Source organism: Momordica charantia, assembly GCF_013281855.1.
Source record: "Momordica charantia cultivar OHB3-1 chromosome 4 unlocalized genomic scaffold, Mcharantia_2.0 BLBB01000004.1, whole genome shotgun sequence".
NCBI classification, from domain to species: domain Eukaryota; kingdom Viridiplantae; phylum Streptophyta; class Magnoliopsida; order Cucurbitales; family Cucurbitaceae; genus Momordica; species Momordica charantia.
In genome coordinates this window covers 18,082,388-18,154,476 of record NW_028275162.1, presented here as the reverse complement: position 1 = coordinate 18,154,476, position 72,089 = coordinate 18,082,388, and the positions used below count along the sequence as shown (strand labels likewise).

The 72,089-nt window shown below is 33.1% G+C and overlaps 3 protein-coding genes, 1 long non-coding RNA gene and 1 other non-coding gene across 6 annotated transcripts in view; 3 read left to right on the top strand and 2 right to left on the bottom strand.

Annotated features, from left to right (window-relative positions):
- The window catches only part of LOC111022346 (zinc finger protein WIP6), a 1,819-nt gene extending 596 nt beyond the window's left edge, over positions 1-1,223 (bottom strand). The window contains exon 1 of the mRNA XM_022299514.2: positions 826-1,223. Within this exon, the coding sequence (XP_022155206.1) occupies positions 826-1,182 (357 nt within the window). The 5' untranslated portion in view covers positions 1,183-1,223. The remainder of the gene's footprint in view (positions 1-825) is intronic.
- A 25,131-nt stretch (positions 1,224-26,354) lies between these two features.
- LOC148211965 (uncharacterized) lies at positions 26,355-27,990 on the top strand. Its single transcript, XR_015790397.1, has 4 exons — positions 26,355-26,620; positions 26,834-26,874; positions 27,229-27,314; positions 27,402-27,990. It is a non-coding gene; the product is annotated as an uncharacterized LOC148211965 (long non-coding RNA).
- Positions 27,991-38,771: 10,781 nt separating this feature from the next.
- On the top strand, positions 38,772-40,723 carry LOC148211964 (uncharacterized). The gene is made up of 4 exons (XM_088123277.1): positions 38,772-38,924; positions 39,313-39,414; positions 39,488-40,038; positions 40,108-40,723. The coding sequence occupies exons 3-4, from the start codon at positions 39,778-39,780 to the stop codon at positions 40,537-40,539; spliced, it is 693 nt and encodes a 230-aa protein (XP_087979403.1). The 5' UTR covers positions 38,772-38,924; positions 39,313-39,414; positions 39,488-39,777; the 3' UTR covers positions 40,540-40,723.
- Positions 40,724-48,813: 8,090 nt separating this feature from the next.
- On the top strand, positions 48,814-48,894 carry TRNAL-AAG (transfer RNA leucine (anticodon AAG)). The gene has a single exon. It is a non-coding gene; the product is annotated as a tRNA-Leu (tRNA).
- An 8,138-nt stretch (positions 48,895-57,032) lies between these two features.
- Positions 57,033-67,447, bottom strand: MAP1C (methionine aminopeptidase 1B). Of its 2 annotated transcripts, none has more exons than XM_088123044.1 (10): positions 67,262-67,447; positions 66,969-67,050; positions 65,649-65,886; positions 64,797-64,958; positions 64,675-64,716; positions 62,766-62,837; positions 62,477-62,556; positions 60,241-60,338; positions 60,098-60,145; positions 57,033-57,238 (listed from the first exon to the last, which is right to left on the bottom strand). In XM_088123044.1, the coding sequence occupies exons 1-10, from the start codon at positions 67,398-67,400 to the stop codon at positions 57,042-57,044; spliced, it is 1,158 nt and encodes a 385-aa protein (XP_087979170.1). In that variant the 5' UTR covers positions 67,401-67,447; the 3' UTR covers positions 57,033-57,041. The 2 variants fall into 2 exon arrangements, with proteins under 2 accessions (XP_087979170.1, XP_022155198.1); XM_022299506.2 differs by lacking the exon at positions 57,033-57,238 and adding an exon at positions 57,940-58,278 and having other exon boundaries at positions 67,262-67,443.
- Between the last annotated feature and the right edge of the window lie 4,642 nt (positions 67,448-72,089).

The following is a 72,089-nucleotide window of genomic DNA, read 5'->3' as shown; positions in this document are numbered from 1 at the left end:
GAATTCTTAAGCAGATTTCGAGAATAAGTTTGTAAAAGCAGCTAAATCAAAGGAACAAAATACAAACAAAGAAAATAGAAGGGTTATAGAAAGAGGCTTAGAAAATTTTCGATTTGAAGCTATTTTAGTGTCAATTTAGCCTCTGTGGTGCTTGGGTTTTGTTCTAATCTTTTTCTTTTTTTTCGAATTTTTTGTATGCTTTGTTAACAAGTCGAATCTTATATTTTCCTACTAAAAAACTAAAACTTGAAACAAGCATTGTTAGAAACATTGGATTTTTTTTATGCTTTGTTAACGGGTAACATTAAATTTTAAGGTGGAAGTCGAATCTTATATTTTCCTACTAAAAAACTAAAACTTGAAACAAGCATTGTTAGAAACATTGGATTTTTTTTATGCTTTGTTAACGGGTAACATTAAATTTTAAGGTGGAAGTCGAATCTTATATTTTCCTACTAAAAAACTAAAACTTGAAACAAGCATTGTTAGAAACATTGGATTTTTTTTATGCTTTGTTAACGGGTAACATTAAATTTTAAGGTGGAAGTCGAATCTTATATTTTCCTTCTTCCATGAACTCAAAAATCAAAACTTGAAACAAGCATTAGTAGAAACATTGGTTTTTTTGGATAAAAAAACAGAACAAAGCAAACCTAGACGAAAAGCAGTGATATAGTTGAGTTGAGCCCTCGAAAGTTTGAAAATCCAAAAAAAGTGTCTGTCGATGTTGCAAATCAAACTGAAAATTTTTGAAAAAACGTGCAAGTTTTCAGAACACTAGATTAAAAAATTTTGACATTCGTGAAAAAAAAGAAAGAAAAAAACCTGCATGTTGTTGTATCTGTTGAAGGTTTTGCTGCAGACAGTGCAGGAGAACTGGGTGGGTCCAACGAGGATTTGGGCAGGCGTAGGAATCCAGTACTGGCCGTCAACAGGTCGGGCGGCGCCGTCGGTGGAGTCTGCGGCGGCGGCAAGAGGCGGGCCGATATGCATTGCGACGGTGACAGCTGCAGCTCCATGAGTAGGGTTATTCTGAGGGTGTTTTTGGTATTTTGAGGAAATGGAAGCGTGGCGTTGGCCGGGAGGGCAGAGGGAGAGGAAAATGGAGTCTTCTCCTTCTTCATCGGGTTCCAAACAGGCGCTCTCGCTAGATGATATGCAAGTGAAGTTGGAACTCTGCATGTTGCGCTGAGCTTAATAATAGAAGAGGAGAGAAGAGAGAGAGGAGATCAGGATTAGATAGGTGGGGAGAGAAGGGGAAAAGGGCAATAAATAAATAAACTAATGCCTGCTTTGGAGTTCTAACTCGGTTTTTTTAGTGCAACAAATATGAACCGGGTATTGGTAGCCCGTCCAAACAAGAGAACCTCCTACAATAGTAGGATATTGTCTCCGTTTTGGGCATAGATCTCACAGATTTGCTTTTGGTTTTACAAAAAATATTTCGTGCAAGAAATTTTTGTCTCTCATGTGTATGTATCTAAAATCTTCTATCTTCTTAACTAATGTAAGACTTTGTTTGCATTCATTACCAACACAATAGTATATGATATTGTTCTCTTTATACATGAATTTTTTATGAATTTACTTTTGGTTTCATCAAAAAATTCTTAGATGTTGTCTCTTGTATGTATATCTAAAATCTTCTCTTTTTCTAGCTAACGTATGACTTTGTTTACACTTCTTACAAACACAAATAATATGATATTGTCCATTTTAGACATAAGTTTTTTAGATTTGTTTTTGGTTTCACCAAAAAGATCTCATACCAATAGAGATGTTGTCTCTCATCTATATATCCAAAATCTTCTCTTTTCCTGGCTAAGTTAACATGAGACTTTGTTTGTAATCCTTACTAACCTAGAATGAGAATATTCAAACCAACGATATTTTAGAACTAATTGAGCTATATCCGGGTCGGGGTAACAATTATTAAGAGAGAGTGCACGTGGTGAGGTGTAGATTGATAAACGTTGAGGTTCTGGTGAAGTTTTGGGGAATGGAGGGAGACAAGTAACCGGCAAAGGAGGAGTAGTTGTGGCCCAATTCCATGCCTAAAATGGTGTACCCTCTCTGTTTCTGGGGGAGGGCTAGGCTTAAGCCTAGAGTGAGGAATGATATATAGATAGAGAAGGCAAATAGAGGATGAGGACATGGAAAACTGTACAATAGAAGGCGTGGGTCACTCTCTCCCACTTTTGTTAATAAAGGGGAGATGCTGATAGTGGCAGTCATGGAGAGAGGGTAAAAAAAATAAATTTCTTTTTTTTTTTTTGTTTTTCTTTTCTTTGGGACACTGTTTGCAACTCGAGAAGACGATCTGTTTTGATTGAGAAAGATGCTACCAGTTCTGTAGGTTTGTTTAGGACAAGGAAGAGAGGCAAAAAATGTGTCAAATTCTTCCCTTTTTCTTCTCTTTTTCGAATAATGTTATTATCGAATATATGTATTTATGTCTATTGTGTTTTCGTGACATTATTTTTCCAGGTAATGATTTTCCTAATTCTAGAAATTACTACTTTTTCTTTTTCTTTTTGGGTTACCGTTAGGTATTAGTATCTGAATTCATCTAGGGCTCACATGCACTGAGATTTAACCCTTTTTTTCCTTATTCATCTACTTAATTTTAACTTCAACTAATTAAACCCTCTTGTACAAACTCAAAGGCCGGCAGATTTTGATACCTAAGAGACCATTCTTATTAAACAAGGAAGTTTTCAACTTTTTTCCATCACCCGTAAATTGCCCGCCATTTCGCATAACCCCTTGTGGGGCACCGTCTATAAATTGGGGTATCTGCGGCTACTACCGAATTATCCAACAAGTGAGACTCAAACCTGGATATTGGGTGTCAACATCCAACCATGAAACCACTCCACCACTCACGCACTATAGGAAATTTTCAATTTTTATCCAATGAATTTCACAATGTTAAATCAATTATTACTCTAAATTTGAAATTCCATACAATTTAACGTTATATTTAGAAAATTGTTGTAATTTTTACCTTATATTTGTTTGACTACTATTACATTTATCCATTAACTAATTTCAACCAAAAAAATAAAACAAGGTAAAAATCTTTCAAGACCTGATAAATTTTTAACAAAAATCAAGCTCTAACAAATTAATTCACAAAATTAAGCTACCACGTATCTAGAATTGCTAACCACAAATATACAAGTGAAGTTTTTAATGTGATTAGGCAAAAGAGTGCTGTCAATTTCTACTTCACTCAACTATAGCAGATACAATTATTGAAAGATGAAGAGAATTAAATCAATGTAAAAATCCTCTGTCAAGTCTATGAAATTCAACCTTGCTGTCTCTCAAGGCATATATACAGGTTTCTTCACCAATTTTTGGGACTTGCTTCTGCCCAAAAAAAAATGTAAATTCCTCATATGGTGCATTCTCCACCGAGGGCTCAATACACAAGAAAAGCTTCAACAAAGGTATCCTTTTCTTTGTTTGCAATCCAAATTGGTGTGTATTATGTCAGCGCTCTCAGGAATCTTTGGACCATCTTTTCATTCCCCTCCTCCCGCTCCCTAGACGCATTGAGTCTTTTCTTAAGGAATCCTTATATCACTTGAACGGTAATAGAAGATCTATTCCTTTGTGGGATCTCTCATTTGGAGCATATGGTTGGAGTGCAAATTTTCTCTGATTTTTTTAGATATTTATCTTCACCTTTGGGAAGATATTAAGACCTTAGCATCTTCATGGTCTACAAAGTCTCCACTTTTTTGTAATTATGATATATCAACCATTTCACTTAATTGGAGTGCATGTGTCTAGCCTCCCTTTTGTATGTATATTTCTCACATACTTTATGAATAAAATGACAGTTTCGTTTAAAAAAAAAATCAATGTAAAAATCAGAACAAATATTGGTGAAAGTAATATCAATATGAAGAATATTCTCAAAGAATTATTTTCACCTAAAATTTGATAACTAAATACTGAATGATAATAGATTGTATAAGCAAAGAATATTTAAATCTTCCGAACACAAGCTAAACATCTTTGTAGATCATTAAACTAGTATTCATATTAAATTTCAATAATTAGGAAAGGTAAGTCTAATTCTTTTAGTGACTTTTAAAGAGTTTCTAAATCTTTCAGAGTTTAGAGTGGCCTCTTTAGTCATGCATTCAAATTTTGTTGTAAACCCCCCTTATTCTAAGTGTAGGAATTGAAACCTAAGTTCAATCCATTCATAAAAAAGATTAAAAGCATTAAGCACATAGATATAAATGAATAGACAAATAACCAACTCATAGCAAAATCAAGAAAGTTGAAGGAAGAGAAGAAAACTAGTGTCGTCATGTAAATTATCTGCCCCTTAACAATCTCGACCCTTCATAAAACTTATTTTCTTAACTCTTCAATAGTCTTCTTTGTGTAGGATCGATGTGGCAACACTAGAGGGGTGAATTGGGTTGCTTACGAACTCGTAGATTTTAAAAAATAATTTTAAGAATAATAAAAAATTAAACGAAATTTAAATGCACAAGTTAAAGTGTAGAGAGAGATGACACCATAAATTTCTACAGTGGTTTCGAAGTCGCTACTCCACTCCCCAAGACTTCTTCTTGGGTATTTTACTACAACGACTCTCTTGCGGGTGAGAACCAAACCGATCGACACTCTTTTTGTCCTAGGCTAAAGAGAAACCCACAATCCTTTTAACTGGTTCAGGATCTAATCAATTGGGTTTTCTCACAACCTAATGTGTGCCCACACCTTAATACAAAACCCAAAATGTGAAACAAGTAATACAAATAAAGTACCTCACTAAGGTAGATTTACAAATTCCGCACTAAAGCAATAGCTAAAAAGCTACACTCTATATCTCTCACAAAAAAAATATGGACAACTTTTTGTGTGGAGAGAAGGAAAATTTGAGAGCACATGACTTGAAAGGAGAAAGATATTTACTTTGATAATTGGTGTGAAGAATGATGAATCTAGTGGCTTTAAATAGAGTTTTGAAGATAAAATTTGACCATTGGATTTAGGGCAATAAAAGATGGATGATGGAGATTAAAAGTAGAGATAAAGAAAAGAATGAAGAGAATTATGGAGATTTGGAGAAATTGGTCCAGATTGAGAAATTATGTGAAATTGAGACAAGATTGTGGAACTGAGAGAATTATGAGAATGTGATTTGTTGAAATTGAAAGCACCACGTGTCGTCACATGATCTGTCGACGTCATCCACCACGTCACCAGATTTATTGATGCCACGACTTACTGCCACGTCATTGCCACAGTGGCATAATTTGACTATTAGATGTCACATCACATGTCATATGTGTTTTTTCTTCCTCAACTTGTTTTGGCTATAATTTATTCGTTTGAACTCTAATTTGAGTGATTTAAAATTCATTGAATTCGTCTTTCCAAGCCCTACGCTATGGACACTTGAAACACTAAAATCATCAGTAAATAAAGTTTGTTATCATCAAAATACTTTGTGTGATTGAAGCTCGTAAAGCTAACACTTTGTCCTCCGCATTTACCTAATTGACACATCTGAAGGAATTAATGAGGCTCATGGGCAATGTCTTAATTTATAGAAACTTACACGTCAAAAGTTGAAACATCGCCTTCAACATCAAGACATTGTACTTTATGGGTGTGGATTCCTCAAGTGATAGCATCTCAATGCTCTTAGCTAAAAGAATCAATGGACCAATAAGACAATTTTAGTAGAATTCACCGTATTTCTGATCTTGACCCATGGTGATTATATACGTTACAAAATACCGCTCGAAGGGGTTCTTCAATAAAGGAAAGAAAGTAAAAATAGTGCAAGATTTTAGCTGGCCCTAATAGTCAGCAATCTCAACGGTAAGAATTGCATTTACATAATGATTTGGTGGGCTGATCACTTTCCATTGTTTAGAAACATTCCAATTTAGAGTTCTTGTATAAGGGAACTGTGAGCTGCTGTATAAGGCTAATATACCACCTGCTATGTATGGTAATTATAATTGCTTTGTTGCCTTGTTGATGTCAATTAGTGGGCTTCCGTGGGAATCATCTTTGTGTGTATATTCTCATCATGTTGGGCTGGAGGTGATTGGTTTGCTGAAGTGGATTGTGCTGTGTCATCATCATCTAAGTTTTCATTCTTCCTCAAACTGGAGTGTGCTAGAGCGTGAACTCCAAGTTTGGACCGTAGATTTCGAAAGGGAGTCTTGGCGAGAGGCTTAGTAAAGATGTCTGCTAGTTGTTCAGTAGATGGAACATACCGAGTGACAAGTGATCCCAATGCCACCTTTTCTCTAACAAAGTGATAGTCCATCTCAATGTGTTTAGTTCTAGCATGGAACACAGGATTGATAGACATTTGAAGAGCACTCAGGTTGTCACAAAACAATTGTGGTGGTTGAAGGAGTTTGATTCCTATATCTCTTAGGATGAAGGTTATCCATGTGAGTTCAGCAGTTGTACTTGCCATTGATCTATATTCTGCTTCTGAGCTTGATCTTGCGACGGTAGGTTGTTTCTTTAAGGACCATGATATACAATTGGCTCCAAGAAAAATACAAAATCCTGTCGTGCTTCGTCGAGTTTCTTGACATCCTCCCCAATCTGCATCACAAAAACCATATAAATTTAAGGGACTATTTTTATGGAAAAGTATACCGTAGTCTGTTGTCCCTTTGATGTATCTTAGAATTCGTTTGACGGCTTGGAAGTGTTGACCCATGGGATTTTGAAGGTGCTGACAAACTTTATTGACAGCTTGTGTGATATCTGGTCGTGATAGGGTCAAATATTGTAATGAGCCCACAATACTTCTATATAGAGTAGCATCAACTGGATCTTGGTCCTTTGGGAATTCAACTGCACTATTTAATGCCATTGGGGTGTTGAAGTGCGATGTTGTCTCCATGTTAGTCTTTTGGAGGATTTCTTTCGCATATTTGGTTTGTGAGAGAAATAATCCTTGATTTGTAGTGTGCACTTCTACTCCGAGAAAATAATGTAATCTCCCGAGGTCCTTGATTGCAAATTCATCTCCAAGTTGGTCTACAAGGTGTTGAATGTCATTACTATCATTTCCTGTCAAAATTATGTCATCAACATATATTAACATAATTAAGGTAAAGGAATGTTGTTTAAAAATAAACATTGAAGAGTCAGATCTACAACACATGAAACCAAGGTGAAGGAGATATTTTGAGAGCCTTTCAAACCATGCTCTTGGGGCTTGTTTCAATCCATATATTGATTTGTTGAGCTTACACACGTGATGAGGAAACTTGGAGTTTTGGTATCCCGATGGTTGTGTCATGTATACTGTTTCTTTGAGTGTCCCATGAAGAAATGCATTCTTTACATCCAATTGTCTTAAAGTCCAGTTCAAACTTGTAGCAATGGCTAAAATAATTCGTATTGTAGAAGCTTTAACTACGGGGCTAAATGTTTCTTCGTAGTCAAGTCCTTCAACTTGTTAGTAGCCTTGCGCCACTAGTCGTGCTTTGTATCGTTCAATACTTCCATCCTCCTTAAGTTTAGTCTTAAAAATCCATTTGGATCCAATGGTGTTGATGTTGCTTGGTTTTGGCACTAGGTCCCAAGTGTGGTTTTGGATGAGTGCTTGCATTTCTTCTTCCATAGCTAATTTCCAATGAGGTATTTGGAGAGCTGTCTTATATGATTTGGGTTCTTCGGTGTTGTTGGTGGTAAGGAGAGATTGAATTTGTTTGGTAGTGGTTTTTGTCTTTTGTATAGCTTGGTGTAATTCATGGTCAAGGTTTGGATTTTGGGCTAATTTCCTTCTTGTAACCATGTGATGACCCGATGGAATTTGGCATAAGCCTTCTGGATGTGATGTTCTTGTACTACTATCATTTTGTTCACCTGCAGAATTTTGTTCACCGGCAGAATATAAGTTAAGATCCACATATAACTGTTTGCTAATATCTGGAAGATTGCTAGAATTTGATATATTAGAGTTAGGAAGGTTAAGGAGATGAGAATGCTCATTGTGTTTGTTGAAGATGGGTGTTCTGTTGTTTGAGGTAGACTCTTCTATTCCTTGAGTTATCATCTCCTGTGTTGGCAGTAGGTGAAATATTTTCTTCCTCAATTATAATCTCCTGCGGCATGTTATTTTCTTGAAAATGATCTTCTTCCTCAATTGACCCTTCTTGTGAACTGTTGTTATTCTCTATGTCACAACAGTGTGAGGTTTTGATTGGCTCTCCAAGAGTTGTTGGCTGTGATTTTGCCTTGTTTGATTCTTCTGATGTGTTCTCCCATTCTTCAAAACCTGAGAATTCAGTAGCTACAAGGTGTGTGTTGTTTGTGTGTTGTGCATTGTTAGTTAAAGGATAACATTCTTCATCAAAGATCACATGGCAAGATATGTATACCCTATTACTTCTCGGATCTAGACACCTATATCCTTTGTGTATAGGACTATATCCGATGAAAACACATGGATATGTTCTTTTTGAAAACTTATGTTTACCATAGTTTCTAAGATAAGGGAAGCATTTACATCCAAATACCTTGATGCCACTATAATTAGGAGCCTTTTGAAACAATTTTTGAAATGGAATTTGCTCATTAAGAGCCTTGGATGGCATTCTATTAATGAGATACACGGCAGTGAGGAATGCATCCACCCAATATTTTAAAGGCATATTAGATTGAAACATAAGAGTCAAACCTGTTTCTATAATATGACGATGTTTCATCTCCACCACCCCATTTTGTTGAGGTGTAAATGGACAAGAGAATTGATGGTGTATCCCACTTTCTTCCAAGAGTTTCTTGAGCTCAAAAGAGGTGAACTCACCACCTCCATCGCTTTGAAATACTTTGATTTTCCTGTCAAATTGATTTTCAACTAGCATTTTGAACTTTTTAAAACAAGAGAAAAAATCTGATTTTCTTTTAAGAGGGTATAGCCAAGTGAATCTTGAATACTCATCAACAAAACATGCATAATATTTGAAGTTTTGGCAGGAAATAATAGGAGCTAAGCCCCACAAATCACAATGTATTTTTTCTAATGGAAATAAACTTAAAACATGGTTAGATTCAAAGGGTAATCTGCAACTTTTTCCCATTTGACAGCTTTCACATATTTTTTCTTTGCTTTGTCCAACAGGACATGTTTATCAGACTTTGTTCGCTTAAAAGTTTGAGAGAGTTGTGATTCACATGTCCCATTCTTCTATGCCATATGGATGAATCAGCCTTATTTTGAGAAGATATTGCAACCATGACTTCTTGTCTTTGTTTCTGCTCATCAAGTGCATACAACCCTCCTTTCTTTGCTCCTTCAGCAAGAATCCGCCCCTGTTTGTTCTTTATAACAAATTTATCAGCAAGAAAAGTGATGGTGCAATCATTATCTTGTGTGAGTTTACTAATAGAGATTAGATTTTTTTTAATTTCTGGCACAATTAGAACATTTTCCAACTTAAGATCTTTGTAACTAGTGATTATTTTGCCTTGTCCAATATGTGATATGTTAAGTTGATTTCCATTCCCTACAAATATTTTTTCTTTTCCTTTATAAGGTTGATAGGTAAGGACCTTACTTGGATCATTCAGGATATGTGAGGTAGCACCTGAATCAGCATACAAGAGAGGGTCTGCTCCTTCATTTAGGTTCAGTGCAGCCAAGGCTTTCGGAACATCTTCTGATTGGAATGAGTGATCAAATCTATTCCAGCATTCCAATGCATTATGGTTTCCTTTACCACAGATTTGACATGTCAGTCTCTCATTTTTGTGAAAGGGGGAATTGGACAAACCTGAGTCTTTGTGTCTCCCTTGGAAAGAGCTAGTTTTATGAGGACTTGTGTAACCTGCATTTTCAGGAGCGATTTGTCTGCCTTAAGGGAAACCTCTTCCTCTAGAAGAGAAATTTCTTCCTCTGCCTCTGCCTCTTCCTTTTTGGGCATAAAATGCTTGATTGTGGTCAAGTTGTGACATCTTTTCCTCGTCGTTATCAACATTTATCATTACCTCATGTGCTTTAAGAGCTAGGATGAACTCATTATAGGTTTGATATGGTGCTTTGGACAACATGGCTGTTTTAAATCCATGGTATTTAGCTCCTAGTCCTCTAGCAACATGAAACACCTTTGTGAGATCATCCACTGGTTTCTTCATAGCTGCAAGTTGATCACAAAACGATTTAGTTTTCTTCAAATACTCATCTAAAGAGAGACTTCCCTTTTTCAGACTCAGGATGGCTTCATTGAGGTGAATTTCGTTTTCTTTTGTAACGGTGAGAAGTTGTTCTTCTAGAGATTTCCACATTTGGTATGCTGAATCTGTTCCTTCAATTGTGGCCAACACATCCTCAGTTATGATGCCTAGAAGCCAAGAGGTTAGAAGGCCATCATTGTTGAGCCAAATGTTGTATTGAGGATTTGGAATAGTTTCTCCATCTTTGTCAGTCAAGAGCTCCTCTGGTTTCTTGCTTTCCTTGAGGTGGTCTTCAATTCCCAAACTCCTCACTAGTGGTAGAACTTGCGACTTCCAAAGTAGGTAGTTTGACACACTCAATTTGATTGATATGAGACTTGAGCATTGGTGAAAAGACTGGATTGTAAGAATTGTCTCTTGTTTAGCCATGACTGATGGTAGGGGTGTTTAAGGATCGATAAAAAAGTAATTCCTTCGAGCTAGCTCTGATACCATAAAAGAATCAATGGACCAACAAGACAATTTTAGTAGAATTCACTGTATTTCTGATCTTGACCCATGGTGATTATATACATTACAAAATACCGCTCGAAGAGGTTCTTCAATAAAGGAAAGAAAGTAAAAATAGTGCAAGATTTTAGCTGGCCCTAATAGTCAGCAATCTCAACGGTAAGAATTGCATTTACATAATGATTTGGTGGGCTGATCACTTTCCATTGTTTAGAAACATTCCAATTTAGAGTTCTTGTATAAGGGAACTGTGAGCTGCTGTATAAGGCTAATATACCACCTGCTATGTATGGTAATTATAATTGCTTTGTTGCCTTGTTGATGTCAATTAGTGGGCTTCCGTGGGAATCATCTTTGTGTGTATATTCTCATCATATTGGGCTGGAGGTGATTGGTTTGCTGAAGTGGATTGTGCTGATGTGTCATCATCATCTAAGTTTTCACAAGCGTGGAGGCATTGTCCAAGAGCATTAAGATGTTGTCTCTTTAGGTTGAAGGCCTTTTGTAGTCCTGTAGGCCGGATTAAGACGTACTCTCTCCGAGGCATCTCCATAATTTCGACACATGCTACTGCATTGTGTCCCTTCTCGGCTTCCCTATGGTATTGTCTGTTTTAAATATTTAATATTTCTCTTGCGCTCTCGGCTCGCATAGATGAATTTCTCTCTAGTAGCAGAAATGTGCTATATGGTGCAATAGCTTTGGTTTCGTCTTGTGGTTCTTTGGTTGGAGAGGGATAACCACTTCTTTGCACAAGTCTCTAGATTAGCAGCACATTTATGAGACGACATTCGGTTAAATGGATCATCTTGGTTGTCTAAATTGATATTTTTTGGTAACTATGATATTTCCACCGTCTCTTTAAATTGGAGTGCATTCACTTAACCTCCTCCCTCTGTACGTTTCTCATATACTTTTGAATGAATGGTGTGGTATCTCTTTCTAAAAAAATACATTGCTTGCTCGAGTTGTGGGCGTATTTTTTGTCTCTGCAAGTGTCTTTAACTTTCCAATTGTGGTCAAACATTAAAATTTTTGAAAACTATTAAGAGTCCCTAGGTCAAAAAGATCAAGAGACTTAATAAGGTTTAAATACATGACTACTCATCTCGCTGTCAATTGATTTTGAGATGAAACTATAAATATTAAAATAGTTTCAAAGCTCAACCAACTCAAACAAATATTAGGGTATATATATATATTAAAAAAAGGATAACAAAACAACTGAACCATTTTTAGGCACCTATTTACAGATTTATCAAAATAGAGGCTCGTTTATGATGGACCATGTAAAAATTATCAAGCTATCCATATTCATATATTTTTAATAAATATGTAAACAATTTACAAAGAAGTAAAAAATCAAATTTTAGGCAACCATCCATATATGTTTTTACCACAAATTCAAGAAATCCTAATTAATTTTTTTCTCTCTCCCTAGTTAAAACCCACATACATCTCTTCGTCTCCCTCCCTCTCTATCGTACCCTCTCTCTATTTCTCTCTCATTAGGTTTCCTCTTCCGATCGACCGCAGGGGAATGCCACTTGAAATTTTTGTGAGTCATCGAAGCCGCGCGGTCACTGGTGAAGGTGCTACACATTTGTGTCATCGTCGCTTGGATCGTAGAAATCGTGCCGTCATTGGAGAATGTGCTGCCGATATGGGTCGTCGCGGGGAGAAGGCCATTGTCAAGTTCGTGGGTTTGGTCGCGCGTCACCGTACGTGGAAGAAATGTTCGCCATAGATGATGCTAAGGGAGGGGCTGTTGCGGTTGAGCAAACACGAGGGAGGGGCAGGTAAGAAACAGAGGGAAAAAATATCTTTTTATTTGAATCAAATTAAGTTTTTGCATTTAATATCTTGGTTTAGGACTGTGAACGATGAAAAAACTCCAAGAATTATATTTTGGGATATATGCAGCCTATAATACTTCAAGGTATATATTATATAATCTAATATTTATGTAACGATAAAAAGTATTGGACAAGTATATGTTTTATCATACTACTATAGATTATATTAAAAACTATATATTATAAACCAAATTGAGGTTAATATTATATAACCTAATTAATATGTCGAAGAAAGGAAATTATTCGATGGAAAAGAAGTACCGCCTAAACGATTTGTAAAGAGGTATATATTATATAGTGATATAAGGTATATATTATATGACACTTAATAATAAATATGCAAGAAAAATTAATAAGTCGTCGTAAAGATAAAAAAGTCGTTGGGAAATGGGTCGCCGTAACGAAAACCTTCACCGAAAAGATGAAGTTGAAGGGGATTTTTGGACTTGAAAATGGGAATAAAAAGTCACTTGTAAGCGGCTAGAAAAAGGAATTTTTTATCGGCATTTAACTACTTAAAAGCGTTGGAATGCATGAAATTTTGAAACTTCTATGTAAAGGATAAAAATTGGGGAAATTATATTGGCTAGCTAAACTTTTATACATATTTACAAAAATATCAACCACTTTTGTATTTTGTAAATATGGCAAAATATTTGAATTTTTATTTTCGAAATTTTTATTATTTCAGTTTTACCCTTATGATATATGATATACACTCGATGTATATATGATATACGCCCGATAGATGTATATCTGATATACGCCCAATATATCTCTGATATACTTCCGATCTACATCTGATGTACATCCGATGTATCTCTGATATACATCAGATGTACGTATTATACATCTAATATACATCTAATATACCTCTAACTTATAATATACTAAATATATTTGTAATGATATACCTATGTATATATTATCTGATATATATCCAATATACATTTGATGTACATCTGATGTATATCAGTGGCATACTAAATATATTTGTAACTGATATCTAATATACATCAGTAGATCATAGATACATCAATGTTAGATATCAGTAGATATCAATAGTGTAGACACCGTTATTGGTCCGGCTAATTTTTATTTATTTATTATTATTATTTTTAAATATCTTCATTAAAAAAGATTACTTTATTATTTTTTATAAGCTAAAGTTTTAATTTAAATTTTCTTTAAAAAAAGTTTTCTTTTAAAAATTTTGATTTTATTAATGAAATTACAAATTAAAAAATAAAGATTTTATTTTTGTTATTAACAGTTTTTTTTTCCTCCCTTTGATTTTTTCTTGGTCAAGTTTCTACAGGTGTCATGCTTTACGTTTTCCCTTCCTTTTTTTCTCTCTGGTTTTACTTAACTCACGCATGTTACTGTTATTTTATTTGTGTATTTAAGGGACACATAGAGACACACAGAAACACAGGGCAGAGAGTTAGAAACCCATCACCATATCTTCTTCTCTCCATCTCTCTTATCCCACCATCACCACTTTTCTCTTGCATACCCACGACCTCCGACGACGCAAGGGAACGACGCGAACGACGCGAACGACAGCAGCAACAACCTTCTTCTTCACAGTTTCTTCCAAGCCCGCTGGCACTCCGACGATCTCCATGCATTTCAAGTAAGTATCAAATACGTTGGAAAGAGAAAGGCTTTGGAAATCACGTTTTTTTTTTACTTTTTTTACTTTTTTTAAAAAGAAAATGTTTTTTGTAAGGAAAAAATCTTCTAAATTAATTTTAAATAAGTTTTTGAAAATAAAATAAGGATTTTGATATTTTAAAATTTGTTTTAAAATAAAAGGTTTTCTTTTTCTAATAAAGAAGAGTTTTTTAAATGAAATAAATATAAACTTAATTTTATTTTAATAAAATATTTTACTTTAAAATTTTGGTTAAAATACGTTGAAAAAAATAGGAGTTTTATAAAATAAATCTTGTAGAAAATTTGGATTCTTTTAAATTTGGGATTCTTTTTATTTAAAATGTAGTTTTTATTTAAAATGATTTTTTTTACAAGGTTTATAATTTTTGTGTTACCTTTGTTTTATTTTTTAATTAAAAAAGAATCTTCTGCTGCAGGATTTTAAAGAGGAGATAAAAACAGAGTATTTTAAATAAAATCTCATTTAAAATTATTTTAATGGTTTGGTGGTTATGGTTTTGAAAAAATCTTAACAAAAAAATCAGTTTTTTAGCAAATAAGTTTTGTTAAAGTAAATTTGACTTTGTTTTTAAATAAATTTTTTTTCTTTTAAATAATTTTGTTAATTTCGAAATAAATAAAAAAAAAGATATATATTTTTTTGTTTTAATTTAACAAAATTCGTAGTTTTTTTTTAGTTTAAAAAAATAAGTTAAAACGTTTGTTTGTGTAAAAGAATATGATGTTTATATCTTAAGATGTTGACACAGTGGTAAGATGTTCATCTTTTAATGTACATGACCCAAGTTCGAGTCTTTGCATGCCTCATTTTTACTAAATAATTATTTTAAATAAAAGATTTCATTTAGAGTTTTTCTTTCTTTTTTTTAAAACAAAATTAAAAAATACAAAATATGTATTTTGAAAAGGAAAATAACTTATATCTCAATGTGTTCGCACATTGGTAAGATGTTTAAATGTCAACGCTCAAGTTACGAGCTCAAGTCTCAATGTGCCTTAAAATAAAATTTTTTTGTTATTATTTTTTTTACTAAATAATTATTTTGAAAACTCCAACGACGGGAATTGGAACCCTCCAATTTACTCGAGGTGCTTAATTTTAACAAAAATATTTTTTTTCTTGGACCAAATAAAATAATAGGATAATTTATGATAAAATGTGGTACCGTTTTCGAACGAGTGTCGTAGGATGCTAACACCTTCCCGACGCTCAGTTGACTCCCGAACAAAAATCTGTTTTTCGTAGACCAAGTTTTTAAAATAGGTGACCAATCACACTTCGTATATGATTGGTGGCGACTTCAAACCCTTATCTCGAAAGAGACCCCTTAGAGGATGACGTCGGCCGCTCCGCGTCGCGATGACGTTGCGACAAATAGATATCATGGTTATATCATTGGTAAATTAGAAACATGTTAAGTATATATCATAGATTCATCAAAGTTATATTAGTGGTAAATCATATAATCATATGAAAAGTTATATTAGTAGATATCATAGTTATATCAGTGGTAAATTAAAGACATATCAAGTATATATCATAGATTTATAAGTGTTATATCAGCATGGTAAATCAATGGTAAATTATATAATCATATAAGAACCTATATTAGTAGCAATCATAGTTATATCAGACATATATCAGTGGTAAACCATATTAAAAGTTATATTGGTAGATATCATAAATATATCATAAGTAAATCAATTGTATATCAAATATTATATCAGTGGTATATCAAAAGCATATTAATAATATATTACACATATATTAGTGGTAGATCAATAAATAGTAAATAATATAATCATATAAGAAGTTATATGAGTAGATATAATATTTATATCAATGATATATCATTTGTATATCAGTAATAAATCAGATGTATATCAAGTATATATCAGATATATATATCAGTGCTATATCAATGGTATATCAACTCTACGAGGGTAAATTTGACATTTTAGTATTGGACCTCCGTTTTTTCTAAAAATTTTGCTATATTTACAAATCTAAAATGTAGATGCTAAATTTGTTATTTCCTTAAATTTTTTTTTGCCATATTTGTAACTGCCCCTAAAAATTGAAATTTTTATTTGAGAATTGAAGGATTTTTTATTGGGTGAGTTCAAATGAAAGAAAGATTTTTTTTGACTATTATTAATTTTTCCCTTATCCCTTATATCATATCAATAATAAGGATTAATAACTCAATCAAATCAAAAGAAATACAATTATCTTCAAGAACAAAATATTATGAAAATATTAGTGTAATTAAAATGAAATTAAAAAAAGAAAACCATTATTACAAGATTTACAATATAATAAAAACATAATATCATTATGTCAATATATGACAATAAAGAAAAATCTCTACTTATTTGGAAAGAAATAACTAAAAGATTATATTATAAGTGTTAAAAAGGTGACATTAATGAGAAAAAAAATAAATTGAAATCTCGAAATCTAGATCTGTAATATTTGGAAGAAAAAAAAATATCCTTATTAATTCGAGCTATTTGAGATAATTTCCCCCAAAAAAAAATCATCCAAATTGCATCTAATTAATAGAAGTATGAATGCATCTAATTATGAATGCATCAAAATATGAATGCTCATACAAATGAATTGCATCCGTTTTTTTCTTTTTAACTATAAAAGGCATTTCAATCTATGAATGCATCTAATTATTCGTTTTAATCTATTTTTATTTTTTTAAACATAATTATTTAACCATCAAAATATTATAACTTTTGAAATTTTATTATTATTTATATAATTAAAAATAAAATCATTAATTTATAATTAATTTTTAAAAATAGATTGACAACAATTTTATTGAAACTTTTCACCTTCTTTTTCCTAGTTCATTTTAACTTAAATGATGGAATTAAAAAGAAAAATTAAGAAGGATGGCCGAGGGGACAGAGAATTTGAGGAATTTGAGGAGGGGGAGTGAGTGGAATTTGAGAGGGAGAGGGGGTTGAATGACGAAATTCCCATTAAAATTAAAGAGCAAAATATGGAGATAATATTTTTCTTTATAGCCACTTTTATATATAGTATAAAATAGCAAGGAACACGTGCATCTTACTGTTTTAATTTAAAATGTACAAAATTATAATTTGAAAAAATAGAAAAGCAACATGTTGGTAATTATTTTGGCTTTATGTTTTCTAAAAACTTATAGAAGTATATTAGAACATAAAAATAAAGTTTTAGATAGATAGAGATAAATATTTTAGAGAGAAATTTTGTAGAGATTGAGAAGATTTAGAGAGACAAGTTTTAAAATCTTACCATTAGAGGGTTTTTAAAATATAAAATATTTACAGCCCACTCAACATAGGAGGTTGGTCTTTCTTAACGTGGTGTATAGCACAAAAAACCATATAGCATGAGAGGTCTTGGTTAAACGAAACCGAGGACCGCTCATGGCTGAGTATAGTTTAAAAAGATTGATTAAAAAAAGATTGATTTTGAAAAATACAATTAATTGGCATTATTTGAATTTATTTCTTCACAAAAAGAATGAAAATTGAAAAGGTTTTATGCGTTGTCATTGATTATTTCCTAATTTTTTTAAGCTTTAATTATTCATTTTGGTAATTTTGTCTAACGGATTTATTTGAAATTTACGATATATTTGATTGAGAAATTTAACGGATTGATTGCTTTCCTTATCTCATTACCTTTGATTTGGCTAGACTTAATTTTGATTGATTAATTGAATCTTTTCCATATTTCGGTGATTGTTTTTCTTTTTTAAATATTGAAATGTTGTTAAGACAATTTGATCGATCCAGCAGTATTATTTTTCTCACGTATTGATTGATCCAATTTTGTCTTACTTACTGCTTGATCTGTTTTTGTGAAAACCAAAATGGATTATTTGTTCTCTTTTGATTATATATGTTGAGAACGTACTTCGATTGAAGATGATGAGCTTCATAAACGATTGTTGAACACATTGAATTTGATACAAGGGGAGCTTGTGAACATAGATCGTCAAAGAGATTGGAGCAAAGGATTGCGACATAAAATTCAAGAAGGGAGTTCTTTTAAATTTATGCCTAAAACAATATGTATTGTGTACTAATCTTTTGATAATCTATTTTAAATCTCTGGGCATGGCCTCGTGGGGTAGGTTGTGAAACATGTCGTTTGTTCATTATTTTTTTAGCTGTGCATATTTTTAACATTTTTACAAGTCAAATTAACTTTTATTTATACAATAGAAAAACAAATTTTACATTTATCATTATCATCTCATCAAGTCATTAAATAACTTAGGATGATTATGTTGTTTCAAAAACTTTTTAACATGAGCTTGTTTCTAAAAAAATAACAATAACATTTTTAGAAATAAATGGCTAATGAAGTTGAAAAGTTTGCTTGGAGATGTAAAAGTTGAAAAACGTATAATTGAAATTTAAAAAAGAAATAAGATCGCAAGGATTTAAGAAGTTTTAGGTAGGCAAATCTACAGAGGAGAGACAAAATACGAAAAGAAAGTTTCTCCTATAGCCACTTTATAGATAGATATAGATAAATGATAACATGTGAAATGAACATTTATGTGTCGGACATACCTAAAATACAAACATTGATTAATTTAATTTGTCAACATAAACTTAGCTAACGTATTAGCACCAAAACATCTTAAACAAACATTACAAGTATACCTTTTTTAACTTTGAAATCAAGCTTATTAACTTTGAAATCAAGCTTACCACACCCTTTAAATTAGGACTTTCCTTGTCCTCGGCAAAAAAAAAAAAAAAAATCTTTTAGTTCAATAGTTAGTGTCGCAACGTCATCGCGATGCGGAGTGGCCGACGTTATCCCCTGATGGGTCTCTTTCGACATAAGGGTTTGGAGTCGCCACCAATCATCTAAGAGGTGTGATTGGTCACCTAAAAATAAATACAATGTCTGCGGAAACAGATTGTTGGTTCGGGAGTCGACTGAGCGTAGGGAAGGTGTTAGCACCCTACAACACCTGTCGAAAACGGTACCACATTTTATCATAAATTATCCTATTATTTTATTTGGTCCAAGAAAAAAAATATTCTTGTTTTGATCGAAATGTCCCATGTTATATTAATTCACACTTTGTTACAAGATATGAATTAATATGTATGAGTGACACGAAGGCCATTAGAAAAATTGAGCACCTCGAGTAAATTGGAGGGTTCCAATTCCCGTCATCGGAGTTTTTCAAAATAACAAAAAAATTTTATTTTAAGGCACATTGAGACTTGAGCGTTGACATTTAAACATCTCACCAATGTGCTAACACTTTGAGATATAAGCTATGCTCTTTTTTAAAATACATATTTTCTATTTTTGAATTTTGTTTAAAAAAAAGGAAAAAAAAACTCTAAATGAAATCTTTTATTTAAAATAATTATTTAGTAAAAACAACGATAAAATGAAGCATTCAAAGACTCGAACTTGGGTCATGTACATTAAAAAACAAACATCTTACCACTGTGCCAACATCTTAAGATGTAAACATCATATTCTTTTACACAAACAAAATTTTTAATTTATTTTTTTAAACTAAAAAAAAGAATTTTGTTAAATTAAAACAAAAAAATATATCTTTTTTTATTTATTTCGAAATTAACAAAATTATTTAAAAGAAAAAAAATTTATTTAAAAACAAAGTCAAATTTACTTTAACAAAACTTATTTGCTAAAAAACTGATTTTTTGTTAAGATTTTTTCAAAACCATAACCACCAAACCATTAAAAGAATTTTAAATGAGATTTTATTCTAAAATACTCTGTTTTTATCTCCTCCTTTAAAATCCTGTACCAGAAGATTCTTTTTTAATTAAAAAATAAAACAAAGGTAACACAAAAAATATAACCCTTGTAAAAAAAAATCATTTTAAATAAAAAGAAAGCAAATTTAAACTTTGAATCCAAATTTAAAAGAATCCAAATTTTTTTAAACAAGATTTATTTTATAAAGCTCCTATTTTTTCAACATATTTTAACAAAAATGTTAAAGTAAAATATTTTATTAAAATAAAATTAAGTTTATATTTATTTCATTTAAAAAACTCTTCTTTATTAGAAAAAGAAAACCTTTTATTTGAAAAAAAAATTTAAAATATCAAAATCCTTATTTTATTTTCCAAAACTTATTTAAAATTAATTTAGAAGATTTTTTTTCTTACTAAAAATATTTTCTTTTAAAAAAAAAGTAAAAAAAAAACCTTTTTCTTAAAAAAAACAGAAAAAAAAAATCCTTTTATAGAAACAAAAGAATCTGTCTCAAATAAAAAGCATGATTTCCAAAGCCTTTCCCTTTCCAACCTATTTGATACTTACTTAAAACGCACTATCGGGGGGGAGATCGTCGGAGTGCCTGCGGGCTTAGAAGAAGGTTGTTGCTGCTGACGTTCGCGTCGTTCCCTTGCGTCGTCAGAGGTCGTGGGTATGCAAGAGAAAAGTGGTGATGGTGGGATAAGAGAGATTGAGAGAAGAAGATACGGTGATGAGGTGATGGGTTGCTAACTCTCTGCGCTGTATGTCGGTTTTTGTGTGCTTCCTCCCCCTTAAATACTAAAAAAAACAACGGTGATATATGTTAAAATAAGAAAGCCAGAGAAAAGGGAGGAAGGAAGGGGAGGAGGAGATGCCACGTTAGGTTTTGACCCGGAAAAAATCAAAGGGAGAAAAACGGTTAAATAAAACAAAATCTCTTTTTTTTTTAAATAAAATTATTTACTTAAAAACAAATCATTTTTATTTATATATTTTTATTTTAATAATAAAACAAAATCTAAACAAACCATTTTTTTTATTTTCTTATTAATAAAATTAACATTTAAATAAATCTAACATTTTAATTTTAGTTAATTTAAACTTTATATTAAAACTAATAATAAAGTAAACCTATGTTATTCTTTAATTAAAATAAACCTCAATAAAGTAAATTACAATAATATAAATTAAAATTAAAAGAAAAAATAAGCCAGACCAAATACGGTGTCTACAGTTAACATGTAAAATTATTGAATAAATCATGGTTTAAGTAAAGACCAAGCGACGAACTCATATGGTATCCCATGAGAAGGACGTCACTATTAGAATTTTTGGATTTTGTGACGGTACTGAACAGTAAAATACTGTTCACGATTGTCTAAATACGTCACGAAAGGTTAAAACGCATTTTTGGAGTGAAAAAGTGGAGAATTCCGGATTTTTGACTTTTTGTGACGCTTTTTTCCGTCACAAAAACCTTGACGCGCATTTTTGGTGGGAAATGACGGAGTGTTCCGGATTGTCGTGTTTTCGTGACGAATTTTATCCGTCACGATAAGTTGGCCAGAACTTATTTTTCGTGACGTCTAAAAAACGTCACAAAAAAATTGAGGCGCATTTTTGGCGGGAAAAGACGGAGTTCTTCGGATTGGCGGCTTTTCATGACGCGTATAAAACGTCACGGAATATTATTTTTCGTGACGGTTTATAATCGTCACGATACGATAAGAAGATTCCAATCTTATTCGTGAAAAGGTATGGCTTTACGTGACGTTGTTTATATGTCACTATAAGTTGGAAAACTGTATTTTAGTGACATCTGATAAAACGTCACTAAAAGTTGCTTTTCGTGTTAAAGTCAGTTTTCCATCGATTTTTTTTCATCAATCCAAAAAGATTTAAATAATGCTTACATTTTCAATACAATAGATTGCAATTTGATATTGCAAATCTTAAGAAAAATAAAAATGCAATTTTTTGTTGAAATTTATAAATTACAAAACTGGAGAAAAAAATAAAGAATTTAACTATTTTAAGCTAATTTGTTGGAATGTAAGTTAAGAAAACATAAAAGTCTAGAAGCCTAAAATTTATTTGAAATTTTGCTCTCAGAATATTATTTAAGTTTTTCATTGTTTTTTTCATCAATCCAAAACGATTTAATTAATGCTTACATTTTCAATACCACGGATTGCAATCTGATATTGCAAATCTTAAGAAAAATAAAATACAAATTTTTGTCGAAATTTGTAAATTAGAAAACTGGAGAAAAAAATAAAGGAATTGATATTTTAAGCTAATTTGTTGGAATTTAAGTTAAGAAAACATAAAAGTCTAAAAGACTAAAATTTATTCGAAATTTTGCACTCAGAATATTATTTAACTATTGAAGGCCAAGTAATTGCAATTTTTTTTTTACTCTTTAATTTGACCTATATATTCTAATACCCAAAATTTTCATAGATTTTTTTCCTTCCATCCAAAAAGATTTAATGAATGTTTATATATTACAAATCTTGAAAAAAATGAAATTTTGTTTGAAGTATGTAAATTTCAAAACACAGAGAAAAACTAGAGGAAAAATTTAAAATTAACTAAAAACATCTTTTAAATTCATTTTTTTGGAATTTAAAAATTATTTTGTAATATCTAAAATCCTTTCCCCTTTGTAAAAAATTCTCAAAACCCACTAAATCCCTAATTTTCAATTCACCCTTGCACGATTTCGACCTCCACGCCGCCATTGCCACGCGAGATAGACCATCACCGCAAACCCGTGTCTTTCTTTCTCTCTAGAACACGCGATGCTCCCAATCCCTTCCGCCGAATCCTTTTGTTGACGAGTAAGACGCCATTCCGTTGTTCGTCCAGCGATTCTCTATACTCCTTCCTTCTCCTTCCCTCCACAATCAAGTAGCCCGAAGGGCTCTTGTCCCCAAATCGAAGGATTTTCTTTCCTCCCATGGCTATTTCTCAAGCAAGTCTCCCCCTTCAAAAGCAACTTAAAAGGTTTAATTCATTCGATTGTTTATCCAATTTTTGTAAATCGACTTTTCTCGTAGGGTTTATCTGGTTTGGATGTTCCTCTGAACTGTCTTTTCTCCTTCATGGCTTTCGGATCTCTACTAGAACCCCGTTTATGGATTATCTGCCAGTTTGGTCGATGAGAGCAATATATTTGGGTGGAGCGTAATGGTTATCGGAACCCTTGGTATGCTTTAATATGCGTATACTGCTTAAATTTTTTACTTTTTAGTTTTTGTTTTCTTTTGCAGACACCGCCCTTGGTCAATTTTTAGGGTTTATAGTATACTACTCATTGTGACCTAGTAATATAATAGTTTTTATGAATTTGATAAAACTCTTTGATTGTAACACGAGGATCTTGGTCGTCCTTCATTGCCCATTTCTGTTTCCTCTTATTTTCTTCCGTTGTTGAAAAGAAACCCACCTAAATTCCAATTTACGAATGTTGGGTTATTTAAGTTGTTTTGAAGTTGGGTGTGTTATTCTTGTATTGGTTCATATTTGAATGTGTATCTAATAAAAACTATCAGTATAACAATCTCACTGCATAATTAACTACACTTCAGAGTGTGGATCTTTCTCCAGCTAGTTGGATGACTGTTTCTTGGTAAACATCCCTTTGCTCTTATGGATCAATGCTAGAGCTTATTTTATGTCACTTTTCCTTTCTTCTCTTAGTAATGGTTTTGTTCACTGCCATATACTTAAATCAGGTCCCAATTTATCACATCGTAAGTCAGAAAAATGACAAAGGCTTCACCACATGATTTCTAATCTATCATACATTGTCTTCATCTTTCCATGATGGGTGATTGTCTATACTTCTTTTCAGGTATGATCTTAGGGAGACTTGTATGAAAATAGGCATTAATTTTGATCAATCTTCTTCATTTAGGCATTTATATATGGTCGTAGGGTTTTAGTCCATTTGTGCACTATGACACTTGTTTGGTAGAAACAATCTAACTTTTCCACCCATTTTCAGAATATGAAACCTATTTTCCTAATTTTGCCACTTTTCATTTTGTACCTCGATAAAGATCTCGACTACCATGCCTAGAGACAAAAAAATTTCACCATTGATACTCTTCCCAACTTCCCTTATTTTGAAACTTATATGTTTTCAAGGTTTAAATTGTGCTCGGAATTGGTTTTAGGATTTTATTGCTGAAACTTAAGTTATGTCTATATAATCAGAGGAATATGAGATTTCTTGAGGTGGAGTAATGGTTTTAATGTGCAGAAGAGGATTGCAAAATATGGAAAATTCCTCCTTGGGTTTTTTAGTGCAAAACAAGGTGATTAATTCTCTTCCATTTTGAACTATTAATTTATTTTGATGAAATACTTCAACTTACCTTCAGCTGTGTTTATCCACAAATGCAGCAGACCTTCTAAGGAAAGTGCATAATTAATTCAATTTCTCATTATCATGGAGAAATAAATCGAAGATCATCCATAATGATTTCAACCACTGAATCCCCTCCAATCATTCTCATTTCTTGGCAAATCTGTGTGCAATTATGTTGATTGATCCCTTGTAATTATCTTCGTGACGTTAAAAAATTCATGCCTTAAAAGTGCCTCTCAATTTAGGCAAGTGTATATTTTATACCTTCAAATTCTTTGTTTCTTTGCTTAAATAAAAATTGTTGTTCAATATGATAAGGAAATTGCATTGTATTCTTGCTTATTTTTTTTCCTTTTGATAAACATTCGTGTATGTTATAATGAGGATGAATCCTCTTATAATTTTAGGTCCCTTATTGATTATGTTTGTGAGACTTTGAGGGAGCATGGGGCAGGATGATAAAATTATAATTTTGATATTCTAGCTTTTTATTTGAATTGTATTTGAAACTCTGAGAAATTTAGTGTTTGGTATAGTCTTACAAGATCTCCATTGGTTCAACTTTGTAGAATTTCTTAGGCATCATACCCTACAACAAATTATGAATTCACAGCTTATCTTGCATAAATTAGTTTCTTTTATGCTAATATGTATTTGTCTTGTTGTTCTGCTTAATATATCCCTATATATAGGCTAACCAATGTTGTCTTATTTGAATTCTCTACGATTTTCTTATATTCAGATTCATAAATAATGCAAGGCTAGAATTGGAAAAAGGGTCAACCGCTCTCTGGTATATCTTCAATTCTTAATATCTTTATAACTATAATAGCACTTATTAAAAAATATTATTGAAAGTAGATGAAAGACAAATCCTATAAAAAATGTAATTATAGAAGGGGTTGTGGGGAGCTCTAAAGGATTTGGGTGCTTTAACAAATGAAGTTTCCGGATAAAACAATAAGGACTTCCTTAATGAAGTTAATCTGGGTTAGTTTTTCTCTGAAAAATATATCTTTTATCAGTCATTGTGTCTAAAATGCTGCCCATAAAGCATGAAACTGCATTCATAATCATAAGAAAGTCTAATGTCTGCCTCCCATGATTTTTTTTTTCCTAAGATGCACTTGCCAAGAATATCAAGTTCGTAGTCTAGGTAATGAACTGGCATGCAGGTAAGAAAGAAAGGCTTTTATAAAGCCCTTGAATTTAAATTGACAATTGCATTGATTCCAAATGTTGCCTTATCGTATGTTTAATTACAAATACACCTTATAATTCAAGATATTCGTATAAATAAGTAGGCTCGGATATTAGTCAGCAGACTTTTAAGCTCTATAGACTTATGAATTGAAAGATTTATGAACCAACACCTTAAAAATTAAAAATCCTAAAGACTAAAGAATTTTGAAATTGTGTGAAAGATCAAAAGATGGATATTGAAAGGGTAACACTGATTAAACAAACGACAAAGTCTTATCTTTGACATTTTTATGTGCAAAACATTGATACCCTTTTGATATGAACTATAATGTCTTAAAAATGGAAGCCAAAAAGAGAATAATAATCCAAAATAAAACCTCAAATTTCTTCCATGAAAGTGTACCAAGAAAAAGATAGAATATGAGTTTGATTTGTAAAAGAGAATAAAGAATAAGACTTAGGAATAATGCTTACACATGAAATCAATTTGCGCATCAACAAAATATAGTAACACCCATAAACCACTTTTGAGATAAACAAAGAATATCTCAAAAAAACAAATAAGATTGCATTCGAAACCAGCAAAGGACTTTTATAATTTTTATAGTCGGAGGAGTGTTTGCTTTTTTGTGTTGCTTCCTTAAATCAAGGTAAAAGAATGTGATTTCTCTTTTGTTATTTCAAAGGAAAGTAATGCAAGAGAAAGAGTAGTTTGATTAATTAAGGCCCATTCATGAGGGAATTGGGTACCTCGATTTGTTTTTTTTCTTTTATCAACAAAAGTTTTGGCATGAGGAAGAAGACAATAAATGTTCAATGACTCACAACAAACATTCACCATTTTTGTTTATTATTTAAGCTAGTTGGCATGGGTGTAATATTCTTTAAGCTTGATTCTCTTGCCTTGTTTTATGTTGTTTATTAGTTTTCCTTGAATATGACAATTATTGTGTTTAGTCCAAAAAGTCTAGCAGGTTAGATATAGTTAACCTTGGAACAACTAGCACTCGTCCCTTTATAACACAAGTAAGTTGACAATTTATATTTTTTTACTTATGTATTGTGTTTATTTTATTCATAACCGATAATATTATGCAAGTACTATGTGTAGGAGTATTTACGAGAAATAGTGTAAAATTCTAGTACCCCATGAGTGAACTTATATGTATAATGATCTATCTTTATGTGTTTATGTCAACTTGGTTCTTATGCTAGTATTATCTTTCTCTATCTTTGTAGTTAAACACAAAAAGCGCATATCACCAAGAAGAAATTGACAGGTTCGAACTGAATGGGGAACTTTTGTTGGAAGATTTGCGTAGACTTACTTACGGGTTTTGTTTATTTGATGTTAAGCTAGTTGGATTACTTTTTGTTTTAGTAGAATTGAAATACTAGAGATGTTGGATATGTTGCTGGATACAGTTTTTGTGGACGAATAGGTAGTCCCATTATAATTAGAAATGTTGGATGTTGCTAAATATAGTTTGTGTGCAGGGATGTGTGGTCTCATTATATTACAATTATTATGTTACATGTGTCAAAATATTGGATGTTTGCTAAATGTAGTTTGTGGAGGGATGGGTGGTCCTATACCTATCATGTTTAAATGTGTTATTTGTATCATAGTTCAGGTATGATTTTAGGATGTTATAGTAGAGGTCATGCTGAAATTTTGACATTTTTTTGTTTGAGCTTGCGCAATGTCATTGCTATCGAGGTAATTGAATTAATTATGGTTAAGTTTGTTGACTTAATTTTGTAGTGTAAAAATATAATACTATTGAGAATATATTTTGTGCACAAGTTGGGAACTATTAGGATATTAATGGAAGCGTGTAGTAGATTTACAGCAATGGAAGTGGGTGATAGAGTTAGAGTCATGAAAGTAATGGATGCTCATCAACATTCATGCCTTGTTGTATGCATAGTGTCCAAAACAACCTGGATCAACATAATATGGGTATTACGTTATACGATATTACTAAAGATATAGAAGATATGTACATAGGTTGGTTTTTGTTTAATCAATTCTGTAACGTTGGAATAGTATTTGCAAACAATACTATTGTGATAGGCTCTTAGTTTGTTTATTTAAGAATGTTATTTGCAAATATCACGATCCTTTGTCATTTTTAATAGATAGACATGTTTTTTAGAAAGTGACTTTCCTTAACCTTATCTATCTTTCGTTCGTCATTTATCTAACTTGGGTATTGTTTTTTCATTAGGTCTTTCTTACCCCAAAGATGTCGACAATTAGGAATGCAACTAATTGGTGGCTGAGCATCGTTGTTGGGGTTGGTGTGTACGGAACATGTTTAATTCTGTAATTATGTAATTTGTGTTTGAGAATATTAGTACATTCTAAATTAATATATTAGCTTCCTTGTTCATGTTTAATATATTTCAACTTTGTTATGGTAAATTAATATATTTGCGTGTTCGATCGACAAGTTGACAATATGATATTTATATTCCGCGACATCTGCAATCAAAATTAAATGCATATTCAGTGACCCTCTTTTTATCGTCACAAAATAAAATCATTAGTGACGTTTTTAAACCGTCACCAAAATATTTTTTAGGACTATTATCAAACGTCACGGAATAAACTTTTCATGACGTTTAAACACCGTCACGAAATACACTTTTCGTGACGTTTAAACACCGTCACGAAAGGATGTCACGTGACCTCTCCTCCCCTGTTCCATGTCTTTCCGTGACATTCTATAACTGTCACGAAATCATTTTTCATGACGGTTTATGAACGTCGTGGAAGTCCATGTCTTTCATGACGCTAATAAACCGTCATGTGTGCTAATTTTTGTGACGTTTTTTAAACGTCTCGTATACCTTTCGTGATGGGCGTATACGTGACGGCGTTAAAAACGTCACAAAAGCTTTTTGTGACGCCGAAAAAACGTCACGGTAGACCGAATTTCTAGTAGTGGGCCCTTTAATGATTCAAGTTTTTTTTAGCACAAAACGACTTGAAAAATGGACTGGCTATTAGCCCTGTAGCTTTGTTCACACTTTCTGGACCCCTTCATTACATTTAGTTACGAGGATTTCTAAGTTGGCAACAAATCAGAGCATGTCAATGGTGAATTGCACAAAGTCAAACTAGATCATGTTTTTGCTACTATTTAAGACCGCAAGTGTCCATAACTCGGACTCTTTTTCTTTGAAAAAAAAACATAGTAGGAACTGAATTAAGTCAAACTTCATTACCGTTTTCTCTCATTTAATTTTCTTACCACACATTTTATTTCCATACTTGCTTTTATCACTCTTATTTTTCTCATTTCATCTGTTCATGCATGCGAATGCCATTTTCAATCCATGTTCATCGATTTGAACAACAGTTTCAGGATACTTTCAAAAAATTAAGTTTCTTCACCTAGAATAACAAAAATAGAAGAAAAGAAAAGTCTAAACCCTAAAAAGGAAAACATGCAACCAATTACAGGAAACAAAAGAAAAATTTAGAGGGAGGATAGGGGTTAGAAAACATGCCAAATATATATATTTAAATTGTCTAAGATTTTGCAGTAAAATCTTTAAAATAAACAGAGTTTATTTTTCTTTTAAAGTAATTTAAAAAGTTGCTTTTTTAAAAAAAATTAAAGATTTTGTTTCAAAAGTAGGTTTTTCTAAATATATTTAATTAAACCTTTGTTTGAATCAAATTCAAATACACATCTCTCTTTAAAAAATATAGTTTTAATATGAATCCAATTCACATTAGTTATTTTTTGGATTTTGTTTTATTACCAGAAGTCGGCAACCCTTTGGCTTTTTTGCTCCTATACCTAGGATTATGCGCACTGTCCTCATATCTCTATATACACAATAAGTCACTGCTTAGTGGAGTTGTGTTCTATGTGTATTATTTGAATCTTATTCAAATAAATTTCTCATATTATATAGTTTAATTTCGAATCTTATTCAAAATTATAATGTATCTTCTACAATTAACCTACATTCTCTTATATGATTTAAACTCTTTAAATTCTTTCAAAACTCTTGATCCTCGTTTTTCCCATTGTGAGCTAGCAAAGGGACTTAATGGACCTACAATTATAAGCTCCAACGACCCGAGATTATTAATTAAATTAATCAACATTCATTAACTATGGGGCACTCCACTAAAGACTTATAGTTGCACTCTTATGCATTGTAGAACATGTTGCATCCATGGATATGACTGTTACAAGTAAGTCAATCCTTCACGTCATTTGTAATTACAATTAGATCAAATTACCGTTTTACCCCTGTAATTACTTCTTACTCCTTAAGTACCACTGATTCTATAATGAATAATTTGTTTATGGTGCAACCATAAACTAAGTCCTTCTCGGGCAATGAGAGGGTGGGGCACAATTGTTCAAGACCTGGAGTCAGCACTTAAAGGGAACAACTCGTCTACTTACCTTAAATACGGCAAGGAGTGAATTCCATCTTGCGTTGCTATGTTCCCAGCTCCCCGCTCGGTCTCGTCCTCAAAATGGTAGGATTATTGAGTTGACAACTCGGACCACTATCAACCATACAAATTAAAGGACGATCCCTCATAGGCAGGAGTTCATATCTGGCTCAAGATTGAGATCGAGTTACATATGGTCACCCTATGAAATATTAGTCTCGTGAATCAAGAGTCTTACAAAGTGAGATTAATTATTTTGCGATCCAGTCTGATACAAACTCATTAAGTTATTACTATAACATGATTCATCCTCATGTCGACCACATACTGTTCATGTTACATCAAATAACTTTGGAGGTTCGTTTATTGGATTTTGAGTTATACAAATAAAATAACCATTATTTTATTGAATAGATAATTTGTTCACAATACAAGGCATGAGTTTAGTGCAAAAAACCCAATAGTGCTAACACATTGTCCTTACAATGCATCTGGCAGATGCCGCCATGCCATTTTAAAATGGCAGGAGGAGGATTGGGAATGGCAGAGAGGTCCACACACCTCTCTACCACTTTCTCCCTCCTTATCTCTCCACATATAAACGACAAGGGAAACCTCAGAAAAATGTATGCAAGAATTCTTGTGCGAACCCTACACAAATTCTTCATACCCACTCCCTCATAAGCAAAACTCTCACTTAGATTCTTGCAATGAAAATAATTAGCTCATTGACAGTGAAGACCAAATCTTATTCTCACCACCATTGGAAAAAAAAATCTATTTTTAAATTTCTCTCTCTTAGTTGTCAAACATTTAAGAATGTTGAGGACAAGATTGCTCATTATTGTTAATGAGCCGAGTATTTTCCTTCTCGCAATTACTCTACGCCCTCCATACCCGTTTACCCCATCTTGAGTACAAACTTAGACATTGGAGTGTAATTGCAGCACACGTATACACCTATGTTAGATTTCTGTATACAGGTCGAGCTTGAGCTAGAGGACGAAGGTGTGCATGGCACTTGTGTGGCACCTACGTAGCACCTGCCTAGAATCAGTATCAACATATGAGATATTAAAAGATAAATATTTGAATTTGGCTAAAGATTCTGCCTAAGCTCTTATAAATAGGACACTTGGGTAAACCAAAATCCCACTTTTTCTAAGAAATTCTCTCCATAATTTTCCATTTATTTCAAAGAGGTCCCACCAAACCTAGTCTATTGTTCGAGTCATAGCAATAAAGGTCTTGTAAAGCAAGTATTTATTAAACATCAATTTAGGTTTCTACAAAGGTACTATTTCCTTCTTGATTTTATTTGTAAATACAAATTCTTTATTCATCCAAGATTTCTAAATTGTTTAGAAATCAAAATTTTGTTGCATAATGAATTATTCATTGCTATAAAAAAGAATATATAAATCAACCTGTTGATGCTTGAAAGATTCTGATCGATATTGGCTCGGGGTCTGCAACAACTCCAATAATTGGGAACCTGTAAAATACAAATCAGACTAAACCGGGCTACCTTAGTCGCACAGGCTCCAATGTCAAAGTCAGTTCAATGAACGAAATCCCTTAGTATCCAGTCACTATTCTCTATTTTGCTTACCTCTAGGGTTTGTTCACTCCTCTCCTTATAGTCACCCGACCTCCCTAGGGTTTCTTCACCACGTAACTCTTAATGGATGACAGTGATAAGAAGGTTTGTAACAGATGTCGGGGAAACGAAGCGGGCTTGCACTATAACAAATTTGTCTTTTCATGACGGGCATTGCCTGTCATTAAACGCTAAAAATGACGGTCATTGACTGACATCTATGCGAGTGTCCTTGTTTCCCTTTCATGACGGATAGTTGATTTCCCTTGTTCATAAACGTAAAAAGAAGCTAAATGTGTGTTGTTTTCTAACGTTTTAAACTCGAAAACCGTATTTTAAGCTTATTATAGTATCCAAAACCTTTTATTTTAAGTTATCTTAGGTTATACATGCACATAGGACGTTTTTACATCATTTAGAGTTGATTTCTAACGAAAATTACACCTTTGTGCAGAAAAATTCCAAGCAAAGCGTCTGACGCCTTCCGCAATCCTGAGATTACCTTTAATGTAAAACGCACGTTTTGATGTGATTTGAATCCTTCCCAAGCTCTACCATGTGTCTTCCATGCATTAAAGGTTGCCAATTCAACAACTAACCAACCAAAAGGTGTTTGAAATGGATGGCTCTCCACAAAGCTCTCAACCTCCTAACCACCTTGAAGTCCCTATAAATTCAGTAGCCCATTCTCTTCATTGATCATCCCGGAGTGATCATTTTAGCTTTAGACATTCCTTCTCAGCTTATTTACGTTTTCTCTTTTAGTCTTTCAGTTGTTATTTTTTAAACCTTGCTTATTTCTAGTTCACCATTTATTTTTAGCTTGTTAGTCTTGAATTGTAATCTTTAATCTTATTTAATTAAAATTCCAGCAAGTTCTTTGTTACTCATCTCTCTCTCGATCTCATTACGAAGTTGTAATCACTCAACCTTGAGGAATCGACCGAGTATTGCTCCCAAATCTTGAAAGAGAACGGGTTAGGGTCATTCGGGTTACACTCATCTTTTAATCATGTATTTTACTTCCATTAACATTTAATTCTGTTTTTCCTTTATCAGCATGAGCTAAATTTATTTTTCCCAAGCCCGGTTATGGATAGTTAGTTAAAGTTTTTAAAATCCAACAAGGCAAAAGACGTTTTTTCTCCCATTTTATCACTTAAAGTTGTTTCCATAAGTTGAAACTTGATTTGACTAATTAATGTTTTAACCAAGCAACAATACTGAAAGGGTTGATACATTTTCACAACTTTACTGATTTAACTTTAGAGAGAAATACTTTAGACATAAAGATTTCGCTCGGGTAGCCTAGACATAGGACCTCGACCTAAGGTTACGGTTGATTTTTATTAAATTAAGTTCTTTTTTCTAATAGACATATTAGGAATGGACTTAAACCTTCAAAATCACTTAGACATAAGAAGATGGCGAAGTAAAACCGAATAAAATATATGAGAGACATCTGGCGCCTAGTTGAAAAAAGTTTGTGTATTTTTAGCTAATTTGAAGTAACTGGGCTGAGTTTATTGCATTGAGTTTTTAAATATCAAAACCAACATTATCCTTATTATTTGTCACCCCAAATTCAATTACAAAGTCACCGATCATTAACATTTCGTATAAAAAAGACTTCATTTGTCCTTGAGAATCGATACTCGGAATACTCGTTCTGTTTTACTACTTGTGACGGGTGTACACTTGCGCTCTCATTTATTTTGAATCCAAAATCCCAAACAATAGTTTTAAGGTCAGGCATTGCCCGTCATGTATATTCTTTTTCCATGACGGACATGCCCGTCATGAAAGGATAACCATGATGGGCAACAACCGACATCTTTACGAGTGTCCTTATTTCGTTAATTTTTTATGGCGGTTTATGTCCGTCATTGTATGTTCGTCATCTTTTGTGTGACATTATTTGTACGTCATTGTTTGGGGGTCATTGTCTATGTACGTCTTAGAATGACTATATTTTGTGACAGACATTGACCGTCATTATTTTGTGAATAAATTAATTAAAAAAATAGTTGATTGCCCAGACGTGGCTAACCAACTATATATATCTCCTTCAAACCTATGATAATATCTCATAATGCAACTAAATTTCAAAAGTACAAATTTCAACATAACCTCTCCACTTTTAGAATAACTCAAAACTAGCCAACAATATATCTCCCTTCCAAACTATTCTATAAAAACTTAACAAAAAACACAAATAATCAAGAGTAAGTACAAATTTCATCACGACCCTCTCCACTTTAGAATATAACTCAAAACTAACCAACCAATATATCTCCTTCCAACCTATTCACACAAAATAATTCTCAATATTATTGAAACTCAAAAACTAATATGCAAGAAAAACTAATTTCAACATCATGATCTTCTAAAAATTAACTCAATAACTAACCTTAAACTCACAACACAATTATTTAAGAGTATATCAAACAAGTACAAATTCCAACATGACCTCTCTACTTTAGAATAACTCAACACTAACTTGGAAAGCAACAATATACTATATTAAGCAACAATCAAACACTTCTATATTAACACCCTTCCACACAAGAACAAATGGGACCACTCGTCACTCCAACAAAACTACATTCAGCATAAGAATCCGGACTTCTATATATAAAACAAAACAATCCAACACATTCAACATCAATCAAATACTTTTATAATAATCCAAAACTAATCTGTTTATGCAGTACCATATATACACCATTCAAACTTCTACCTATCATAAACAAGACAAAGTACTTCTAATCTACCAAGTACTAGACAGAAACTAGTCTGGACCAAATACTTACATCAAATAAACAAAATTAATGAATTCATAGGTACTACACAAATCGCCCAACAAAAGATGTCAATTCTATTCGAACTTCGTCGATTTCTTCTTGTTGATAGGCACTTTTTGTATTAAACTACAAAAAAAAAAAGAAAGATAATACTAATATAAAGACAAATCATATATAAACACATAAAAGTATATGATAATACGTACAAGTTCAGTTATAGGAGTATCAGGGTTCCGCACTATTTCTTGTATATACTTTTGCAAATAGTACCCACACTCGATAGAACCTGATTGCCGAGGACACTACATATAGAAAATTTGAAAAATAACATAATTATGAGTTATATAAAGGATTTACTACGACATTATTATGAGTTATGCAAAGTTACCTTCACAGGTTTCCAAATTGTAGTACTGTGAGATTGTTGAGTAGAATGTTTGGCTTGCCACATTTTCAATGATCTAAATAATTTGAAACATTAGAATAACATAATTATAAAAATTTCAACTATAAGAGTTCAAGGCACTTATGTGTTTATGATTCCCTTATAATTTTCTTCAATTTTACTTCTTAGAGAGTCCAATACATAAACACAATTCTCTCGGAGATGTATAACAAAAAACGCTGCCAGTGAAAACTATTAATAACCTAACATGATAATATTATCATTCATGAATGGATAAAAGAAACTATAAATAAGTAAAATGAAGTTAAATTGCTAGCTTACTCGCTGTTATGTGGGATGAGTACTACTTGTTCTAAGCTATCCATGTCTAACCTGTTGGCTAGATGTCTAGAACAAGTTTATTGGGACATTATTTGCGGTACAATGTTGTTTTGGTCAACCACCAAGAACTTCTTACGTGTATCCTCCTCACATTTATTCCAAAGATACCTAGAAATATAATCTTAAAACATTAAACTTCTTAATTAGTGAAGCTAAGATATGAAATAGATTTAATATACTTACGCGATGTATGTGAGCACACACATATAGCCTATTTCAATCATCTTGCAGTATTGCATGATGTCGTCACATGTTAAACTAATGATCTTCTCTCTTCCAAATATGTAATCACCAATATTGAATCCAATTACATCCTTGTGGTTCATCGTACGCATGACATATATGTAATCACCAATATTAAATCCATGTCTTATAGCTTTAATCAATACCATAAACAAATAAGTGATCTCTTACTACATTCACATTTTGAGACTTTGCATTTACACACTTTAAACATGGGCAACAAATGACATTTGATCTTTTTGAATGTCGTAATCTATTTTCAATGACATCTCAACCCCTAAACTATACTCGGTTGACATTATATTTTTTGTCATCCACGACTTATCCATAATTAAATTTATGAAATTTTGATCAACAAAAAAAAACAAAAAAAACAACAACAACAATGGTTAAGCTTGTGTACTTTGTCGGGTTCTTAAGAAGTCAAATATGAAAGATTAAGAAATAAAGGGTTTATTCTACTTGAATTTATGAAGGATAAAAAGCCAACAGAATGATTAGGAAGCTCTTATCAAAAAGCAAAATCATTGTACAAGGCTTTGTTGAGATGGTTAAAAAAAAGGTTTTACTCAGCCAACCACTACTATTTTAGTTTTTTAAAATGAGAAATCGAACATGAAAGAATATACAAATGGCATACAAAAAACACGAGACCAACAAAACCCGACTGACCTATAAAAGGCTACAATCCAAAAGAATGATGTCTAACTGAATTACAAAAATCCTTCAAACCTGACATCCACATGGAAGAGTTAAGCCTAACAACATCACGAACTCCCTCAAGGCCTCTCAATCCCCCTAAAACCTCTGTTATTCCTACCAACACTAAATAGCCAGAAAACAAGCTTCCCACCATAGCCTGCCACTAACAAACACAGAACAAATATGGGAGTTCACATACTTAAATCACATCCATAACCATATGAGTGCATAAGAGTGCATTACTGGAGGTTATGTAAGTCATGTGCCATGACACCTTCTAATACTCTACACAATAAAATTGTGTTTACAGTATTACAACTGCATGCCTTGTCATCAATTTTCTTATAATATGACATCACAAGGAAACTGATAGCAGAGAAGTGTACATAGTGATACCAAGTATCTCCCTCAACTTTTACAAATTTTCAATTTTGAGCCTGAACTTTTGGAATTTGATTATAATCCTTAATTTATTATCCACTTTCCTTTTTTATCCCTTTAACTTTCAAAATCTCAATTTTAATATACTGCTCTCATTAAATTATACATTTAGCCTCAACCATATCCCTATCAAATGTGACAACCTCATTTGTTATTGAGAACTAAAATTGAGATTTTAAATGTTCAAAAACCAAAAAAGCAAAGCTCATTTGTTATTGAGAACTAAAATTGAGATTTTAAATGTTCAAAAACCAAAAAAGCAAAGCGTATAGAAATTTAAGAACAAAAATCATACTTTCTAAAGTTCAAGGACTAAAAAAGATTGATAAAAGTTTGGAAACTAAAACCACATTTAAACTTTAAAATCATATAAACTTAACACAATATTTATTAAAAGTTTATCCTAATTAAAAATCTAAGGTTAACCTATTATGATTCTATAATAAGCTTAAGAAGAGACCTTAAAGAAAATAGAAGTTCCCTATCTTAGGGACTTTAATAAAACAATGGTTTCAATTGAAAAAGTTTTGTGCTAATTGCAAATTTATTCATAAAAAGAAAATGAGCCGTACAATTATAGGGTTACAAAACATGTTTTCATCCACCTTGCCTCAGTTATTCATCAATCCCAATAACATGGAGTAGAACAATTGGACAAGGTATCATTCACAATAAAGTATCTCGTTCCAACTTGGAAGGCATCATGAAACAATTTGAAGAAAATTCTAAAAACATGAAAGACATAAGGTTGAGAATGGACCTAAATCTGCAATAACAAACTCAATTACCCACGCAAATTTCAATTACCCACACTACACAAACTTAAACTTAAAGCACAAACTCAAACTCATTCGTGTAACAAAGATGAAAAGAGCCAAATCGATAAATAATCCAAACTCAAAGCAAAAGAAAATTACTGATCAAACTAGAAGAAGATGAAAACGAGCGAATATGAGGGAAGAAAAGAGAATGAAGAAAGGAACCTTCGATATTGTCGCCGCCGCCGTATATTCGCTCCCTGCCACCGAATTGAAGCTCATCGCTACACATTTGTCGCTCTCTGCCGTTAGAAATTGCTCCTCACCGTTGGGTCTCGCTCCACCTCCCACTTGGTCGTTTGCTCCCCTTCCCACGGTAATGGAGCAAGGTTCATGCCGGTTTCACGAGAGGGTAGAGAGGGTTTGCCGACAAAGGGAGCAGGAGAGGCAAAAAAATATCAGGTGTAAAATTTTTGGGTGAAAAATTGAATTTAGATTTTAAAATTGGGAACTTTTTATGGCGGGCCTAGCCCGCCATTAAAACTAAAGTTACAATAGCGGGCTAGGCCCGACATGCATACTTAAAAAAAATTAAAATTGGGCGTGTTTTTTAGCGTGTCTGACATGGTTGCTTTCGTGTTTTTCTTGTGCGACATCGTTTCCTCCGCATATTTTTTTTGTCCGACATTAAAACTAAAATTTGTTGTAGTGCTGTAACGGTTTGATGAGGGCCATTGGGAACGCCAGGCTCGATGCCGAGCCCTACTCGGCTTGACCCAATGGCCCGATCTCCACCCACCACTTCTTCAATTCTTGTTTGCCTGTCGGTTTTTCCTCCTATAATAGTTGCCTCCTACTCTCAAGGTGATATTTTTTAACTTTTATTTTATCTCCTTGAGAGTAAGAGTGTCTGAAATATAGTTACTCCTCCTCGACCGTCAAGCCGGACAATATGGGTTACCGTGTAGGTGTTATCACATCAACTCGTGATTTCCTATGTGTTGCGTAGCTCGAGACCAAAGATAAAAGAGGTTTTCTTTTTATCCGTTGCCCGAGAAGGTCATAGGTTTTTCGAACAGTGTGCCGAGTCACTTTTGGCTTTATCCCTTTGTTGTGTCAAATCTTCCTTTGATCGAGGAGATCACGGGCATCTCGTATAGCGTGTCAAACAACTTTTGTCTTTACTCTCTTGCTATTGTGTCACATCGTACCAATGATCGAGAATGTCACGGCCTCTTGGAGATTGTGCTGAGCCGGTCTTGGATTGATGGTTCCTTCGGGAGGTGTGCTGAGCTGTTCTCGACCTAGTGGTTAAAGACCACTGGTCGAGCATTCTTCCTTCCTTCGGGGTTATATAAATCCTAAACACCTTCCACTTTCAATCACTCCTTTCCTTCAAGGTAAACTCTCTGTTTCATCCTCATTTTTTTGATTTTCCTTATTCTCATAGCGTCCAGTGATGGTCTAAATTTTGAGTGGACTTCATCAGATGATGGGTCGTCATCAAATCTTTCGTCTAACTCTCGACCCTATCGTCCGTCCTGGGTGGATAATTCCACTCTTAAGGTGAGGGACCTTCGTCACTTGCGTTCAAAGTATCACATCCCGGATTCGGTTAGCCTTCGTCTTCCAAATCCGGGTGAGAGTATTGGTGGATATTTTCCTGGAGAGGTTGTATTTTATGCAGTCATGTTCCAATTTGGAGTCCGTCTACCGTTGCCTCTTTTTCTTCAAAATTTTTTAGCTTTTAATCAAGTAGCTCCTTCCCAAATCGTTTCGAATGGGTGGTCTACTTTAATCAGTTGCTTTATTTTGTGGTCATTCCTCGGGGGCGAGAAACCTTTAACCGCTGCTGATTTCATGTCGCTTTATTACTTCAAACATAGTCCCGAGGATAATTTTCACTTTTATGTTAGTTCTTATAATCAAGTTTTTGTTATGGGTCCTTCCTCAGTGAAGCATTGGAAGGACGGGTGGTTCCTTGTTGGTGGCGATTGGCTAGCCCGTGATGAGAAAGGACTATACTTCCCTGTCCCGACTGAGTGCAGGGAGTTAGGTAAGTAGATTCTCGAGCTCTATCATGACTTCTGTGGACATCTTTGCTGATATTTCTCTTTCTTTGTTAACAGTTTCTCGTAATTGTGAGCTTACCCTTGAGACGTTCAATTTCTATCATATTGTCATCCAGTTACCGGATACCGAGCGTTGGGGCCCAGATCTGGTTAAGGAGCAGAATTTGGTGGACTTTGGCTTGACTTTTATCTCTATTTGTAGAAATGTCAAGACAGAGCGCTTCCCTGTATGAGAGAGAGAGTCGTCGAATGCTCGGAGTTCGGGGGCCGGCTCTAGTCGGGCTTCAGACATTGAGATAACTGATTTGACAGAGGAAGACCCCCTATCTCGGCAGGATCGGCCTCCAATGCCCTCTGCAACACCTCGGCGTTCTACTCAGTTACAAGGGACGCCTATTCCCTATACTTTTCATGGGCATTCAGGGTTTTCCTCCCATGCTTCAACCTTCCTGTTTTTCGGTCTGCATGGCGCTGATGTTGACGGGGCAGATTACCTGGAAAGGGCGTTTAACCTCTGGCAGGGGCTCGGAGAATCGTCTCGTGGGTCGGATTTTGGGTTGTCGAATCCTCAGCATAGCATCAATGCATGCCTTAGCGACCTCCACCAGGTGAATACCTGTAGTTTTGAAGTACCAGTCGTAGTGTTTCTACCTAACGTCTTTTTCTGACTTTGATAGGTTTTTAATCGTCTGGTGGTGTTCTCGAGTCGGATGGCCGATGAAATCGACCACCTTCACTGTCATTATGCCCCTCGGGAGGAATTAGATCAGGCCCTCTCCTCCTTAGATCAAGCCAATAGCCTTTTGAAGGGTGCTCGTCGTGAGCTGGAGATCGAGAAAAGAAAATCCCAAGATGAGCTTGCTAACCTGCAAGGGAGGCTTGACGAGGCCAACGCCCGACTCTCCAACTTTGAATTCTTAGCTAGGGAATTCAAGAAAACGCAGGAGTATGTTGACCTGCAGAACGCCACAATAGAGTGTGGCGTCTCCTGGCCTCTTCGCCAAGTTTCTAGGGAGCATATGACCGTCGACTACTCTTTTCTTCAGGAGCGCTTTAAGGCCGAATGTAGTGCTCCTGATGACATGGATGACGAAGATACCGATAGGTAGAAGGGTGGAGAACACTTTGGTGGAAAACGATATTGTCTGTATTGATTGCTTTTATGTTATGTTGTTGTCTTGCTTTCATTTGACGCCATATTTAGAATTATCAATCAACGTAGTTCCTTTCCTAATTTTTTTCATAGTGGATGGTTTACTTTAATCAGTTGAAATTCCAAATTTCAGTCGGCTAGTATGCTTCTATGATGAGTGTCGAGAAGGTGAGGGTGCCGACCTAGGCTGAATACCGAGCCCTCCTTGCCTACTTGTCGCTTATTCGGCCTTAGGACCTCTCTATTATTGCCCCCTACTTGAGGAGTGTTTATGTAGATAAGCAATTTCTCAAGTAAACGGAAAACTGGAGTTTTATTAAAAATGAGAACTCGAATGAAAACATAACAGGAATTTTTTAAAAGAACAGAAATGAAAAGAATTTTAACCAAATTGCTTCTATCCTATAGCTCATGGCTCAAGTGTAGGACACTCTCGTTTCTCAGATTCTGCCCCTCAGAGAACTGTAGTAACATTTATGGGATATCCACTGTCCCCCTTAATCTTTCCTATGCCCCCTGGGGTTGGAAATTTCATTGATTGGTGATATGTGGATGATATTGCCTTTAGCATATGTATGGTCGGTCTTCCCAATATCGCATTGTAAGAGGATGCATAGTCGACAACCAAGAATTCTATCATCTTAACAATGCTTCTTAGCCCGCTTCCAAATGTCACTTGTAACTCGATCTTTCCTTCTGGAATGACTCGCTCTCCCTCAAACCCTATTAGGGGTGTGGGGCTATTCTTAAGCAATTTCTCCCCTAGATCCATGGCTTTATAAGCCGTTAAGGAGATGATGTCGGTTGAGCTAAGTTGCCCCCATCCACTAAAATGCGATGCACCTTTATGTTGGCTATTTTTAGAGTAATGACCAGCGCGTCATTGTGTGGATGGAAGAGGTGATGAGCTTCATTTTCCGAGAATTAAATTTTTGGGGGTGGTCATGCTTGAAAGGCATGGTATACTTCATGTTGATCATAACTTGTCCTTGCTTCCCGTACACTGGCCTTTCTCTTCCGACCAGACACCGTTGGACCACCCATGATTGTTCGGATTTTCTTGTCATGTGACTTGTTGTCATTCTCTTCAATTAGTGTTGCTTTAGAGTTCTCCAAATATGCTTTGAGATATTCTCTCCGAATGAGTCCCTCCACCTCTTCTTTGAGGTCAAAACAGTCTTGGGTGGCGTGGCTGTGGTCTCGGTGGAAAAGACAGTATTTCCCCTTACTTCTCTTACTAAAAGGTGCTTTCATTTTCTGGTCCTTGATTTCCATTAACACCTGTTCAAGTGGGACTATTGTGGGAGTGTACTTCTCAAATTTCTGGGGTAGCTCTTTCTAGCTGGTTCGATCGCGCTTCTCCCACCTTGATCCTTGTTGTTTATCTCCTGTCTGTTCCCTTTTCTGGTCGAACCGCTTTCCTTCGGACTCCTTTTTCGAATGGAAGAATTCCCCTGCCCTCATATATTTCTGGGCTCGGCTCAGAGCCTCTGAAAAAGTGCTCGAGTTTTCTTTCCGAATGAGAATGACAAGTGTTCATCCTTTCATTCTAGACATGAATGCTAATAGGGACACCGCATCAGTTAGACCCTCAACCTGTAGCTTTTTTTAGTTAAACCGAGCAACGTAGTTGTCAAGGCTCTCTGTTGTCCTCTGCTTGATTGTTAGAAGGTAGGCCACGGGTCGGCTTCGACTTCGTCCTCCCACAAACTAGGTCACAAATGCCCTTGCCAAACTTTTGAAGTTGGAGATCGAACCTCGTTTTAGCTGTCGAAACCATACTCCGGCTAACCCGCTAAGGGTGAAGGAGAACACTCGACACCGTATTGCTTCCGACACTCCATATATTTCCATCCATTCTCGAAAGGTATCAAGGTGATCCACCGGATCGGCCGACCCGTCAAACTGCTTTATAGTTGGCAGTTTGTATTTTGGAGGTACCTTCTCCTCCATGATCTCTTCTGTAAATGGCGAATCAGCTTGGTCTAGTAGCTCTTCGAGATCAAACTCTTTCACTTTCTGACCTAATTGTCTTTCTGATGGCTCGGGTCGTTCTTCTGGTTTCTCCTTGTCGAAATCTAATGATTCGAGATCTGGGCTATTTTGGTCGCCTTTGCCTTCATTTTGTACTGGGGACTTTGTTTGCCTTTTGTCCTTCTGTGGACTCCAACAGTCAAGAATTCGGGTGCATCTCTTGTCCTTTCCTCTCAGCCTCAATATGCTCTACGCGTTGTTTGTCAATTCTTCAACCTCGCTTGGTACAAGACCTTTTCCCTTTCGGGGATCCTTGAGAAGAGGTGATTGATCTGTCTCTCGCTACTCTAATTGTTTGAGTACTTGGGTCATGCGCTGAAACATTCTTTCCACCTTTTCTTCCAGGGCTGCAAACTTACTCTGGAATTGCTCCGGGACGGCGGTAACACGGATCTCGAGCAGTTCTCGGCCTCCTAGTTGGCTCGTTCCGTCTCCAGCTCCTCCTATTTGAGGATCATCCCTGTTGAGCCTCCTTCTTGGATGACAATCGTCATCAGAGCATTGTGGACTTTTCTCCGGAGTCATGATTGGTTGTACGATTACACGTCCCCACAAACGGCACCAATTGTTGATGCGTGAAAGATTCCGATGGATATTGTCTCGGGTCTACAACAACTCCAATAATTGGGAACCTGCAAAATCCAAATCAGACTAAACCAGGCAACCTTAGTCGCACGGGCTTCAATGTCAAAGTCAGTTCAATGAACGAAATCCCTTAACATCCAGTCACTATTCTCTATTTTGCTTACCTGTAGGGTTTGCTCACCCCTCTCCTTATAGTCACTCGGCCTCCCTAGGGTTTCTTCACCACGTAAATCTTAACGGATGACAGCGAGAAGGAGGTTTGTAACGGATATCGGGGAAACGAAGCAGGCTTGTAACGGTTTGATGGGGGCCATTGGGAACGCCAGGCTCGGCTTGACCCAATGGCCCGATCTCCGGCCCGCCGCTTCTTCAGTTCTTCCTTCTATAACACAACCTAAAACTTCTAAGCAACAAAAAAGATAATAATTCAAGATTAGGGAAGACAGATTGACACTAAGGGGTAATTTGTTTTTCGGGAATGTAGATGTCCGGTATCTATAGATGCTTGAAATTTTAGATGCCCGAAATTTTAAATGTCCGGCATTTTCAGATAACCACGTGTGTTTCGTAGGTAAATTTATAAGGATATTTGGAAATATTTGGATAGTCACGTTTGTTTTGCCGGATTTATTCTTGAGAATGTGTTAAATTTATAGAATGTTCCAAAAATGCCCTTACGAATATTTATGTAATTTATAAATTCATTTAATATAATAGATTTATTTGAAATAATTTAATTTTTTTTATTTTTTTATATGTTATTTGGTAGAACAAATTAATTCATATTAACTTAATATATATTTCAATTTCAACTTTAATTGTTTTCCAAAAAGACATTTATGCTATTTTGGGTGAAATTTATTTATCCTATCATTACATTATATTTTTTTAAGAGAAAAAATATTACAAGTATGTTGGTTGTAAAAAAATGTTTAAAATTATATATTTATGATCATAAATATTATTAATAATGTAATTCCTTCAAAATATTAAAAATAAAGTGAAATATTATATTTGTAATTTATTTTACATGTAAATCTAATGTACATATATATTTAATAGCCTCTAAAGTTGTTTATTAGTCATGAGTACATTAATTTATTTTAATTATAAATTTAAAATATTAAAATAAAGAAGGGTAAAATATTAAAAATTTAAAAAATTGATGAAAGAAAATATATGGAGAAAAAATTAAGGGCAAAAATGTAAAAAGTAGATGCTCTCAACACGGGAATCTTAGAAACCCGTGTTTCAAAAGGGCATCCAAAACCCGTAAGATGCTTCTCGTATGGGCATCCTAGGATACTCGAATATCTCAAGATTCCCGAGTATCTTATATTCTCCCAAAACAAATGTGGAAATCCAGATGTCAGTCCAACGGGAATCTCGGATTCCCATAAAACAAACTACTCCTAAGTTTTACTAATTCAAACCAATGTATGCTACATCCAATTTTATGTTATCGTATGTTAAAAGGAGATAAAATAGTATAAGAGTACAATGATTTCTTTCATTATTCTCTAAAAAAAATTGCTCATGAATTACTCTACAAAGCTCTCTCAAACTCTCAACAAATGAATGCTCACACACTCTCTCTCTTCCATACAAACGAAGCTCTCACTGTAGCAACCCTCTTAAAAAGAACGGTCTCTTTTATATCAACACTATTAACTTATAAAAAATAAAGGTTAAAAAACACATTTGATCCCTCAACTTTTATTAAAGTAATGATTTGGTCCCTCAACTTTCAAAAGTATCAATTTAGTCTTTGAAATTTTAAATTGGTAATAATTTGGTCCCTGAAATTTTGGGATCTCAACCGTATTCTTCCCCTCCCAATCTTTGCGCTATGCTTCTACAAATTTAGCAAGTTATGTTTTATTCTTTGCCAAATGAAAGGGACTTTGGAAGGGGAGTTGAGAGAGTTTTAATTCCTGTAATTTTACATAAATAAGTGTGCAGTTTCGCCGTCGATTTTATTAACAGATTGTTAGATTTTCTGCGGGAGTAATACTCTGTTTTTATTATTTAATCTGATTCATTACTTGAGTTTCTCAACTCACTCAATCTCAAGAACTCGTCGCTCTTCAGTCATTAAAATTGGGGAAATTTAATCGCGCAGAGTATATAGGTAGTGCAATTGTGGCGGCCAGCACGAACAAAATTTTGTGGGAGGTTCATTTTTTCCCCGCCTTACAAAATAAATCTTAGGTGGCATCATACCTCATATTTCTGTTAAAACTTAGCAGAATTTTAACGTCCAAACTGTTAGTCGATTTAAAAGTTTAGGGAAAAAAAAAAGTTTTGATGACATTCTAGCAAAACTCTACTATGGCATGGATAGAAATCGTCCGCTCTAGTCTTTTTCACTTGCATTTGCATTGTGGCCTCCAAATCAGCACCATGGTGCTCCGAATTTGAAGTTACGCGTCGAACCAGCTCACCACGCCGCTCTATAGATGGAACCAAGGCGCTCCGACCTCAGAATTTCTTGCTCTGCTATATCTTTTAGCTCCATATCCGCAACATTAATAATATAAGTTTAAAATCAAACGAGTAGCATTCAATTAAGAGACAAATTCCAGCCTAACTTATTAGATAAGGTACTTATTAATTACCTTCCAACCCCACAATTATCGAACAAAAAAGCACTCCACAGAGAATTTCTTCAGTAGTTTTCCCCTCCCTTTTAAAACCTTAGCCTACTATCTTCTAGGAGTCCAAAAGGATGAGGGTAAATAGTGTTAAAAAATGGATGTTAGGATTTCATATCTTTCAAATCACCCAACACGAAAGCACAGATAACATAGACACAGTAAGCATGTGGAATTTTCATTGTAGGGCAAAAAGTGAGATGGGCTCCATACAGCACAAGAGAAAGTTGAGGGTTCTTCATCCTAAAATTGAAGGGTTTATTTACCCTATGGGCCAGTAAAAAGAAAAAACAGTAGGGTATAGGGTGGTGGGTCGTTCCTTTTGACTGGACATAGCCCAAAACTTATAGAAAAAAGTAAAAACATATTTTGATGAATTGTTCCAACCATCCCATCAATGTCCTTGGGATAAATCTACACCAAAAGTGTTGGCAAAAGGGTTTGAGAAAAAAGGGTACAAGGTTACCCCAACATCCCTTGCTGTCTAATCTGTTTGTCAAACAGTGCTTTTGATGCCATTTCTTTTCTTTTTTTGTTTTCTCATGAATCCCTTCATCCCAGCCCTCTCATTGCAGTACTGTTGATTTTTTCTGACTCAACCTCTCAAAAAAAATATAATACATAACCATGTTTTGTGGATTTTTTTTTTTTATCCCTGTAATTGGGGTTTGTTGCCTAGATTGAGCAATAAAGTGACTAGTACAATGTTCGAATTTAAGATCTCATGATAGGTGATACCACGAGGTCCAAGTTTCTTACCACTACGTCATCTCCACACGAGCTTGGAGCCCGTTTTAACGATGGCAATATAAAAATTTAAAAGATTAAAATTACTCGCTAACTTAAATGTTTAGGTAGTTGCAATTTAGAAACATTTTTCCAAAAAGAAAATCAAAGCAATAGAGGAGCTTTTTGTAAAAGCAATTGATTTGGTCTTAATCAATAATTTGACTTTTGTGACTAATTTTTCTCTTCAAAAATGATTTCTCTATCACTAATATTCTAACTCTACACACTTTCTTCTCAATTATTTTTATTTTATTATTAATTTTTTTTAGAAGGAAAATTTTAATTGTTTTTATTTTGGTAATTTTGTAATTCTACTTAGCTTGTTTTTATTAGTTTAATTTTTCAACTCTCAGGACATTTGTTAAGTAAATATTATTCAAAAAGTAGTTTTATGGAAAACAAAAACATTTTTGAAATATTAAAACAAATAAAAACAATATTCTAGTATTAAGAGCTTTTTATGAAAATACTTATAATGAAAGTATTTTCTTTAGAAAAGAAACTTCGTTTAAAATTATTTTCAAACACACTTTTGGTAATGAATTTAGAAAGATCTTTTAGAATAATAAAACACTGTTTTTAAAATTTTCAAATTCACATTTAACTCCAAAATACCATAAAACTATTATAAAAAGGTTTTTTAAATTTCATAAAATCATTCCTCAATATTCCAAAAAAACATATGAAATTGAACCCAAATGATTTTTTGACTCATATAGCTAAAGTTTATATTATATAAACAATATAATACTACTTTTTTGTCTGAATTCTAACATTAGTGCTTATGTCCTTCAACTTGGTAGGGAAAAAAAAAGGAAGAAGAAGAACTAAAAGAACAGTGAGTTTATAGCGTTTCTATATATATTGGATTAAATGAAACAGTGGATGAATGGTGTTTTTTTTGGAGCTTCCACACAGTTGGGGTTTCAAATGACAGGAACCACACACTGTTCCAAAATAGCTTGGAATATGAAATTTGCCCTAAACCTAAAGGAAACCCATTTTCTAAGATAAAACCACAGTGATTTCTGAAAGGTGAGTACATGTTGTTGTGAACATAATTTTAGTACATCGTTGCTTCAATAAATATTAACATATTGAATATGAAATAGGTTAAGTTATAAATTTGGTCCGTGCCGATGTACTAACATGATTTTGGTTACTATGCTTGGTTTAAATCTCACAATGAACCTAAATTATTAAATATAAAGCTTATTGATGTTGATGCTGATTTCTGCAAAGTGTTGGGAACCGACGAGAGCTTCACTCGGATGAGCTGTGGAGTGAGCTAGAGAGGGAAGACTTGCAAAAAAAGGAAGAGCACTCTGAAGCTCAAGTTAATCCAAGTTCAAACTCAACAGTTCAGCCCCGGACAGAATTGCAACCTCATTAAATAGAGTGAAGGTGTATTTGTAAGGGTTTGAGGGATAGTTATTCATCCCATCAATTGTAGAATTGTTTCCCAAGTTGTTGAACCACTCTCTACTGTTAACGGAGTCGTACATATGACCTAAGAACTTGTCCCCGATGAGCTTAATGACCGTTTCGCTCCAAGGAGTGAAGTTCGTTGGGTCGATTTGGGACCTCATAGTTAGCCTATAGACCATTGAGCTCAACCCAAATAGCTCCTGGAGCTTTGCCTCCCAACATCGAGATGAGTTTAATAGTTCGGTCGTGGATGAGCTTAGGAGCTTGGCAGTAGATGAGCTTATGAGCGGCGCCATTGATTGAACTTAGAAGCTCAGTAATAGATGAGCTTACGAGCTCAACCATAGATGAGCTTACGAGCTCCTCAATATATCTTGCCACCTAGTACGTAGGTCATATTTTTGCCCCCAAACATTACCATGTAAGTTGAAAATGTGTGCTGTATTCCATATAAAAAATGGTAGTGAGATGATTTATGAGACTTGACCAAATCATAGCGACCAAAATGAAAGTTATAAAACTCGTAGAGACCCATGATGAAATTGAAACTTTTGAAACCATAGTCCAAACTATTAAAGATAAAATTGTAGTTTAACCAACCATAACAAATATAATATAAATTAAAATAGGTGTATCTTAGTGAATAGCAGTTAATCAACAACTATATTGATCAATGATATAATTAATCAAAATATATGGTTAATATATATAATATAGCGTAAAATTTAGTTTCAGACATCGTTGAGATGGCCGAGTTGGTCTAAGGCGCCAGATTAAGGTTCTGGTCCGAAAGGGCGTGGGTTCAAATCCCACTCTCAACATTCCTTCTTTGATATGCAATCCAGAATTAAAAATATCATTTTTTTAGCTACTTTTAATTAACAGTTACCAAAACATATACTATTTTCTTTAAATAAAACTCAAAAAAATAAATAAATAATAGCATTATTGTTTAATTTTTTTAGCTACTTTTAATTAACAGTTACCAAAACATATACTATTTTCTTTAAATAAAACTCAAAAAAATAAATAAATAATAGCATTATTGTTTAATGTTAGTAGGAGAGAAAATTGATGAATAATTCTATATTACATAGATAAGTCTAAAACTTAGTAATAATTAAATTTCAAAAATTTTTAATAAAAAATAATAACAATACTAATTGTAAAATAATCTCAAACATTTATAGGAATGATTAAATACCTAAATTTGTCAAATATTTTCCACATTTGATTGATGCATTGTAAGATTCAATAACCTCTATTTTAAAAACAACATTATCTTGCAACTCTTATAAATCGAAACAGTCAATGTGCTAGGCCATTGTACTACATAAAACTACTAAATCTAAAAAAATTAGAAGAATAAATCAAGAAATGAAAAGAAGCAAACTAAGGAAGAGAGTTAAATTATTGTAAGAGTAAGTAGGGAGGAACTCACATATATATACATGTAGAAGATGGATATAAGTCGAAAAACTTTTGAGATTGAAGACCTTTTAAATTCTATAAATTCCAATTAAAGTAAAATCATAAATTGTTAGAAATAAATAAACATAACTTTCCTATTCAAGCTCTTCCTTACATAACTTTCATTTTTTTATTAATCAAAGTTATTAAAAAAAATGGCATACTTAATCATTTAAAAATCGATAAATAGATATAATGGTCTAAAAATATTTTTTCAAGAGAGATCTTTTTTTTAAATAGTATAGATATAAATACATATTTAAGAGTTATGATCCTACACATTTAAATTTTCCTTTTGTAAAAATCATAAGCATTTCTTAACTTTGACCTAATTTCTAAAAATTTTACTTTTTCCATAAACTTTAAACAGCTTGTCTTTCAAATGTGAAATTTCTATCCATCAGATTTAGTTATTTGTCACACCACACTTATTCAATCAAAATTCATATTACGTCAGCATCTATTGGTAGCATCAATGACCTAGAGATTAAAATAAATATAAACTAAATTTCAATGATATAATTGAAACTTCTTAAAATTTAGAATCTTATCGGACACAATATTTCCATCCATTTATCAATTTAGCTATCTATCACACATTATTCAACTCTATCAAAATTTATTTGATAGAAATATTATGTCCACATTTCATTGACATTATTAATGGTAATTTAATGAATAATCCAAACACATGATGTAAAAGTTTAAACACTTTTAAAGTTCAATATTTGACTTAGAGTAGACGTGTAATGCTTCTATCAAATTATGTTAGGTTCAAGTTGATCAAAATATTTAAATGTGTGTCAATACGTTATTGGTTAAAAATTTATAATGTGAAAATGGAAAGTAATAGGTGACTTATCCCGATCTCTTTTTTTAGTACAACAAGGTGTGGGGGTGATAGTTTTTGGTTGGAGTTACCTATCTTAACTAGTTGAGTTAAACTCTAGTTTTTCGGAGGTTATTCCTTTGGTTATACTTAAATTAATTATTTTCATTTTTTTTTATTGAATGAAAATAATTTTTTGATGTAATAATACTTTATTAACTATTAATTCTTAAATTATACCAAAAGGGAATAAAGTTAAAAATAATAGTTGATTATTTTAGGTCTTATTTATAATGTACCCATTTTTTAATTTCTATTTAAGAAAAAGAAAAACAAATGTCTCTGATAATTATTTATTATATATGTCGTATTTTTTCTAAAATTTTAAATTAAAATTAAAATTATACTTCTAAATTTATTTTAAATAAAACATTCAAATTTATTATGTATATTTATTATATATTTCGTAGGTTAATGTTAAAGTAATACTCTTGTTAATTTAAGAAATAAAAAATAAAAAATAAGAACCAATGGGCTCCAATTACTTTTCTTGAGGTCGAAGGTTCAATTCCATAATTTTAGATTAAAAAAAATTCATACTTCTACAAACTCAAAAAAGAAAAATAAAATCCATTAGGTGAAGTTTTTATTTCTATTTTTTTCATATATTTTTTATTTTATGTCTTTGAATAAAGAAGAAAATTTTTATTTTGTAATTATTTCTTGTTTCTTCTCTTTTTTATTAAGAAAAAAAATAGAAATGTATTTGGCAGTCGTTCTCTCAAATTTTAGATTAAAAATCAAAGTTACTTTAAAACAAATCTTTTGAAAAATATAACATTCAAAATTGTTATGTTATTTTTATTTTTTATATTTATTGTACAATTTTCAAAAAATAATAAAATAATATTTTTACTTATGTTTTGGTAAATTTGGAAATAAGGAAATAATAATTAATGACCGTTTGTAGAAAGTTCTAACTAGTTTCTGGCTTTGTTTCATTTTCCGTTTGTAGTTTTGTTTTCTGTTATTTTAAAAAGGGAAAAGAAAAAAACTTATTTATTTCAATCGTTTCATTTTTAATTAAAAATAGATATAAAAAAATGGGTTTGATAATTGTTTCTGACTTTTTATTCTCTCAAATTGTAAATATAAAAAAATTAAAATTCTACCTGAATATTAGTTTTTTGTTTTAGTAAATTTTATAAAATATTAGAAACAAAAAATAAATATTAATCATGAAACACGTTTCTTAATTTTTTTTTATTTTAAAAGGCGCCTAGAAGCCAAAAGGGAGAAATAAGAAATAAAACATTACAAACCACAACTTTTTTTTTCCAAAATTTGCACAAAATTTTAAGAATTAATGTTTCTTTAAATTCAGAATTTAAAAACAAGAATTATTTGTCTAAATAATAAAAATATGACACAAGAAGCAAGAATGGTGTGACATAAGTGTGGAGGAACACATGGATGAATTGACCTACATCGACAAAAATAGTGTACGACAAAAATAGTGTACTATAAATATTATATATAGTGAGGTTGAAGAAAAATTTTAAAGGATTGAATATCGCTACTATCTATACCAATAAAGATGTTCCTTACTTTTTCAATTGGTCATTCACTTAATTAATAACTTCAAAATTCAATGTAATTTTCCTAAAGCACTCAAAATCTTGGGCTTTGGCACGTTAAAGGTGTTTATACTAAATCTTGATCTATCTGGCACATACGAGTCTGATTAGGCTGAGCTATTTTAGAACATGCTACGTGTGAGGAAAGACCTGCAAAAAGAGAACAAACACTGAGTTTGTAAGAATATGACATATGCTCTCGAATGAAGAATCAGATTTGCAGACCTTGGAATAGAATGATGTTTCTATTTATAGGTGAAAAATACACCGTTCTATTTGATCGTTTCAAGAGTCTGTTATACACGTACGGTTACAAGTTGGATAACTAAACTCGACATATACCTTTTCATTTTTCAAACATAGCGGTTTTATCGAGCTATTTATTGGAACTTTAGTCGAGCTAAATATAGGTCGAGCACTAAAGTGATTTCTAGATAACGGGAAAGATCACGTGAGATAATCTTTCCTATGCCTTAAACGCGGTACGTCGTATTTTGTCCTCCAACAATAGGAACATTACCAAATGTAAGATTTTTTTTACCCTTAAAATGTGTATACAAATTCAAACATATTAATTTCTTAAGAAAGAGAAGAAAAACCATTCAAAATAATTGTTTAAAGCATATACTTATCAAACACAAAATTGTTAAGGCCGCCTCATTTCATAATCATTTCTTTTTTTTTTCCGTTTCTAAATAAGTTAGGTTGGTTTTCTCACTATTTGTTTAGCTTATTTTTCACATTTCTTAATTAGAACACATTTTATCTCTGAGCAAAATTTCAGAAAAACAAAATTTTAAACTACCTTTTTTTTTGTTGTTTTATAATATTATCTTAGATTTTTAAAAGAAAAATTTTTATGGATCACTGCTAAAAATTTGACAACTCTTTATTTAAAAAAAACCATAAAAAAATATCTTCCATTATGCATTTCTCTCTTTCCTATTTGACAAAAATTTAATAATTGTCTCAACATAGGAAGTATTATTCTTCTTACAAAAATAACAAAATAAAGAAACACATTAACGTTTATGAGCTTAATTATATTTTCAAAAACAGAAAATGCTTTTAATAACAAAGAAATTTAAGTGACATAAAAGTTTTTTTTTTTTCTTTTCCTATTAGGAAATCTTTTAGATGCATGGAACTACCAAATTAAACTAAATGATTAGATACAGACATTGTTGAATCACTACATCGTACGAAACCTTAATAAAAATGTGTTGTTCGACGCTGGCGAATTTGATAAAATCGTACGTTGTTCAAATCAAAGCTGAGTCGTAAAGTAAGGTTTGCTGGATTATAACATGAAACCTAGGGATGCCTCTGGTTTGCTGTTGGAAACCAAGAAAGTAAATTCCAGGCTCAGTCTTTTTCTTCAATATGCCGTTTGTAGTTCAAATAAGCAGACATTTCTTGTCCATCTTTTCTTTCAAGTTGACTTCCAAATAGGATTCTTTCTTTTTTCTTTCACAAATTTGAAGAAATTCTACCAAACCAAACCCATTTTCCTTTTTCTTTATTTGGTAAGTTGTTTAATCAGCTTGTTTGTTTGTCCAAAGTGTGGATTGTTTAGAGGCAAAAATATGGTATGTAGGTTTGGTGGGAGGGAAAGAAAATTTGTGCCTTTTCTTGCTAATTTTTCTATTGAGTTGGAATATCAGTTGCAAAATACTATAATTTCGTAATTTTTTAAGTGTAATTTGAGATCATTTTTGTAATTCATTTCTTTAACATATATATTTCAAGATTATAAACGAAAAAAAATTATTGCGAACTTGTTCTCGGGACTTTTCCCATATAAATCCACGCCCTGATCCACAACTAGTCTAACGAAGATTTTTGTAGAGATGAGGATAGAGAAGTCTTCCTCATCTTTTTCCCTTGACATGCTTTAAAAACCTTTATTAAGTCCCTAAACTACTCATAGTATTAAGGACTTGTCGATGTGTATTTGTCGGGCTGTCCACCTAACCTGAGGCTGTTATAGATGCTATAAAAAAACTTTGTAAGAAAATATCTCGATAAATCTATGAAGATCGAATTAAATCTCAAGGGGAGAATGGGTGTTTTACTACCAACCACAAATTTCATGTTGGCCCAAGTACTGATCATACTGAAAATTAGGATCAAGGATTACTCTATCAACCTGGGAGATCAAAATGAGATATTTACATAAATAACGTAAAATAAATATCTATTTTAAAATATAGCAAAAAGTTTGAAATTTTAGGAAAATAGCACCATCCAAATTAAACTTCAACCCCTCTTAAAAATTTTGAAGTCAAAACTCAAAATTTGTTTTCACTTCATTTATATTTTTAAAATGCTCTTGAAATGTTGGACACTTATCAAAATTCATCCATCCAAGAAATCCATTTATATCCTTAAAAAGTTTAGTTAGAATTTCATAGTTTTTTAAAAATTAATTTAGAGAGCAACCAAAACAATTTGTGACAAAAATAAAAATTAAAGAACAAATATATATATATAGTTGCCTACACAACTATTTATCTTTTATGTGACATTTATATCACACTTAGCTATTAAATGCAATAAAAATGAATTAATAAAAATACATCACATCATAAAGTTAGCACTTACTTCCTCTAACCTACGTGTATGCAAGTATTCTTCTTTATAAAAGGGTGATATTTTCTTTTTTATAGTCATATTAAGGTTTTTGTCAAAATTATTAAATAAAAAAGTTTTGAATTTCCATTAATTTGAAAATTTGGCCTAAATCAATAGAGATGTCTTCTACATGGGAAAAAAATAATAATAATCATGGGGCAATAATTTGAATATTATTCCACATTGTGAAATTATTGGACATTATTGCCCCCCACCCCCAAAAAAAAAAGGCAAAATGTACTGTAGGTGAGGCAGGGGATGGTTTGTGATTTGAAGTGAATATGTGTGAGTTCAATGTGAGAAAGGGGAAGAAAAGTTTGCCAAAAGTTTGTTGCTTTTGCATTACAAAGGGAAACTTTGGGAAGCCATCACTGCCTTCTCAGACTTCACTCTCTCCTTCTCCAATGATATGTCATTTACATCACCACTCCATGTTCACTGTGTGCAAGCTATCAGTTCTTCAAGTCCCACAGCAAAACACTGTTCTCTCATATTTTCAATTGGTAGCAAAAATATCTCTCATACTTATAAATATAGCAACAATTTTTCGGTTTTTAAGATATAACAAAATTTTTCAAATTAGATTTTTCGTTAGTTATTTCTATTTTGGCCCCTCATAATTTTCATAAATTGATATAACTAACATGAAATATGTCGTTGATCATATACTTGATATTAGGTATATATATCAGTTATGTAACTGATATACCATATCTCAAGTATATCAATGATATATATGATTGGTATACCTAATATGCACTGTTAAATCTTTTCCGGGTCAAAGTCTTTAATTTAAGTAACATTGTTGGCTTCTTATTGATATATCAAATCTATATCAGTGATATGCTTCATTTTATGTATAGAAAGTAAATTTTACTATTATATCAAGTACATCAGTTATATAATTGATAGATTGAATACTGAGTATACCACTAATATAAGTAATATACCTAATATGAAGTATATTAGTCACAATAAGTATATGAATGACAAAGTTCATATTTGGTATATCATTGATAAGTCTTTTTCGGGTTAAAGATTTTTTTATATTAAATTTATCAATGATATACTTCATTCTAAGTACTTCAAGGCGAGAGTTTCTCTCTCTCTTTTTTGGTATATTTGTTAGTGACCTATATGACTTTTTCTTTTGTTTTTTGTTTTTTTAATAAAATTAATGTGGATATGGAAGATTGAATTTTGGAACTCTAAGAATCTAAGAAAGGAGATAGAAGATTGAATTTTCGAAAGGAACAAAATGCTTAACCGATAAGTTCGCACCTATAATATTTGCCTTCAATTAGTGTTAAATTCTTTCAATTTCTCTTTACTTTCCTTCCTTCGCTTTTATCATTAATTATTTGCTGTGCTAGTGGGAGGAGAATTTAGAATTCCACAAAGCCGTCAAGTTTCCAACCATTTTAATGAATAATTTATTTTTAGATGAAATTTTTACTGTCAATAACTTTGGTTATTAATTTTTTTAAAAAGAAATCCATGAAGACTAAATTACTAGTATTAGTATTTTTTTTTAGTACAACATGTGGGAGGGGATTTGAACTCACAACCTCATGGTTGGAGATATATGCCAATTACCGTTGAACTATGTTCGTTTTGACAAATTATTAGTATTTGAGATTAAAGATGTTTTAGGCCAAGTTTAATAATTTTATTGTTCAGTTTTTTGTCTTTAAAAATAAGGGTTTTTCTAATAAAATTTTTATTTTATTTATGTCCCTCATAAAGACACTAATGAAATTTTAATCATATTTGCAGAGAAAAATATTTTTTTTAAGAAAAGTATTTTCTTTTAAAAAGTTGTAGCACGTGTTTTAAAAGAATTTTCATAAAAACATAATACAATAGGAAGAAAATAGTGGCAAACTAGAGTCTATATGGGGGCTTTTGCAATAATAGCACATATTTATCCTTCTTTTTTATAAAATCATATTTAGCCTAAATAATTGCTAATGTCAATTGTGGTAAATTGCAAGGGTAGAAAATCAACCATCAATATTTGAGATAGTAATAAATGTCGTATCCACGTATTTATACTCAGACTGGCATGTGATATATTTTGCTAAGGATAAAAAATGATAAGTTGACTATATACTTTATATTGGTATATCATACATACTTTATATTGATGTACACATGACAAATTTTATCAATGATATAAAAATAGGATATTAGTGATATATATTTATTGGTATATCACCAATATACTATATAAAATGATACAAAAATTGACATGTAGTTATATTCTTTACATTGGTATATATGTCAATGATGCTAAAATGGTATGTCTGTATTATATTTTTCTGCATTTATATTTGGTATAACGTAATAAATTTTATCAATGATAAAAAAATGGTATATAGAGGGGCAATGGATAAACTTACTTTGTTAACAGCAAAATAAATATCAACATGTGTAAAGTCAAATACAGTATAGAATACACAATTTGCCTACACAAAAGAGGGTCAGGAGACAAAGGAGAAGCAGCATGAAAATCACAAGTATACGGCATCGTAGAGCAAGATTTTGCATGAAGCATACTAGATTTAACAAGAAGATCACAATCAAGTACTTGGCCTGAGTAACAAAAAAGCCACCTTAGTATTTACTCATCTCAAGCCCGAGAAAATACTTCCGTGATCTAAAACTCAGCACTTAATTCAATATTAAGTTCAACAATATAAGAGAGATTTGTGTTGGGGATGATAATATCATCAACATACAATAATTAATAACGAACGGACAAATTAAAAAAAGATGGCAAGTGAGGCAACAAAACAAAGCGTTAGTAAATGAATAGCCAAACGTTCAAACCATGCCTACAACACTTGCTTCAAACCATAAAGAGATTTGTGAATTGTGTAACTTGTGCAAAAAATTAGGATGAGTATTTTACTCATGGATGCTCAATCAATTGTTACTAGCTGTAGATTCAACTGGCATTTTACCACTATACACAATTCATATGTTATTCATTCAACAACATCAATCAGATTAAAGCTCACCCAAGTTCCATGTCCAAAAGCTATGAAAACTAACTTTTAACTCCACAAATTTCATCCACGAAAGTCAAAAAAGGATTATCAATCCATTTCTTATAACCCTTTTCTAAAAATTTGATAAATGTCATATATTTCATTATGATTTCATCCTATACAGCAATAGTGTTATTTTTGGCTTCAACTAAATTTGGAATCAATGCCCTCCATTATGTTGTTGATATAGCAGCGTACGTGTCACCCAAGATAAAAGGGGCACGATGAGACATGTTCAAAGAATAATTCTAGACAGGTTTGAATTCTATATTGAAACTCAGCTGATTGAGTCAGTTGGAAATAGTGGTCTAATGGATGTGTACCATCATTTTGAAAAATTCCAATACGAGTATATGCTAGACAACACATCACTGGTGAATGAAATTGGTAAACTGAGCTACATACAGTTCCTTGCGTATATACATGTAATTAATGTCTAAGGGGTGGTCAAGATTTCAGCTCCCGTTCTAGTTATCAAAATAGTGTGCTCAAACTGAGCGGCTGGACTACCATCAGCTGTTAGAGTAGTCCAGTTGTCTGGCCATGTTATGCACTCGATGCCTCCCATGGTAAGAATTGGTTCTGCAGTCAAGAAGTTAGAACTATGAATATAAATGAAGCCAGTTTGGAGGTATGTTCAACTAGAAGCCTATAAGGGAGAGAACGGCCAAAATTCCACACACTTCCAAGCCTGACTTTCCCTCCATTTACAAGTTTTACTAATGGGTAATCTTCCGTACTGAATAGTACTAATAACCACCGAATCTTGCATTAGATCATACACACACACGGACTCACAACAACCCCGTTCGTATAGTCGTGCCATCTCACAAATGACCATGTCACAAGCTTTAAAAGGCATGGAATGTCAAGATAGGAAAACTGTAACAGAGACAATACCAAGGAGTACAACTAATAATTTTATTTTTGAGTACCGAGTTCCTTGTCTTATGTGTATTATTACTTAAAAGTAAGCATAAGGAATAACTAAAGTTAAAGTTTCATTTGGAGGGTAAACAATTGGGGGAGGTCTCTCTCCAAAAGGAATGTAGAGGGCTTCGTATCCACAAGGTGGCGAAGAAAATCTAGTTCTGATTTCTACTTGGCTTTGGAGATTGTCAAAGGAGCACACTAGTTTGTCGCCCTTCATTATTGAGAGCATGGAACTGATTCCTACAGGGTGTCTACTTGTTCTTGCAGATTTAGCAGCTCCGGATGTCCCATCGTTTTGTATTGCTAAGTGCTGAAACTTGTTTAGACTGTAGAATTGATTTCTAAAAGGATCCTTGGAGAGCTGGAATAGCCTTCCACATTATCTTTCCTAAATTATAAATAATTACTTTTTGGTTGGCGGCTGACGGCTGACGGCCATCGAAGCACTATAAAAGTGGTTAAGAGTGATGAGCAAGCTCGAAACCTGAGACTATGGAGTAATCCAATTGAGAGGGGTGCTCTAGCATGGGCTAAATGTTTCACACGTTTTATTTAGACATTCGATCTCTAAACATGTACAGTTTTGTTTCTGGACTCCGAATTATTGAAGAATCAAAATTTTCTATGAATCCAAACTAATTCTCCTCACAAACTTATGCTCCTCATTGTTTGGAACTGCTGGCAACTTCAATCTACAATGGGCCTGCCTCTCATCTTCATGATTCTATCATTTCAATATTTTTTGGGACGTGATCTGCATGCCGTATGGAAAACCAAAGGTTTGGCAGACTTAACCGGTGCTACATTTTGGGGATTTCAGCTCGACAAAAATCATTATATTTTGCAGGATGAATGAATTTGTAGATGACAAAAGTGCATAGGAAAATTTTATAGGTTTTAATATGTATGGTTTCTTTGTCTAACTCTTTTTGTAATCATAATTCTTTAAATATCCAAACCAATGGGAGGGCCTTTCTATAATTCCTTGGGAATTTTTAGGAAAGAGTGACTTGTCTACCCTTGCTTCTACATTTGACCCTTTAATGATGATGAATTGTTTCTTATCAGACAAAAAAGAAAGGAAAAATAAGTTTCCTTCGAGCAAATGATGTTTATAAAATCCATATTTCAGTTTTATTGGATACTTTTCTTCTACCTTGAACCAATAATATGCCACATCACTTGGAAAAAAAATTTACAAAATTTACTTGCACGCAAAATACTGGTGGTTGTGGAACCATACTTCACATGCATTCATTTCGTTAATTTTCATTCAAATGGAAAAATAATTTTCCTCTATTTATTTTTATTCTTAATACTTCAATATAATGCCTATGAATAACAAAATCCATCTGACGGACAAAAGAAACTTTCACTTAGATGCTAAAGATAAAAGATTGCAGCAGCTTCTAAGAATGCAAGTACACAGAGGCAATATTAATTTTAGAGAATAAGGTCGACCACTCACCAATTGTAAAAGTTTGACCTTCGACCATATGACCAGGTTCTTCATTGCCTGGCCATACCAATTAACGAGTTACAAAAAAGAGACTACGATTTAGTAAGATAACAGTAAAAGTACCAGAGAGAGAGAGATAGTGGACCACTTACGGTGGTGATATATAAGTGGCTCAGAATGAAATACGGTTCCCACACCATGCCCAACAAATCGCTCGACCACCCCATAGCCATATTTTTCAGCATGCTCACTGGTATTGTGCGTAGGAGATCGTTAGGAACAATGTAAAATATATCAATCCATCACCGTTGCAGAGGATAAAATTAACTAATTAGGCACACGCGCACATAACTTTTGAGAAACAGCACTTCCATGGGGAGAATTGAAAGAATATACAAAGAGCATAAAAAAAACAGCCCAACAGTAGCACAATACAAAATTATATGGATGATAACCACTCTGAATTAGAATTATTAAGATTCTATTGCTTCATAAGTTAACAGTTAAGTGAATTGTGTAAAGCAACTATGGCCTCCTGATCAATTGAAAGAATACACTTGCTAAAACAGATAAACATGTGCGAGATAGGAATATATTAGTAAGCCATCCAGGATAGAGTAAGTGCTAGATCCACTTCCAGAACAGAAATTTTCACCAAGAATAGTGATTAATGGGTTGTCAATATTTTTCATGGTGGCTCTTAGCTCTCAAGGTGTGGCAGAGGATTTTGAGTGTATTCCATACACACCTGGCTTTTCCTAGAAGCCTCAAGGATGCCCCTTTGCTCATGCTTATATGCCACCGTTTAGGGACAAGGAAGAAATTTGTGGCTTAATGTGGTGAGACCTATCTATTAAGAGCTATGGTTCCAGAGGAAGTAGAGTTTTTCAGATTTTTTAAAGATTTTTAGGACATTACTTTTTCAAAAGTGACTTTTGGGACATTATTATTTCCGTGGTCTTTAAGTGCCCACTCAATTACTTTTGTAATTATCTCTCCCTATGACATGTCAAAATTGGAAGGTGCTTTCATTCCATTGGCTTGGAATTTTCCTTTGTATATTTCATCATTTTACTAAAATTTCCCTATAAAAGGATATTTTCATATTCTGCACAGATGCAAATTTCAGGACGACTGCAAGATTGAAACCCTTTAACATTGACTAAACGAACCTATAACTTAGCATGAAAAACTTTCATGAGAAGGTATAACGTGCAGCATGACAACCAAGTAGTAGCCCTACATCACACAGGATCAAATAGGTTGGCACATGTCCATCTTATAGAATTTTCTTCTCATTCTTCATGTGCATCTTTGCACGGAAGATTTGCCTTAAATCTTGTGAAATTACAAATTTTAGTCCCCCTTTATTGAAAACTAGCATCGAATATGATTCAAATTCATTCAGATTTGGAAAATTGAAATTTTCTTTTTAAAGAAAAGAGATGTATCAAACTTCCACTCAAAAAGCGGCAAGAGCAGAAGTCCATAAGAAACCTTTCACAACATTCCAAGAAATGAAACTGCAATGAACAAAAAGATGGGAGGTGGTTTCTTCATTCCTTTCACACATAACATAAATGTGAGGAGACAACTGAATGTAGGAATTCCTCTTTTTGGAAAGGGGTTTATGCTGCCAAGAGCAGAAGTCCATAAGAAACCTTTCTCGGACAGCCTCCTGCCCGAATCAAGTTGCATAGTACCATACCAAGTCCACAATTCTCCTCTTTGGAGAGAGAAAAAAACAGACTTCACCGTGAAAAATTCTAGAACTTTCCTGCTTCCAATACGACATCAATTCTTTCAGCAGGCCTAATATTTTCCAGCATCAAAGAAAGGTTGTCCCATTCTTCCATTTACCGGTCAAAAAGGCTTCTTTGGTCTTTGTGAAAATTAGTATAGCTGCAATAAATCTGGACGGATACTAAGAGTTTCCAGACAATGGTCGTTGATCCAATAAATTGGTGACTAGCATTTACAGTTCTTTCTTCTTGAGGTGTTTTGTTTGGTTTCCTTCACCTTTGGTTTCAGTTTTTATCTTCTGGGTCGATAAGGTCATCTTCAACAGAATTGAGTAAATTAACATTCTTATTGCTGTCTTCTGGGTGGTGATGTTTGAATTATGGGCATTTTATCAACAAGACGACATTACTAAGGAAGAGATGAGATGATTAGTGGGGGGAGGAATCTTCCTTTATTCTCTGTTTCTTAACTATTGATACAAGTATTTCGAATACATTGCTGGTTTTCAATGAATGACTCGATCTCTGATTTCATTTTGTAAGAGAAAGAACAAAAAGAGAGAGAGAGAGATATTAAGAATTGGCATACCATCATTGGACAAAAAGCAGTTACACACATAAAACAATATGAGATTACATTAAATACCTGATTCTCTTTCCAATTTTCTTAAAACTAGCACCATCCTTGCATACAGCAATACCTTTCTCCAGACATTCCTCTGTAACCTGAAAGACAAAAAGAATATAAATAATAAAGAAGCAAAGAAATACTGCAAAATAAAATACCAGGATTAGTATAGAATTGAAATTAGTACACGAGATATAAACAATTTATTCAAAGAGAAGCATTAGGTGATTGCGTATGAACTTCGAACATCCTTCAGTATTAAGCCAGTCATTATAAAATTACTTGTTCTGAAAGTAACAAAAAGTACCTTCACCAGACGTCTCATTCCGTCACTTACATCCCCACAAAAATATGTCTTCGATGTGTCTCCATGATATCCCTAACATTGGAGGTAAAAACAAATCTAACCATCTCAGAAGGAAACTAACACGTAGGTGCTGCAGGTCAACTTACAAAAATTCATGGAATTATTGAGGACAGCTCTCGCATGGAATTGTGCATACAAATTTTTATCTTTAGGAAGTTCTTTGAGAATGTGAAAACTCATTACTTGACAATTGGGAGATTTAACCCTAACTTGTACCGTACATCATTTAAAGTCCAACAAATCAGAGCACTATCACTAAGGGCTTTAGGCAAATTTCGTCATCTATCCATTATTTATATATAAGTTAGAAGTTTTTTCTTTATATCCATTATTTATATATAAGTTAGAAGTTTTTTCTTTATATGAAACTGCACTTTTCATTGAGAGAAATGAAAATAGAAAACAAAAACATGGGCATACACTAACAAAAGCCCATGAGGAGAAGAGCTTCCAATCCAAAAGAATAGGGAGAATAGAACCTAACTGATAATTACAAAACATCTTCTTTTACATTACATGTGGAATCTAATAAGTTATAAGTATGTATGTATTTATATTCTTTTAGATAAAAGAAACGATTTCATCAAAGTAAAAGAAGCCATTTCAAGTTGAATACTAACTCTTTCATTAAAAAAGATACTAAAGAAGCTATATTAAATTCATGGTTCCACATCTTCCCTTCAACATTCTTCTTAGTAACCCCTTCTAGTATGATCTTCTCCCAGTGAGTACCATAGTTACACATATAGCCATTGCAAATATTTCTCTGCAACTGGCACCCAAACATTTGATGAATATATGAATACATTTAATTTCAAGGACGAAAAGATTAGTGAAGACATAGAGATTGGGGGGCTATGGTGGAGGAAGTGCTTTGGTTTCCTCCTTTCTGTGAGAAAGGGAGGTTTCTATGGCAGATTTTTTTTTTTTTGTGATTTTGTGGAGGATTTGGTTGGAGAGAAACAACAGAATCTTTAGGGGTGGAGAGAGAGAGGGAGTCTGTTTGGGATCTCATTAGATTTAATGTCTCTTTATGGGGTTCTGTTAAAAAGTTGTTCTGTAATTATCAATTAGGTTCTATTCTTTTGAATTGGAAGCCTTACTTCAGCTAGGGCTCCTCCTTCTGGGCTTTTGTTTTTGTATTCCCTTGTATATATTCAATTTCATTGATGATATGATATTATAAAAGGGAGATAAAACTCATCCAAGTGAGTTATAAAAAACTTCTCTCAAGAGAAGATAGTATTTTCTTTTTAAGACATTATTTCCTTTGATCTGTTTCACTCAATCATTGCACACTATCTCCTTCCTTTTGTCCCTCTTATCAAGACAATTTGGAATCTTCATTTAGAACAATTTCTTGGGCTTCAAATCTTTAACAGTTTACTTCTTTGATGTCCATTCTTCAAGTTTCTATCATTCCTTCAAGGGTAATGAAACATTTTTCCACAAATCTCCTTAACACCATGTGAAAATACCTTAATCCAAAATTTGAATCTTTTTGCTTGATTTGGTTTAAAATAACGCTCACTAAGGTTCATGTTTTCATTTGGTTTTGGTATCATGGAAACTAAATAGTAGATACGTGATTTCTTTTCCAAAGGAGACAACTTAATCATTACATTTTTTTCTCTCCTCTAACGTGGCCCATATATGTATTTGGAAATGAAGAGAGCTTCCAGAATATAGCCAGGTTTGCAACGCATATGCATAGTAAACTGTAAACTAAGTCAAACATTTAAGTAGATTCCACAGGTTAATATAACAATGATCTATGTACGTAACAATGAGCAGAAAACATGTACGGATATGGACTAAAATCCAGAATGAGAAACAATGAAGAACATACATTTAGGTAGACTGTCACGTCAATGTTTATTATATCACCACTCTGCACAAAAGAGAAATATTATTGTAATAGGCATGAGTTTTATGCAAATATTTGAGATAAAAATTTTTAAAAAATTGAACCTGTAATTGACGAGAGTCTGGTATTCCATGACACATGCACTCATTAACTGATGTGCAAACACTCTTGGGAAATCCCCCGTAGCCAAGAGGTGAAGGATAAGCACCAGCATCAATAATCATCTGATGCACTGCTTTGTCAATTTCATTTGTTGTTACTGAGGGCTGATAAAAATAATACATGTCAAGAGATACTCAAATTGTCATTTAACACATAAAATTATCCATATATGATATACTAACCAAAATTAAATCACCAATAAACACAGACAAACAACCACCAAGGTTTGAATACCAGTATCTAAGAAGCACGGACACGGACACGGACACGCCATGGACACGGCGACATGTCAATTTCCAAAAAAGTAGGACACGACAAGTTGAAGATCAACGTTAATTTTTTCAAAAATATATATATGTGCATATTTTAACATATTATCAATATTTAATACTTTTAAAATAAATTTTTACCCTTAAATATCAACAAAAATACAAAAAGATTAAATAATAAAATGGGTTGGGGTTGTCAAAAATATTTGTTTAGAATATAGTAAATAATTATGATGGGTTGTGGGCCTAAAAGCCCAAAAGATTTTTTAAAAAATAAAAAGAAACAATGGCTGGGCTGAAAACGTGACGCCCGTGTGTCAGAAACATGTCGCCCACGTGTCGGAAATTAAAAAGGAAAAAAATTGGCCATTTTTGGATACGTGTCCGACACCAACACTTGCTCCAAATTAGCATGTCGGTGCTTCCTAGACCAATATATTAGACTATATAATAAAAGAACTGATGTCCTATGTACCAGCCAATAACTTACAAAACTGATATTGAATGTACAAGCCAAAAACTTACTCTAACTAGTGTTCCTGCATGGTCTAGAACACGAGCAGCAAGCTGACATGCAGCCCTCATTTGAGCAATTCCTTCAGAATCATGCATTTGATACTCGGTTGAAATTTCTGGCAGTATAGAAGAACCAATGTAAGGAGGTTTTTGTATGTGATCAGGCACAGGAAGACGTGGCGATACCTTTCCACGCCTCAATGGTTGTCTCTTTCTAACTTTTCTCACAATTGCAAGCTCTCGCTCTCTACATGATCCAAAGAAAAAGAACTATATAGGTAGCTACAATCAAATAATATAACATTACAACAAAAGCAATGAGAGTTTCAAGAAATGACATCTTCATCACTAATCTATCTTTATTCTCAATGAAATAACTTGGGTGGCCATATATTGCATTGCACCAATAATTGAAGCGTAGTGATGTCTGGGAAGATAGGTGATGACCTCAAAAATGTAAAACTCATTGGCTCAAGAGTGACAATAACTCTGGTTTCTTTCACAAAATTGCTAACAATAGGAGAAAAGAAGCCACGATTTTTTAGTTGTCAACAATTGGAGCGTGAGTTTTCTTACTAAAAGCTAGATTGAGAGAGAAGCAACGCACTTTTTCCAAGCTCTCTATAATTGAACGGAGGATGGTCGTTGCATTTTAAGAGTCAGACAGCTTGGAGATTTGGAATGCAATTAAAAGTTTAGAAGGTAACAAAGCTCCTCGCCCATGTAATTCTTAAAAAGTGTTAGAACATTATCAAGCCATATTTCATGGAAGTGTTCCAAGAAAATTTTGTTTGCGTTATCCCTAAGAAGACAAAGCAACCGTGATAGATAGTATCGATCTCTTAGTTTGGTGAGTAAGCATTATTTTGGCTAGTAGGATTGAGTAAGTTCTTCCCTGTACCACTATATATCACCAATTTTCCTTTATCAGTAATAAGAAAATTATTTTTAACAATATCATACCACATTGCAGAGTGGTGATTTGAACCTACAAGTACAACCTCAGTAAAGATGCCTTAACCATTGATATCCCAGGTTGGCAATGATAGGCAAATTATAGATTCAAAAATAGGCTAATAGGACTGAGAGACTACATAACAATTTTCAATCACTAATTAACTTCACTGGAACAGAAATAACAAAATATATGATTTATCTAAGAGTATTACCATAAAGCAACATCAAAAGCAGCCTAAACCGTCAATAATAATTTAAATATTTAAGCACTTCAATCGACTGGTATCAGTGAGAAAAGAGCAAATAATCGGAAAATTATTAAACAGTCCCATACGTGCTCAAAGAGCTTTAAAGCCCATGATTCTGGTGTACCTCCTAATTCTCATGGCCTCCTCCAGACCCGATATTCTCTTGGACAGAACCACAAGATTCTCATGAAAATGCCCTTGCTTCCCTGCATAGAACAGAAAAAACAAGATGCACGAGCGTGAGGCAAAACAAAGTTAGACCCACCCGCTAATATATAAACTGAACCTAATTCGTCCGAATGCACTCAACTAGATACCGAAATAAATGATAAGTAACGCAATCAGAAATCATAAAGCTTCCAAATATTCCATGGAAGCAAACTAGCTACGACATCATTCATAGAAGGAGTAACATACCGGAGCGAGAAGAGGGAAGAAAATTAAGCGGCGCGCCCATAAAGGACGCCGACTTCGAGGAGGGTGAGAGAGCTTCGGCATGTGAGACTAAAGAGAGCTTCGGTGACGAAACTCGAACGAGCGAAGCGCCAAATGCCATTCTGTGCAAGAAGCAAGGAGAAGCAGGTGGCACGAGGAATTGAGGATAACGTTGTGAAGGGGAGGTACTGAGTTGAGTTACAAGGGCCGGCACACGCAGGCCCTATACTAGCTGCTTATCAGGTACGGCCCATGAGGCCCATTTAGGGTCCAAGTCCAATCTATTTAGGCGTAGTTTACTTATAAGGAATTGTAATCAAATCTATATTTATATTTATACTATATGAAAAAGTGAGAATCTCGGAAAAATATTTTTGGACTATTATATCCTTCATTTCATTTATAAATTTACAAAATATGCCATAGAAAATTAATTGTAAATTAATTAATTAATTAATTATCAATAATAAATATTTTTTACTTAATTATCAACCGTAACAATTAAATGGAATTTCAAATGTTGGAATATGAAAAAGTGTGTTATTTAATTTATGAAGGCTTAATTATTTGCACTAATAATAAATAAATAATAGAATTTGTAGAATTCTAAAAGATTTGTGACATTTTCATCTTATACTTATATAAATAGGCATTTTCCTCCACCATTTTCCACCAATACTCAAGCTACATTTTCTCATTCTTTTTTGTTATCCCTCATTTTCTTTGCTTTCAAAATCTTTCTAATCTTGAAAGTAATTCAAGACATATATGATACGTTCAAATTGTAACGAAAATTTATATATTGAAACGTTGTATCTTGATTTGTAAGTTTATATGATTATAATTTTACTTTTATGAAGTTACTTACCAATGTTTGTCTAATAAGACCAATCTATCTCCAAAGATATGTGTATTGATTTAGTTCTTAACTTTTTTTTTTGTTGTTACCATTGTTGTGTTTCTGTTATTTTATAATTGCTATATTATTATTTTATTATTTTATATTTGTTAATATTTATTATAATTAGCATTCTTATGTTATTTTAGTTAAAATTTTTGTGCATATATATTTTATTTTTAATTTGGTAACTCAGACGTCTTATAGCTCCCAATTTTATAAGAAATTTAGACTATTACAATCTTTTTTAAATTTATAAATTTATAAAACATGCCATAGAAAAGTAATGGTAACTAGTAAATTAATTAATAAATTTTAAATAATAAGGGTCAACCATATATAACAATTGCATGAAATCTAAAAAATTTATTTTTTAGGATAACAGGTAATCTAAAAAATTAGAATATGTAAAAAGTTTTTTAACCTAGGAAGAGCTTAATTATTTCATTAATAATAACTAATAATAGAATTTTAAGAGTTTTGTAAATTTTCATCTTATACTGATGAATTAAAAAAATATCATCTTATGCATGCATCATTGCACATGTTCATAATCATTTAAAATTTCCTTTAATTTGTGATCCAAAATTTGCATAACGTTATCTCATGCATATCAATTTCTATCTTAAAAAATCAAAATTTATGGATTCTCCATTACGTCATAATTAACATGAACTCTTAAAAAAAATAGCTCAAGAGCCACATTTTTACTATTCTTTATATACAAGATACATAAAGCAGTATAACATGGAAGAATTTAACGTTGAGCTAAAGAAAATTAGAATTGAAATCCATGAACGGGTCATGGAAAAATTGAATATTGAGCTAAAGAAAATAAGAGGCGAGATTCAAGAACAGGTCATGGAGGTGCAGAATGTAGAGCTAAAGAAGATGAGACAAGACATAGATAAGATTCAGGGCAAGTCACAAAAATTTTCAATGTCTTAAAGAATATTGTTACAATTGGGGACATTTTTCAACCTAACAATTCAGTCGAACCTCATAATAATTCATCACCTAAGGTGGACCCACCTCTTTGTCAATCAACAGAGGGCTTCCCCTAGCACAGTTCGTCACATGAAGCTTAGCTTTTCAAGAAAAGCCAACAAGTTCCTACAATATCTCAGGTTGAATTTACATTCCAAAATGGACTAACATCAAAGGCCAATTACTCAGATAATTTAAAAGGTAAAGAAAAAGAAAATGTTACCAATGGAAATGCTGAAGAGATCTAGGAAATTTCCTTTCTAAATCAATACAAGCATGACATAGGTATAACCCATGCTCAGTAGGGAATAGAAAAAGAAACTGCAGGAAAAGAAAGTGTAGGGAGATGGAGAGAAGCAACCAAACAACTGCCAGTGTCTTTAATTGATAAAGAGCCACATCTTGAAAATAATAGAAGTTCTATTAAAAGGAAAAATAAAGTCCATGCAGTAATCTCGAAACGCAAGTAGAGGCACCAACAAGGATCTACGAAATACAATCCTTCAATGGTACCTATAAACTTGTTGGCTCTGTAGTATTACCCAGAAATAAGATCGCCGATATTACCAGACAATAATATAGTCGGAGACAACTAAAGCGAGAGAGCTTTCATCCAATCTCAATATCCTATACCGAGTTGCTATCCCAATTGTTTCAAAGTCATTTATTAGCTCCGATACCTGTAGAATAATTGCAACCGCCTTATCGAAAGTGGTACGACCCACAAGTCCACTGTGATTACCACGCAGGAGCTATAGGCTATTCAACTGAGAATTGTACATCACTTAAGCATAAAGTGCAAGTTCTAATGAACGCAGGATGGCTAAGGTTTTCAAAGGAAGATGGTCAACACATGAAGCACTAGAATCATGAATGTACAAGATTATGAAAATCAATATTGACCTATTGCTCTACATTATCAATAAAGTCTTTTTTTCCCCTTGAAGCCATCTTTTAGATTGCTAAGTTTGAAATATAGCAAATGACTCATAGTTAGTTAATGTTAAAACGGCAATGAAGCTTTCGTCACTCATGATTTAGCTAAGTACTTGTCAAAAAGAATGTGAGTATGTGGAAATTGAGCTATTGTTCTTAAAAGAAAAAGTAAAAGTCATACGTTCATTCATACATCACTACATATCATATCATTTGTTAGAAAAACAAAAAAATGTTTTATTTAAAAATCCATTTGATAAAATCGAAATTACATGTTTTGAGATTTTCAATAATAATTTTGTAAGACCTATCCTTATCATTCTTGTTGGTTATACTTTAGCAAGAATCATAAAGCAATCATTGTAAGTCACTTGGAGGAAACGAAAAAAGAAGTGAAAAAAATGACAAAAAAAGTTGTGAAGAAAGAAATGAAAATGAAAAAATTGTGAATGTCTTCAATGTCCTCAATGAGGTATCATCTTTTTCAAAACTCAACCATTTTACCAAGCTTTGTTCTCAAGCTAAACTCTAACTCAAAGCAGCTTTGTGTTGGCTTCCCTATTTCTTCTCATGTATGAACCAGTAAACCACTAAATTTTCATGTTGGGGCAAGTATGTCTTTTTGAGGTGAGAGTCCAAATTACTCACTCTCTATAAAACCTTGAGCCTAGTCTGCTTTAAGCCTAATCTACCTTGAGCTTAGCCTACCAATATATGGAAAATATGGTCAACATTGAGAGTTGACCATTTATTGCAAAAAATCATTTACTCAATTTGTCACATATAATTTTTGTGATGAATATCAATATTTGATTACTTACCATAAATGCCTTTTGCTAAGCCTACCACATCTAATTGTGTGGTAAACGTCCAAAATTATCCACCTAGTAGAAAACTTTGAAGGTAATAAAATAACATTGGGCTCTTACGATTGACTGCTTCATGAATTGGTACTTGTAGTTGCTCAAAATTTCCCTACTTTGACTTCCTTTTTTCACTTTCTATTTCATCTTGTTTTTCTAGTCCAATCATTTGTCTTTTCTCTTATTTTGAGTTAAATGTGATTTCAAGACTGAGAATAGTAGTTTTGAGAATTGGGAAGTGAGCGACCTGACAAATTGTCTCAAGATCTCAGTCTCCTTTGATGAGATTCACTTGAGAACAATTTCATCTATATACTGAAGCAGCAAAAGCAAAGAAATAATTTAGAACAACAGTCAAGGTGACAAAAGGCGACTTACACATGATCGACATTTTATATGTAATTTTACCCTATTTTGTTTGTAAAAAAGTTGTGTCTGGCCCAGAAAAAAAAGAGGAAAATCGAGGGAAAAAAGAAAAAGAAAGATAAAAAAAAAAGTTTGTCTAAGGCTATGATAGTACTTTAGTTCAATGACTGAGGCAATCAGCATAAATCAATAACATCAGTTTCAAATGCTCCAAATCTTCAAACTAGGGCAAAGTCAAGCAATGTTACATCGGGGCAAAATTGTAACTGCACGTTGAAGCAAATGTTGTCTTCAAACTAATAAAGTCTCATTTCAGGGATCCTTCACTACACAAAGTGGGCTGTTAGACAACATTCCATAAAGAAACGTCATTTTGAAATTGGAGCGATCATTTACATTCAAGAAGTGGGTAGCTTCAGCGCTAAGGCAAAAAAGACAGTCTTTGAAATTCAAAGTGGATCGCAACAACGTTTCTGTGAAGAATAACATGTGGTTAAAAAGGTGATTTTATCAAATGTCTCTAGCTAAGCTCAAAGAAGGAGTGAGTTACATGAGATGAACTCTTAGGAGAGTTAGGCAACCAATTCTCAAGGTTATTTATCCAAAGAAATTGGATCATTTTAACTCTTGTTCTTACCAAAGCTTTTAAAAACATATTCTAGTCTCTTTTTGTTCAAGAGATTTAACAAAATATCTCTGAACTTTTAGTTTCCTTTTCTTTAAAAAATGAAGTCTGTTGACTTTTATTCATTGTTAAGCT

Coding starts and splice junctions, on each gene's coding strand:
- MAP1C (XM_088123044.1), bottom strand. CDS start 67,400: ATGGCATTTGGCGCTTCGCTCGTTCGAGTTTCGTCACCGAAGCTCTCT. Junction 60,339..62,476: donor AAAATTGGAAAGAGAATCAG/GTATTTAATGTA, acceptor GCACAATACCAG/TGAGCATGCTGAAAAATATG. Junction 60,146..60,240: donor GCCACTTATATATCACCACC/GTAAGTGGTCCA, acceptor TGGTATGGCCAG/GCAATGAAGAACCTGGTCAT.
- LOC148211964 (XM_088123277.1), top strand. CDS start 39,778: ATGCCCTCTGCAACACCTCGGCGTTCTACTCAGTTACAAGGGACGCCT. Junction 40,039..40,107: donor GCCTTAGCGACCTCCACCAG/GTGAATACCTGT, acceptor TGACTTTGATAG/GTTTTTAATCGTCTGGTGGT.